This window comes from Helianthus annuus, chromosome 16, assembly GCF_002127325.2.
Source record: "Helianthus annuus cultivar XRQ/B chromosome 16, HanXRQr2.0-SUNRISE, whole genome shotgun sequence".
Classification (NCBI taxonomy): domain Eukaryota; kingdom Viridiplantae; phylum Streptophyta; class Magnoliopsida; order Asterales; family Asteraceae; genus Helianthus; species Helianthus annuus.
Window position 1 is genome coordinate 28,923,732 of NC_035448.2, and position 72,089 is coordinate 28,995,820.

The window sequence follows — 72,089 nt, forward strand, 5'->3', positions numbered from 1 at the left end:
TTGGGACCTAGACTCCTGCCTGCATTTCCCGAAATGGTGCTTCTTACAAACCTTGCACCTGGGCTTCTCACCCGACTGTTGATCTACCCTCTTGGACCCCGACCCTTTCTTGTGGTCGTCATTGCCTTTCCGCTTCTTTTCTGAGCGTCGCGAACCATCATCTTCGCGTTTTCGTTTCTCGGCATCTGCGGCCCTCAGTGATCTCTGTCTAACTGCATCTTTTGTAAGGGACAGAGATAGGTCAGCCACCGATCGAAAAGTAGTGGGCCGAGAGGCCTTGACGCTTGCTTTAATTTCTGGGGCCAGACCCCCAATGAAACGGGCTATCCTCTTTGGTTCAGGTGTTACAAGATAGGGAACTAGCCTCGACAAGGTATTGAAGGTTGTGAGATAAGCCTGGCAGTCCAGGTTCTTCATAACCAGAGATAGGAAATCAGACTCTATTCCCTCGACCTCGTGCTGTGGGCAATAATTCTCCTTGATTAGGGCAACAAATTGTTCCCAAGACATGTTGTATAGAGGTATTTTCCCGGTGGCTTGAATCAACGACTTCCACCATTGCAGGGCATCACCCTTGAAAGATTGCGTCAAGAACTTCACAATATCTCTTTCAGCACAACCACTTATATCCACTACCGTCTCCATCTCATCAAGCCAAGTCATACAGTCTACTGCCCCCTTCTCCCCAGTGAAATCCTGGGGTTTACAAGATACAAAGTATTTATACGTGCAACCCTTGGCACGTGGGGCATCATAAAGCACAATCTTCTTGGAATGATTATCATTTTCATTCGAAGAATGTCTATCATCCTCCTTCTTGGAGTCCTCCTTCTTGGATTCCTCCCTTTTAGACTTGGGTTTGACAGAAGGTGGCTTGCTGTGAGCCTCTGAATGAGTCTTAGATTTATTATGCGGTGTAGACAGGGTTCTACTATGGGTCCCGCTGTACTCACTGTACTGTCTTTCTAAAGCCTTAGTAACCGCATCATCTACCAGTGCTTTCAACTCCGCACCAGTTAACTGTATCTTTGCATTATCGTGGTTCTCCACCGGACGACTATTCACTTCATCCGACCCCGCCATGTAGCTTCAATTGCTACATATAAACAATAATGGGCAAGGTTTTTATTTAATAGTTAATACAGTATTTTATGTATTTTATTAACCATGGTTTTAAATAGCCATTGCAGGTTAAATTATTAATTAACATAAATTCAGGGTCTGCATTATAACCCTATATTATAGTTAAGAATTAACATATAACTTAGTCACAAGGACAGTGTTAGCTTATAACCCGGATTCTTACAGAATCAAGGCATTAGGGTTTGAACCACAGTTCATTACCCTATTCTAGACAGTGAGTTGCAGACTCAAACTGTCTTTTAGTCCCTAGGACATTAATTACTACCCGTAGGTACTTCATTCTTAAGGAATGGTCATTTACTTGCAGGGAATCTTAAATTAACCCAATTTTCAATGATGGTCTATGTGACTTCTACTGGGTCACGATTAGCCCAATATGTCAACATACTCACAGATGTTAACAGAATTTGGAATCTTTTGGACAGGTTCTGCCATCTTGGCCATGTCTGCAACGACACGTGGCTAGGCTTTTACCCCTTAGATTCTCTTTATAACGCAGATCAATCCTAAGTTGAGACGTTAATTATGGACCTGAATCTAATTATGGAGATACCATTTTGGCCTTGTCTTAAAAATGACATGTGGCTAGGTCTTGTCCCTTTTTAGATTTTGCCATTTTACACAAATGGTAGGTCTTCTTTTAATTTAGGAAATGTTATTTTCATTTTATTTTAAGTTTATTCATATACTTATTTATAACAACAATCATAAAATTTAAATGCAACATTTCACTAGATCAAGATTTAACAGTACATCATTTGCCCAAAACGGGACTTCTACAACAACATGCCCACGCAGGGGCGAAATACAACAAATAAATCAACAACAAACCCACGCAGGGGTCAACTGAAAGACATGCCCACGCAGGGGCAGAATACTAAAAGACAAGCTCACGCAGAGGCTGAATACAGAAACATAAAGTCCACGCAGGGACTGATTACAACTAAGCAGACAAACATCAAAGGTCCTTAATGACCCCTCCTCTTAGACTTCCCCTTTAGCAAGTCTGACAGGCCCTTGAAGAAGCCTTGCCGCTCCCTGCGGTCCTCTCGAACTTCCTGTTCGACTTGGTGCAACCTCTCAAGAACCTCCTGCTGATGTTCCGGCGGAATCAGCTGTGGCTGCGGTGGCTGGTACATAGGTTGAGGAGGTGGTGGATGCTGGTACCCATAAGTCGGGTAACCAGTGGTCCATGGTCCTCCGTATGGTCCTTCAGGATGAAGAGCGTTGTAGTCCCGAGCTACTTGATATGGATCGACCTCCGCATAGCCGAAGTTGTAGTGAGTATGCGATGGCTGCTCAAAGGGGTTATACGCTGCCGAACCAACGTATGTAGGGATTGGGTTGTCAAAACCCAACGGAGGTGCCATAGGTACTGAGTTGATTTCTGGAATGGGGCTTGATGGACCCCCCAATTGTGGTTCTTCCTCTTCTTCCTGAAGTGGCGGATAATGGCTGCCACTTGATGGTTGGGGTGTGCTGATGCGGACACCCCCTCGCACAGACATCCGTACGTTCGATCTCCTCCGCCTCGGTGGCTCCGGAGGTGGCTGCTGTTCCACTGGTGGTGGTGGTGGCGGAGTAACTGCCACGAAACGAGAATCCTGAGAAGGATCCTGTTGCGGTTGCTGCTGCTGTTGTTGCTGCTGGTAGGGGGACGAGTGGTGTGAGGGGGTAAAATACCAGTCGATGTTTCGGAACCTCTCCTCGTAGCTGTCTGGACCGCGATAAGGCGATCCGTGAAAAGATGATCCGTCAGAGATCTCTATCGGGTGGTTGGGCGTCCCCGTAGCAGGCTCCATAGGGTCAGTATCCTCGTCCATATCGTTATCCCCAAAGAAGTGGTCTTCCGGTCCAAGTGGGTTAAAACCCACGGGTTCTGGAAAAATGTTGGCCGGGTTGAACCGGCTCTGGAAGGTTGGGGTTGGGTCACCAAAGGAGTGGTGAGAGTTGGATCTCTGCAGAGGTATGAAAGAGGGTGGTTGTTCGTTGGGCTCATTTTCTGACTGGGGCCCAAATGAGTGCTGGTAAGAAGGTGAAGAGCTGAGGGAAACTGATCGTCTCCCGGGTTCAACATAGAGCCTCCACGGCTCCTGTGGACTGGTGCTCATGGTGATGGACGGGGTACGCCGGTGCGAAGGCCCGGCTTCGTGGTCGTGACCCGTGACAGGGGCCTTGCCTCGTCCGCGAAGAAACCTTGGTGGCATATTGACCTGCATACAAGTTTTAGATAACCATAATATAATAATATAAGACCCAAAAATAAAACAAAACAGAGTTTGTCCTATGTTCTTTGTCTAGACATCGGAACTCGAAGAATGTGCAATTCGTGCACTGAGACTAAACACAAAAGGCTAGTGTTTAATTCACTCAGTGTTGGCTCTGATACCAACCTGTCACACCCCTAATTTCCACGTGTCACCGATGGGCCCGGTGGGGGATTATCGTGACGTAGTTGATATCGTCATAGTCAAACAACACAAATTATAATGCACAACGGAAGCAAAGATAGATTTTATTTCAACTTAAAATTTATTGTAATATCCAAGTATCACAAAATGTCAAAGTAAAATCCACAGGCAGAATCAAACAAAAAGGAAACTTCATTTCAACAGACTTCATGCATCCTAAGCTTGCGAGACTCTATGGATGCTTAAGGAGTGACCAGCCTATTTCGCGTAGTACCTGCACTTAGTCTTTTTGGAAAATACGTCAGTTTACACTGGTAAATACAATTCAACTGACTCATTTTAAAAAAAATGTTTAAAATTGATTTAAATGCACGTGGCATAAAACTTTTTATAACTTGGGATAATTATTTGCTTAATAATCTTGTAAAAGAATTACATGTTTGTTCTGCGTTCAGTAGCCCGGGTCGTGCCGGGTTAAAGCTCTATAGACATACCACTTAATATAAAACGCCGCGAGACTCCTCCCGTGCCGACGATTATATGCAATAAAATGCACTACGGGTGTACGCCTACACCCGTGTACTAAGGTCGTGGCCATTCATAGAATGATGTCAAGGATATCCGGGACATGGTCATTAAACCCCCAAAGGCGTTAAACAAACAAAACAGCATTTTCAAACGAGTTAATTTGACAGCACTTAACCATCAGCTGGTTAAGGTCAATTCCCCGACCAAGCGGTATTTTATATACCGTACCCCAAGCCCGTATAGGGAAAATAAGTTAAATGTATTTACCTGAGCAAGTATAAACCAAATATAACGAGTGGAAGTAGCTTTTACTGGGCTCCTAGATCTGGAAATTAAGGTTTTAATAACCTATTAGAATCCTAACGAGTCTTAAGCTTAGACCGGTTAGTTTTATATAAAGATTACGGTTTTAAACGCACAATAAGGCGAAGACCGTTTAAGAATGTGGTTTTGACCCAACAAGCTTGCACACTTGTTTTATATGGGTAATATAATCACATTCTGAATTTTGAGACCAAAAAGATATGGTTTGACCCGTTTCGGCTATAAGGGTCAAATTAACTACATAAGCCGATCCGAACGCGTATAATGCGTAACGAGTAACCATAGGAGTTAAATACAAGTTTCTGAAGTTATTATGCTTAAAATATGTTGTGATATCAGAATGATACCTTCCATTATGCCCCAAATGATTTTAAACCAAACTATGCCTCATGAGGGCGTTTTGGTCATTTTCTAAGGTGTAAAAGAGTTAAATTAATGACCTGAGTTACAGGTCTGATTACATTAGTAAATATACTTAATTTACTAAGTTATAACAGTAGGGTATCAAAATTATGTGAAATTTATTATCTTTAACCTTACTATGCACCGTAGGGGCATTTTGGTAATTTCACAAGTGCCTAAAAGGTCAAATCTGGAATTCTGAGTTCAAAACATTTGCCTACTGTTTAAAATATAAAAACTTGCTAATCACATCAGTAGGTTCAATCCCGTAGGCTTAATAAGGTTCTAATGCACACTTATGTGTTAAAAATGCCTAAAAAGGCGATTTGGAGCCATTCCCGGGTTTTCTGTAAAAAGCTGATATTTTTAATATTCCAGAAGGCTCAAAATAATATATTTATCATAACAAATCAGTAGAAATTGGTTTGAGGTCAAAAGGTTTTGTAAAACTCATTTTATGGCTAAAAAGGGCAAAACCGGCATAAACCGAATAAACCTTAGAACACTAAGTTAAGCTCAGCCTAAAAATAAATAAAAATCTTCAAAATTCCCAAAATATTATTTTATAACAGTGGGTAAAAAGTTTGGTATAAAAATTTGGGTTTTAATAGGTTATACGTAATTTACGCCATTTAATTAGTAAAGAAGCTCTTAATTACGCTATTGAGCATAACTCTTAATCTAGACCTCAAACTGACTTCAAATTTTGGGTGCAAGTTTATAAATTAGCAACTAAGGTGCCTACCCTTTTACATTTTAAAAAATCACGATTTAAGGTCAAATGGGCATAATGGTCAACATATAAGCAATTAACGGAAACATGCATGTGAATAGGATATCTATTGAACCGGGTTGTATAAACTCAGAGAGTTATACTAATATGAAAATAGGTTCAAAAGGAGCTCTAAGGCAATCCTAATCTTGGCTTAAACGGGTCAGAACTGAAAGTCAAAGCAGAAGTCAAACTTTGCGACTTTCGGTCCCAAACCGAGCCTAAACTGAAAATTGTCGAGTTGAACATGTTGGAACATGTTCTTACATTAATTACCAAGTTATTTTAATGATCAAACAGATTGCATGTAACCTACATTGCTAATTATAAGTTAATTTGAAGTTAAACGTTCTGTTGACTTTTTATAGTTAGCTTTGACTCGACAATTTGCATGCTTAAAGTGGGAATCTGGAAATACCCTTTTAAGGGTTTGTTACCCACTTAATTACCTTCTTAAAGGTATCTTTAATTCGTGATTTGACAGAGCACATTATAAGTAATCACGAAGTCAAACCTTAATTACGATGGTTTGACTTTTAGCTAATTAACTAAGCTAAAAGTAATTAGAGGGGTTTAAGGACACTTACAAGAGTCCTAAGAATTCTTAAGATGCCTAAGAAAATTTGTTATAGTCCAGGAAAGCTCCAGAGATGTCTTGAACCAAAGTCCCAAGTTAGCAAGTGACAATGGTTACCATTCAAGTCCTTATATAGTGAGCCAAGAGGTCTAAGATTGTGACACACAAGTCTACAATGGTTGGGGGATCATCCCAGGTGTTCCTAGAGAGCTAAATACTGCCTAGCAAGCCCATGGTTTCGAAATTTTACGTTTTAAGTCGGTGCAACGGGCTGGACAGGTAGCTGTCCAAAAACTGCTGCCAGCGACGGTCTTACGAACCGTATGCTTAAGGCCTTGCGGTCCGTAAGAACCTCTTGCGGACCGTAAGCTAAAACGGCTACGGTCCGTAACCGACCCTTGCTGAAAACGCCCAGGTACCCTCCTTACGGACCGTAAGCTTGGGGCCTTGCGGTCCGTAAGAGGTGGTCAGAGGACAAAAATTTTAAAACTTTTAAGTCTTGACCATGCAACTTTCAAATGTCGAAACATCAGACTTTTACTGAAATGTAGGGTCCACCATTGTCAGGTTTTGCATGCTTGCATGAATATTGATACCTTGGAATCTTATGGCAACTTTAATTGACGGAAACATCAAGAATAAGTCCTTGGATTCTCATGTTAGTTGGCCAAGGTAATTAACTATTTTGATTCATTCTTATAAGACTTTTATTTAGCATTATTAGTAGCAACATTCCTGCCACATCTCGAGTTCACATAAAAGATGGAACTTTATTTATTTGGAAACGACCGGTTATCATATAGGATGATTTTCAAAAGATTCAAGGATCTTGGGATTCTATAGAAATTCGGGTCGCTCAGAGGTGATTTAATAACATGTCGCCCTTGGGTCGTTCAGAGGTATTTTTAAATAACATGACGCCCCTTTTAAAAGAAATCCTACCTAATCATCTTTTATTTAATCCGGTTTTTTTTCTGACACGTCTGTCTCTCGTGACACGTGTCTTTATTTCAATGGACAGGAATTTCCGAGGTGTTACACAACCTTTGTCTCGAGTCGGAACCATGGTCTCGACTACTGTATTTTATGAGATCTCGACTCATAATGAGGTCTCGAGTCGCAACCACGGTCTCGAGTTTCAGCCTTATGGCCTCGAGTCGCAACCTTATGGTCTCGAGTTATGACCTTATGGTCTCGAGTCGAGACCTTTGTCTCGAGTTTGTAAACTTTTGAGCCCTTATGATTTCGAGTCGAGACCTTGTGGTTTCGAGTCGAGATCTGTTGGTCTCGAGTCGTAATCTGATGGTCTCGAGCCCACTGTTAATAGCTGTTTATTGTGATAATAACTGAAAATTCGAATTCTAAGGGATTTTGAGATACGGTTTCCTGTTTAAATGATGATCTAATTTTTTCAAAATATTTTGAAAATTTTATCTGATTATCAATTAACAGTTTTCGAATAAACTTAAAAGATAAAACTGGATCAAACAGGAAAAACACTTAATAATCCTAATTACATTCCAAAACATAACGGAGTTTTTGAATTTTCCTAAGAACATGATGAACCCTAAAAAATTATAACATAAATTCTGGAACCAGAAACCTGAATTTTAAGGCTTTAAACAGATTTCGGTACAATTAAGATTTGCCATTATGATTCCGAGTCATTTAAAAAACATTATTTTCCCTAAAAACATTGATTTCAGCACATATGACCCGAAAACAGCCGTGAGTTTTATTGAGTTTTCAAAACTTCTGTTTTCCAGATTTCAATCCCAGAATAATGGATACGAAAACAGAACTGACTAATCAACATATGCTCTGATACCACATGTTGGATCAGTTCTGTTTTAGACATAATGGAAAACATGAAAACATAACTTTGATTGCATCAGTACAGGCCAGCAGAGAATCCAGATGGAGACGCAGCAACAGTGTTTGACATGATTGTCAGCTTGATCTGGTTCCTCCTTAGGGTGCAATCTAATGATGGTGATGATGAGAAACCGACAAGGGAATCGGTTAGGAGAGGGAGGCGAGATTGATGTTATGCGTTATTAGGGTTTGTGTAATTGTCTAACCCTTTAACCTCCACATTATTCTCCTTATGTATGCACCCAGGAGGAAACCCTAATTAGTTAATAAGGATAATTAGGCCCATCAACAATTACCAACTAATTATTTAATAGGATTGTTATATATTTTGATCCATATAATGTAAATGATTATAATAACTACTAGATTAAATATAAAATAAATATATTTAATCTTACATCTATACATATCATAACATGTTTATCCAAAGATCAAAAACTAAAAAAAATGAAAAATCAGAGTGAGCATATATCTTGCAGAAGGACATTTTGAAGGATCATTAACCAAACTAACTTAAGATCAAAACCAAACTAACCACATAACAAATTGACTGTTCATTTCTAAGCATCAGACAATAAAACCAACCACATGACAATGAGTCCAGTAGCAGATAATACTTACCATCTCGATGATGCTACATGTTGCTCTGAATCGTAGTCCTAAACACCCAATTAAAATCTTGCTGTAAAGAATCAAGATTAAGTTCGATGTCAAAAGAAGAAAATGTGATGTAGAGATCACGAACCTGTAACTATCGATGTCGCCGTATGCTGGTCACTGAAATTCGGTCGTGGAATTGGTGATTCAGAAGTGTGATTTTGAGTGAATCTTTGAGAATCAGTCGTTTTATACTGTGAGAGAGAGAAAGAAAGTAAAAGGTAAAGTTGTGAAATGTGGATACAAAGGAGACACGTGGATTCAAAATAGCAATGTACAAACAACATTACTCAAGATACAACATACTTAAAACTATATTTGCCATATAGAAAGTTAAATAGAATATTTCAAAAATAGTATATGTACTAGATTGTTACCATTGGTTGCGCGTTGCGGCGACCATGTCAAAGTTGTTTATAGCTGGCATTACGTTATGTGATGTGATACATTAACCATATGAAAACGCGTTTTTTATTTATCTTATCTAAAGCATTGTGGTTACAAAAGAAATGGAGTCGAACCAGAGTTGGTTTGTTTAGTGACGGTTTCCCCTAACCACTACACCATCCCTACCTTTGCATCAAAACTTAGCGACATCGAAATCTACAATAACTCGAATTTATATTGTCGAATGAAAACTTATTATATTTGACTCAACTCGTTTCTGAACACATATTACGTTAGACCAACTAAAAACGTAAGCAAAAAAAAGAATGAAAACTTTTTATATTTTACCAGACTTGTTTCAGAAAAAATTATGTCGAAATGTGAATTTATGTAATTTGCATTCAAACATGAATTTATACCAACACGTACATTAAAATGTCAAAACGTAGACCAATTTAAACATACATAAAAATAAGCATGAGAACGCATTATATCTGACCCGACTCATTTTCGAAAAAATTTACGTAGAAACATGAATTTATACCGACACTTACCTAAAAGAACCATGTGAGAAAATAAGTTTTAGACTTTAACCTAAAAATTGAATATACGGGAGGAGGTAAAATTGAAAAGTTAGAACCAAAATGGGTAAAAATGATAATTTATAAAGTTTTTAGAATTTTTTTATAAAGTTTAAGGGCTATATTTGTCAATTTAAAAAAGTAAATGTAAATTTGTTTGTGTTTTATGCACCCACCTTTAAATTTAAGATATAGACTAATAAAAATTAAAATCTAAATAATAATAATATTTGATTGTGAAGCTATCCGCAATACCTTTAACTTGCAATTTAAAAAATAAACTACAGAGATTTTTGGAATGTTAAGCAGTTGGATTTTCCTGTCCCTCTTTGAAAGTCACCTAAATATTTCCTTTTTTAATTCTTAGATTGGATCACAACTGGATACTGAAGCCCATGTTTTTTAATGTGTTTTTATTGAGCCCAACAAATCTTTGAATCTACATATCATATTTGATGATTTAACAAACTTAATTATGTTTTCCTAAATTAATTAGTTAAAAATTATACATTTATAGAATTTTGTTTTAATAACACATCATCAACTTGTACAAGTTAAAATGACAAATGTTAATTCGTGTTGAAATCTTTTAGTATCATATCTGAATAATTAAGTTTAGTTGAATTTTTTAAACGATTAATGTATATGCCCATACCATAACGAACCAATTCTAATTAAAATGCCCCCCCCCCTCACACACACAACAAAGGCGAGTTAAATCCCGCTAGTTATAGATTATACACGTAATTAGTTGTATTTACACAAACATCGCAATAGCTATAGAAGTGGGGTGCAAGTTATAACATATACATATTCATGAAAACCAAATTTATATATATACTACGAGCTGATTTTGAGTTGAATGATGATGGAATGGTCAAGTGGGGGGGGGGGGGGAGGATCCTCCTCTCACCACACCATGCAAGTTAAAGGAAGGGGCTTTAAAGCCCCCTTGTGTGACGTGGCGTTGACATGGCGCTGAGGTGGCGTGATAAAACCCCTAGGGGCTTTATACCACACCCTCTAGCCTAAGCATCGCTCTCTTGCTCTCTCACTTTATATACACACTATTATCTTCAAAACAGATACTTATTCTCACGCCGGAGGGTGGTTACAAGGAGAACCCCCCTATCCCCTCCTTGTAACGAGCTTACGATGTGCTACTGTTTTGCAGGATCATCATCATAGCAGCTTGGACGAGAGAAAGAAGATTAATCTTTATTTGTCGAGGCATAAAATACAAACTAATCACCTGATTAGTTTGGTGTTTCTTCATATAGTTATGAAAATAAAATCACGTAGCTTTAGTTTATAAAAAGAGTTCAAAAATTATACAACTAGCAGTTGTATCACACGAGCATAACAATATTTTAACCTTAACTAGGAAATTCATGAAGAAAAAAAACACTTCATTTTCTATTAGAAATAAAGCAATTCTTATTTGGAAAAGAAGCTCACAAATATTCCAACGTTTTTCCCATGTAAAGTATGACAAGATACATGTTTCTTATTCCGACAATCTTATAAACAAACAGTTTCATGATTTCATCCCCATATTTACAAAAGAGACCATTGATCCGACATATATTTGTTTGGTTCGAAATCTATCTTGACATCAAAGAACCAACGACACCTGCGATTAGAGTGGTCGGATCACCAAGAACAGCTGAAATCACAAACTGCATTGCCAAACCAGCCATCTCACAACACTTCTTCACTTTGCCTTTGCTTTGATGATGATGATTATGGTGATAGCTTTCCAATGTACCCTTCAAGCTTGGAATTCTTGTCTCAAGTTTCCCATTTTTCCCACACAAATCACCACTCACCCCACCCCTACCAAAATATATCTCATGCCAACTCTCCACCAACATCTCTTTCACACATGCCACATGTAGGTTGTACTTCTTGCACTTTGACCTAAAACCATAAAAACCGAATAATCGAACCATAACTAAAATACACGAAAAAAAATCAAATAGGTTGAGAAACTGATAGTTCAGTTATGATTTTCTTATAACTGATATTTATGGTTCAGTTATGATTATATGTGTATAAATAATCTCTATAACTGAACCAAATAATTCTACTTTTATTATAGATAATAGTTATATGTCGGAAATGTTTTTTTTTCTATTTTTTTATAAATAACATAGTGCACGTTGATTATTCTCCATTATAATAAATTAAAATGATTGTTGATATAAATTAAGTGAAATTAACTTGAATCCACCAATGTCTAAAGTAGGCCGTTAACCAATCGATGGTTAACTGAAATATCAGTTGTAGGTTTGGTTTTAACTCATAACCAAACTGAACCAACCCATGCACACCTCACCTGTAACTCCAACTTCGTCCTTTCCTGCCACACCTGTGGCAGGCGGACCCCACTTTTCTATACAAGTACAACTCCACCTCACCATCATCCAACATAGTTGGAAGCTTGGCACAACAAGGGTGAAGATCGAACCCGCACAACTTACAATGGTAAACGAACCCTGACACTGCTTTCTCGCATGCGTTGCAGTATCGCGCTATGGGGCCAGGAGGGCGTGATAGAAACTGGAATGAACACTTGGTGTAGAAAGGGTGGGTGATGGAAGGGGATGGGAGGGCACAATGGACATGTAAATCATAGTTGCATGTTGTGCATTTGTAGTTGGACCCTATGCCGACTTCCTTGCAACCGTCGCACTTGAATGGGACCTCGGTGTAGGCCGGTTTGAGCCGGTGTTGAGGGTGGCTAAAATGGGAGATGTCATTGTATTTCATGGTTGATTTTGTGTTGGTTATGGTGGGTGGTTTGTAGAGTATATAAAGAAAAGGTGGTCTTATTAAAGAAGTAGTAAAAGAATAATACTCAATAACGTATTGGTGAGGTTTTTTGGTTATTTGGTGTTGATATGAGGTTGATTTTGAAGGATCGCTTGGGAATGAAGCAAAACAGGATAAAGAGAATCGAATTCTGAGAACTTTCTTTTGTCTCTCTTTTTTTTTTATATATTCGGATGAGATGAGAAAATAAAATAAATTAAAACAAACACAAAATATTTAGGTACTTTGACAGGAATGATTGGTTGAATCATGTAGTAGATTATTGTTGGAATATATTCCTTTGAATGGCAGTTGACAAAAAGGTGAATGGTATAAAAATAATAACATTAAAAGCTTAAAAATAACCAATAATGCGTATAGAGTAATAAACTAATAATATGTTTGTTGTATTATGAATGTTAAAAGACTACAAATTAAGGGCTAAAAATAGTAATTAGATCAATGTTTTAAAAACCGGTTTTTAAGTCATACCGGGTTGTGCTCTAAAATGGTTCAACCGGTTGAACCGGGTTGTATCGGGCGGTTGAACCGTGTTACTAGTTAACACTATAAATTCCATAAAATACAAATTCATCTAAAAAAAACAATCCAATCTCAACTAGGATTTATGTAACTGATCACAGTTTTATCTAAAAACAACTATTTTTATTGTAAACCATTAAGCATTTTAAGAATATTTTTATTAGTTGTAAACAATATTGCATTGTATGAGGTGAGTAACAATTTCAGCAACGACGAAATATTAGAATAAAAGGCACTAGGTTAATTACCGGAAATATGGAAGATCAATATTACCTTAATATTGTATATACTAAAATTAAGAAATCAAATCTTAAGATAATGCAAACCGGTTCAATGGTTTGAACCGGTAGAACCGGATTTACCGCCGGCACATAAGACATACCGTATTCGGGTTTTACCAGCCTTTATAGTATCGGACTCGTGTCTGATATACGGTTTAACCGGTATAACCGGCCGGTTCATACCGGTATTTAAAACATTGAATTAGATAGACAGGTGGAGATGTGAAATAGTACACGAAAAAATGAAACCTAATACGAAATTTTGGATTTGTGTTTATAGTCTAACTAGGTTATTACCCGGGAATGCTTCCTGAGCTCGAGAAAGTTATATATTTAGCACTTATTATTTATAAGCAATAAATACTTAAATAAAATGATAAAAAATAACTAACATGTTATCACCCGGGAATGCTCCCCGGGTTGTTTATTTTTATTAGTTAATAAACATGTTTTTTTCGTTAAAATGTAAAATATTATTTCATTAAACTTTTACACAACATTGATTAATTGTTAATACAATAATAAATTAAAAAAATGTCTTCATAGATGTTAACAATAATAACTTAAGTAAATAGTGTCATTCAATGACATAAAATGCGAAAAATTTAACCAGCTTCATTTGAGTGATCAAGAAATTAAAGAAAAACAGAACTCCACTACTTATCATCCTAACCAAACTCAATTCCCACACGGGATACATTTAATAAACAAATGACCCGACGCGACCCAACTCGAACGTACCGACCTTCAATGCTGCATCACTTGTGATACCAAATTCAGCAAAAAAGACGGCTAAAATCTTGTTTGTGTTCTCTTTCACCTCCGCTCCTTCATCTTCGTTTTTGAAACACGCAACTGCACAAAATATTCTACACACACATTGGTTTATCACATAAACAATCCCTTATTTCAACTAATTTCAAAACAAAATGATTGATCGATGAACAAAGTTGATTTTACACAATAACTAACCCTAAATTGACACTGAATTTCGGCTTCCAAAAATCAATCAAGAACAATTTCTTCATTATTTCTTCTAATATGAATAAACTCCCTGAATTAAAAGCACACGTAAGAACCCTAAAAACATATATAACGATTAAAAGATGAATACAAACCTAGCAAGTCGAATCTAGACTCGGATTCTCATCATCTATGTCGCATCCCACCCTCATTTTTGAAGAATATGGTGCGGAGCTAGGGTTTTCAGAGTGGAGACAGAGAACCTCTATACAGAACGCATCAGAGAAGCCGGACATTACACGACAGACACTTTGATATTCATCAGTGTCGGGATCATAGCAAGCCATTAGAAATGGATTGTACCTGTTATTAAACGTACGTAAGATACATAATTAAGAACTGAAAAGGGTAAAGCTAGTAATTTAACGGTACTATATTAAGTTGTTACCATCCAGCATTCCTTCCATTCCCGTACCAAGCACCAATAGGAACCAAGCCCAAGAAATCATTTAAACCTTCGAAATAATTTCACTTCACCTGCAAATGATATTATACCAATTGAGTATTAAAAATAATTTAACACCGACTCATAAAACAAATACAAAGAAAAGCGATACAACTCATTCGATATTAAATAGTATTACAAAATTCTGATTTTGAAAAATAGTAAAAATTAAAAATTATACATTACAATTAACACTTAATAAGATATCTCGTTCTCTCGCCTTCTTCCCTGCAATTTCATTGTTTGTTTTAATTTGCAAATCAGCAAGCATATCACAGGTCTTTTGATCTTGTTTCAGCAGATGTGTGATAAACTCTTCTGCTTTTTTCTTTAAACTCTGATGGAGGAGAAGAGACCACTTCATCCAGCAGTGCAATGCTACTCCAAGTTTGCTTATAATATTTATCACTCACCATAGCAACTTTTTTGTTGAGTTCTTCATCTTTTCTCTGTTCTTCAAGTGACCATCCTAAAAATTCAGTTTTAAGATCGGCAGTTTCAGACCAGTGGTAGAAGCTTTTGCTTGCCATTTAGATAGAGTGTTAGTGTTTTTTGCACAGTTTGTTTTAGGGTGAAGGGTTTTTTAAAAATGAAGTGTTGATGTTTTCAAGTAAAGTAATCATGAACCTTTATAGTGTGTAAAATGTTTGATGTGGTAAATGAACAGACATTTCCTAATTATGATAACCTTTTTTGAAGGTTTAAATTTTGTTCTTTGGTTTTCTAGATATTTAATTTTACTTGCTTTCCCATTAAATCATTAAATGTACATGTTTTTTAAATATAAATTTATACACGTTTTACCATTAAATCATTAAATTTTGTTCTTTGGGTTTCTAGATATTTAATGATTGCATTTAAAAATGACCTTTGGCCTGTTTCAGATTCTATATAATACGATTGACAATTCAAATGTTGTTTTATCATACACAGATTCATTCACTGAAAGCCAAAGATCAATTGTTATTGTTTGCTTTAGTTATTATAAATACATTAAAATGGAGGCATATTCTGACGATTTCAAGAAACGCTCTATTAAACAAATCGAAGAGCAAGTTTTGGCTGATAGGTCTACTCTTCAAGAGTTGAAGAGGTGTTTTAACGGACTACAACTTGGTCTCCTGACAAGAGACCAGGTTTCGAGAAACCTGAGGGCGATGCCAACTACTTCCGTTCGTGACCTATGTATTGCGAGTAATATAGAGTGTGGAGATAGAGACCTAGAGTTCATGAGAAAGATCAATGACATACATCGTGACGTTCAGTGCTCCATGGAGTTGAAGTTAAAGTTTCTTGATTCTTGCTATTAGAGTTTAAGTGTCTGATTAGTTTTGTTTTTTATATGTAATTGTTACTTTTTAAATACTTTATATGGATGATCGTATTCTTTTTACTTCTTTTTAAACTTTTCGATTTAACAATGTTTAATCTTTATTTAATTTTCTCCTTTAACAATTCTCGAAGCCAAACAGTTTCAACAAACCCGAGTAACTTTTATCTGAATTTGGATTATGTTAAGATTGTTTGGTAGTTGTATCTATTATTCTAGGGCAAAAGTCGAAAGATCCATTAGGGATAGCAACACTCAATATGCTAGCTAGTCTTATAGAGCCAAGTTTATATCTTTTAATATATGTTCGTTTATTTAACAACATATTTTGATAACAAACGAAGGTGAACACGAAAATAATTTTATAGCACTGAGATTAGATAAAGACGTATAACAGGCAAGAAAGTAATTTTATGAAACCATGTTCAGGTAAAATGAGAAAAACAACAGTGTAGTCATTTAACATGATTTTCGTCCTAATTTACACCAAAAAGATGACAATAAAAACCCTAATGAAGGCTACCTTCAACCTAAATAATCCTAGAAATCAACCTAAAACAGTCTACAACACCCAAAAGTTAGAGTTTATACTATGCGGCTTGCTTAAAAAAGGCCTCGAGAAACACACAAACAGATTCAAACTGAAACTAAGTTACAACATAGCAATGTTGAACTTCTACTCTAATCACATTGTTTAACACCATGAATGACAATATAAAGTTTATGCTTAAAGTACATACCAAAAGTTTTAGGATAGAACAACCATTAGTTGTTGGAAACATGAAGCTTTAACATATCAAAAAGTTTGATAGCTGTTTTGGTATCTCCAATGGCCTAACTACACTTTCAACCCATTAAATAGCTTTAAACCTTAACATAGCTACAAAAAATGAAAAAAAAATCAAATAATCAACAACGTTTCTATTGTTTTGTTAGAAAGAATTTGAAGGCAAAATTTTTATATATAGATAACTGCTATTTTGGCCTTACCTTGAAGGAAGAGTAACACTAAACAATACTGTTTCAAACTTGAGCGAAAACATGTTCAAGATAACCTCTTTCGTGTTCATGTGAGCAAGAAGAGAGAAAGACACAAAGGATGTGTCAAACACAGTTCACATGATACAGATTTGACACATGAACCTGTATCATCTGAACTATGTTTCAAACCTCCTTTGTGTCTTCCTCTCTTCTTGCTCACATGAACACGAAAGAGGTTATCTTGAACATGAGTAATAACACAGCTGTCTTCTACATCCATCGCTAGATTCAAAGGGCAAATATGGTGAAAATCAAGAAACACAAGGTTAATAATATTTAATGTTTTGAATTTGATGGTTGATACCTTTAAGATCAAATCGAAGTGGTGAACAGTCTTACATCAGATGCAATATACCTACGCAAGAGACAACAATTAGTTTCAGCAAATAGAAAGGATCTTTAGCAGGCTGCACAGCAATTGCCATAGCTTTACCTAAACCCAGAAACATGCGTATAATTTGCAAACTTGATATGGTATTGTTCATGAGAAAATAGTTAAATTAACTGGGATTATAGTGGCCAACAGGTTGATATTATTATTTTTTCCTAAAGAAACTTCTTTGACTGCTGAATTCTATTACCTAATTATTATTTTTTAAGCAACTATGATCACTCAAGCTAAACCCAGAAACAGGCGTATAATTTGCAAACTTGATATGGTATTGTTCATGAGAAAATAGTTAAATTAACTGGGATTATAGTGGGCAAAGTTGTTGTTGCAATTCATAAGAAAACCAGTTATGGCCCGAATTACTCATTCATAACAAAACATGTCGAAATTACTTCTATTAAAGGAAGAAAAAAAACTTGCAAGATAAGCAAAGAGGAAGATATCCCTCAGCTAGCATGTAAGAAAGATAAGCTATGAGTATCATGATAGCAACTTCTCGATCCGTTGAATGCCTAAACTCCATTAAACCAAAAAAGACTTGGTGTCATCGATAATGTATACGTTTGAACACGCTAGGCGGCTTTTGACCCTTGAATCTTTTTAACCCATTTTATTTTTGTGAATAATTTTCAGATTTTACTTGTTTGACCCATTATCAAGGAAACTAAATAACCAAGTTAAGACCTCTAGATACTCTGAATGAAAACGAATGAATGTTTTAGGTTATTTGAGCATGAGAAGAAAGGAATGGTAGAATCTGAAACTTTTTATGTAAACATGTAAAAAACGCACCTAATCCCCGGAGACGGTATCCGAGGACCAAACCCAGAACCACCTAATGCAGGACTTCCTCTAGCAAAAAAACAAATCAACGATACTCTTAACTAACATCAATATAAATAACCTTACAATGCATTGTAATATTGTATATTACCTTGGTTCTCTAGGCCTGGGATGCTTAGATGAAGATCACCTCTTGAATCTTCATTCTAGTAGGACCCATCTACATATCAAACATGGGAAATAAAACTTTCAATCAACAAACTTATATAAAATTCAGTCGATCAATCAATAAAAAATTTAAAAGGTGAAAATTTGAACCTTGAACAGGAGATGATCAAGCAGTTTCTGAACATAGGGTAAAAGCCAATCAAACTCTCCAGTTAGCTGTTGCGTACCCTATCGAACTGCCCAGCTAGCTGGTGTGTAATATTGAACCACATTACTTGTAAAAGGTGGATGACAATCTGCTTCAACTACAACTGGTGATATATACATAAAATTAAAAAACTCAGTATCTAATGCATAACATTTGCTTTACTATTGAAAGCACAAACGAAATAAAATGGTAATTTTACCTTTGCTCCCTGTTGTGTCGTTGCTGCATATGGTGCTGGACATGATAACCGGTTTAGATGCTTTCACAGTTTAAAATAAGTCGTGAAACTTTTATTCGTACATAAATTATGCAAACTCGTACATAACATGGTGATCACAAATCAACGTGACAGGCATGTATGATGCGAAATTCCGAACATATATTCTCCAACTCCTAAAAACATATATAGCTAAGTGGTGAGACATTGACAAATCAAAAAAGACAAAATAACAAAAAGATGTACTCAAAGAAATCCATAAGAACTTACAAACTTTAAAAAAAAGGAAACCATTTTGCCTTGGGCACCTGACAAAAAAAAATCCCAAAATAATAAATAATAATGAACAATGTGTCATAAAAAAAGAAACTAACAAACTACCACATAAGTTATTTTCATGACAGAAACAACTTTAGTCCACATCTCTTACTTTACAAACACCAAATTGCAGTATCATATGTGCAAAAAATGATGGCAAATATGTCATTTATAATCAAGTACATCTTCATCCATTACACAACATCCAAAACCTTATTACAATGACCTTCAAAAAAAAAAAAACAGTAAAAACCCTAAAACGTTTAGAACTGACGAACTCACAGTAAATCATGAACAAAATTATATGAAAATAGGATATGCAACAAATCAAATCTGAATAAGAGGATTAAAAATGAAATAGAAAGATACCGATTTATGTGTTGGTGAAACCCTAGCCGCCGCCCTTTCGTTGTTGCGTTAAACCACAACCATCATAAGACCACCACTGGGAAAACCTAAATCAACCAATGTCGTTGTCATCGTTCCTCTTCAGGCCACCACCATCTTCCTCATACGAGACAGTCAAAATTTTAGAAAAAAACTGAGACGATGAAACAAATAAAACGAATAAAATCAATATCGAGTAAAGAATCCACATACCTGTAAGTGAATCGGTTTGATTTTGGAATCCTTTATCAGTCGATTCAAAGCACAAGCGACACCTATCTTTTCAGAGAAAATTAGATGTAGAAGCTTCAAGGAAGACGGAGGCTAGGGTTTGGTTGTGAAGCGGTGAAGGAAAAGAATGGGGCTACAGGAAATTAGGTTTTTTTATTTGACTTATATACCCGGGTTATAAAACGGGTCGGATCACATCAAAATGGGTATCCGCGGATGATAAAAAAACTCAGCTCATTTTCCCGCCAAAATGAATCCTGAGAAGCCCTAATAACGTGCCACATCAGCCCAAATCTTTATGTTTATTATATATAATAGATTAAACGGATTCATGTCAGTTTCAAGTCGAATATGTAAACCTGTTTAATTAAATAGACTGTGTTTGGTTTGACATGATGGGTTTACGCATGTTCCGTTTAACACGTTTATTATTAAAAAAAATGATCTAATGTCATAAGCTAAGTTGGATGGGTATTCCATTCGAAAACTTAACACATACAATAGAAATGAGTATTATGTTTATGGTTTATGGTTTAAACACAATTATTTATAATACATGAAAATATAATCAGGTTATGAATTTGCAATTGTAGAGTATTTGAATTTTTTTAAACAAATTTCCTGGTTATAAGGGTCGTGTCTAGAGGTGTACAAACTGTATTTTTTACAAACAGAATTTGTTTTTTACCGGTAAACAAACTGGTTATTATTCCAAACTGGTTTCCAATGATAAAACCCCAAACTGACTAAACCGATTTGGGCCGAGTTATAAAGCGGTTTGGGACAAAAAAACCGGTTTAAACAGTTTTTAGAACTGGTTCGGTTAATAAACCGGTTTCAAAGATCGAGAATACGAACCAGTATCCAGACCGTCGGGCCGAGTTGGGTTGAAATCGGTTTTGAAAACCCCCTTTTTTTCAAACTAGATCGCTTTTTTTCGGGTTTTTTTTTCAAACCGGTTTTTTGCCCACCTCTAGTCATATCTGTAACGCCCTGCGTTTCGAAACTTCTATCATTTGGCAAGTCTCGTCCCTGTAATACTTAATGATACTTATTTAAGTCTTAAATATGATACTTATTGTATGATAAGCTAGCTTATACGCAGACTTGAAACTTGGAAACCTTTGTGTTAATTATATAGTTATACCATGTAATGGTTACTCACAATAATACGCAACGCAACACTTATTCTAGCTTGCAAAACGAACCAAAGTCGGAAAACTAGCAAACGGGTCTCGGCTGTCCGAATGGACATCCGATCGGATGACCATTCGACCGAATAGCCATCCGATCCATTACGCACTTACACCGCCTTAGCTGTCAACATCAGCTATAAATAGGCCCCTTGTGCTCTCATTTCACACTTTCACTCTCTGCCATCCGACCACACGCACTCCCAAGTCCTTTCAAGCACATTTCACTCGATTCAAGGCAAACTTGTAAGTATTTCTCCTAGATTCTTGTACAACTTTAGTCATTTAACACTTCTACACAAGATTCTTCATCAAAATCACACGAACACTTCAACATTTTCATGAAAATCAACTGATTCGGGCCTCTTGAAGGTGGTTTCTCCTCAAACGTTGGTACAAACTGTTGTGGAGCACCATGTAACCAAGATCGGCCTAAGATCTTACAGATTTTCATAACTTTTATACGAAAACTAAAGAACCTCGCACTTTTACACCGGAGCTGACGGAATTTCACATGGTTTCCGGCTCAGATCTGATGAACTTCACAGTTTACACTTGTTTTTCGAACTTTTCTTCAATTTTTATACAATACAGTAGTGGAATCGGACTCAAACAGGCTATTGACTCGTTTCTTAGTCAAAAGCCGGCTTGAAAACTGATTTCACCAGAAAACGGGCCGATTGACGGGTCCAAACATGAAACCACATCATAAACAGTTCGTCGGTTCAAGAAGGGATGGTTCCCAGCCGACCGAACAGCTAGGTTTGATAGGTTTCTGTTGTTTGACGCGTCGTTGCACCGTCTCTGTTAACTCAAAACTTAGCAAATTTCCCAAAACTTCACTCACTGATCGTCTGTCTAGATGGCCATCCGATCGGATGACCATCCGTCCAAATGACCATCCGCTATTCGAATGGCCATCCGTTTGAATGGTCATCCGACCAGATGACCATCCGCTCAGGTATTCATCAGACACTTTTACTCGATTTTCACACCGCTCGACACTCTGTTCCCAACCGAATCAGCTCTTAGACGACTTATGCTCTGTTCCCCGCACGCAGACTGATCCAGCACTCCCTTCGATCTAATCTTTGGTTTAAGCACCCGTTGTGAGTATACTCGATCCTTTTTTTGTTTTAAACACTATTATCAAGACACTTGACACTTGAAACTTGAAACTTATTTGAAACATACTCTATCCTCGTTAAACATGAAACTTGAAACTTGATACTTGAGACTTTTATGCTATGTGAACGTTTAATCCTTGTGTGTAGTTCTGCCTTAACAATGGTAGCGCTATAGGGGTAATGCACCTCCCCGTTAGTCTTTGGGGTATTGTTAGGATGAGACATTTAACCTCCCGTTAGTCTTTGGGAAAGGCATTTAACGCATTAGAAACTTGGGCTATCTGTCACACCCCCAAAATCCACCCACGGAGTACTACCGCTTGGAGGCGTGACTGACCAGGATCCAGCCACCAATCATACTGAACAAGCATATAAATAGTTATAAAAGTCTAACCAATACGATTGGTGTTCAAACAAAACAAAGTTTAAGTTGCAAGCGGAAGCATAAGTCTCAAAAGTAAAACACAAGTTCAATTGTTTCAAGTTTAACATGGTACGCAGCAATCCGTGTCCCACAACGACTCTCCTCCATGCAAGCTCCAGCTGAGTACCTATGGTCCTGCAAAGCATGTAGTAACGAGTCAACAACTAGTTGAGTGAGTTCACAGTTGGGTGTTCGTTTTAGTTGTTTCGAAAACAGTTTCCTTTAACTGGCATCCTGCCGTGGGGGTTACCCCATAGTTTAAAAACGTGACTTGTTTATTCCCGGTTACTCTGGCATTCCAGCCGTGGGGGCTACCCCATGTTAGTTATCAGGCATTTCGGCCGTGGGGGCTACCCCATGCGTACACTAGACTCGTTACCATATCGACTGCTGACTGTAGTCATGTTTATGTGCCCTGAAACTGTCAATGTCTATCATCATTGACGTGCCCCAGATCCATTAGTTCACGCCCGTCCTCTGCGGCACGGTGTGAGGTTTGTCAGACCTAAATAGCGCTATCTAACTAATGACCCGCTCGCCATTGGCCCGGCGATTAAGTCGATATAAAAAGGAGGGACTTCGTGATAGAGTTTTGGTCTAGTACGAGTTATCCGTCCGTCCGGACGAGGAATCACATTCCTGAACCACTGCTGTCCTACCCAAGGAGGACGAGGAACCCACGTTCCTTAACCCCATTCCCAACCCAGGGAATCCCACGCTTTGTAGAGGGTGTGAACTCACCTTGGTTTGCTCGGCAGTTAATCACAGAAAGGTCAATCAAGTCGCAAGTAGTCAACTACGTCCTAACATAGATACCACTTATATCAGATTCGAACCAAGCAGTGCACATACAAGTAGAAATCATGGCATGGCAGTTTATCAATAACATACTCAAATAACAGTAGCACGTATGACCCATATGTTCAGCCCAATTACTTAAGCCCAAAACATGCATTAATCAGTAGCACAAGGAGTCCATAAGGCCGGCCCATTAACTTAGGCCCGTAACTAAGCAAGCCCGATAAGTGTGGTCTCGAGTCGCAACCGGACTCGCAAGCGTGGTTGCGGGTTATGCTGGTATTGATCTCGAGTCGCAACGGGACTCGTAACCGGTGTCGCAACCTGTGGTCTCGGCTTGTCACGCTATGGTCTCGAGTCGTAACCGGACTCGCAAGCGTGGTTTCGAGTCATACTGTTTGTGCTGATCATAGATGGTTGCGAGTCGCAACCTATGTCGCAACTATGGTCTCGGCTCATCATGCTGTGGTTTCGAGTCGCAACCGGGTGTTTCGACTCCCCAGCACCGGCTGATCCTTCGCAGATTGTACTATCCAATAGAATTCATGCAAAATTATGTACTATCCACTAAACATGTTTTGTTGTCTAACATTTACCCAAAATGGATCAAACAATTCAGATTTCAAATATTCAAAGCACCTTCAAGCACATTCAAGTTGTTCTTCATATATTCAAAACACATTCATCAAGTTCTTCACATATTCATAACATAAGCAACCCTTATTCAACCAAATTTATGAACCACAACTCACTAGCATGCATCCTATTATGACAAGCATTTGGTTTCCATTCATCCATCAATTCCACTTGTATGAACACCCAAACCCTTCGGATCCAAACCCAAGTAAAACCGATAACACCATTCATATTCAAGCATACTACACATTTTATCATAACAATGCATCAACTTATCATGAACCCAAGTAAAAACCGAAAACACTTATGAACCGATTTCTTTGAACATCAATTTCATCATGCATCACTCAACAACAACATATTGTCAAACACTTCAACATTCATCAATCCAAGCACAAAACACAACATGAATATCTTAACACTAAGCATTAAGAAACACTAACCGGTTGATGGGTTTCGAGGATGTGTGTGAGCTTCCAACCGATTGTGTGTGTGAGCCGATCCAAGAATCCAATCCGAAAGTGAGGAGTGTGTTTGTGTCTCTAGGGTTTTAGTGAGAGGGAAGTAGGAGAGTGTGTGAGAGTGAGTGTGTATGGTTGCCCAAAGAATGGCAAGGTTGGTAAGAAGTATGATATATATATTAGTTCCACAAGGTGCACCCTAATGGGTTTAGTTTACAAGTCGGCTAAGGGGTTTACGGCCCAAATGGCCCAACCGGTTACTGTTCACTCGAGACCACATGGTCTCGAGTCGGGTCCTTGTTGTTTCGGTTCATATACATACACGCATACACATAATATAACATGTAGTTCACATAAGATGTTCACATATATCATTGCACCAAACATGTCAACTAATCACATAACGTATAAGCATGTTACATCAAGACACAACGAAAGGTTCTAAATTTCGAGTTGTCACATCATCCCCAAGTTGAAAGAAATTTCGTCCCGAAATTTGATGGCACTCACTGAGGAAGCTAGTTAAGTTGCATGGTTTTCCCGGTTTTCCTGGGGTGTCACATCCTCCCCCCGTTGATCTGGAATTTCGTCCCGAAATTCCATAGCTTCAGCCTCAGTAGTGGTCGTACCGTTTGCAAACAGTTGGGGATACTTTTGTTTCATCCGATCTTCGCGCTCACAGGTGAACTCTGGGCCGCGACGTGAGTTCCAACGAACTCGAACGAGAGGTATTCTAGTGCTCTTGAGGACCTTAACATCTTGGTCCGTGATTTCGACTGGTTCCTTGACGAATTTCAACTGTTCGTCGATCGTGAGTTCCTTCAGAGGAACTACGTGGGTCTCATCTGACAGACACTTCTTCAGATTCGACACATGAAAAACGTTGTGAACTGCACCGAGTTCTGCTGGTAAGTTCAGTCTGTAGGCCACCTTGCCTATTTTCTCAATGATTTCGAAAGGTCCAACGTATCATGGGTTGAGTTTGCCTCGTTTACCAAAACGAACCACACCCTTTCAGGGTGAAACTTTGAGTAATACCCGCTCCCCAACCTGGAGCTCAAGTGGTTTCCTGCCCTTATCGGCGTAGGCTTTCTGACGGTCACGAGCGGCCGCCATGCGTTGTCGTATTTGAGCAATCCGCTCAGTAGTGTCTACCACATGTTCCGGACCTGTGATTTGACTATCCCCCACCTCTGCCCAACAAAGAGGTGACCGGCATTTACGTCCGTACAATGCCTCGAACGGAGCAGCTTTGATGCTAGTGTGGTAGCTGTTATTGTACGAGAATTCCACAAGTGGCAGATGCTTTTCCCAGCTGTTGCCAAAGTCGATTACGCATGCTCGAAGCATGTCTTCTAAGGTCTGAATAGTGCGCTCGGACTGTCCGTCCGTCTGTGGGTGATAGGCTGTGCTCATATCTAGACGTGAGCCAAAAGACTTGTGCATTGCTTGCCACAGTTCTGAGGTAAAACGTGCATCTCGATCAGAGATGATAGAGGTGGGCACCCCGTGCCTCGAAACAACTTCCTTGAGATATATCTCCGCTAGAGTGGAGAATTTATCCGTTTCCTTAATTGCCAAGAAGTGTGCGGATTTTGTGAGTCGATCCACGATCACCCAGATAGTATCGTTTCCGCGCTGTGATCTAGGTAGGCCAGTAACGAAATCCATGGAAATTTGCTCCCATTTCCATCGTGGTATCTCTGGTTGTTGGAGTAGGCCTGAGGGTTTCTGATATTCTGTCTTGACTCGGGCACAAGTCAAACACTTGCTGACGTAAGTTGCTATGTGGGCCTTCATGCTAGGCCACCAATACGTAGTTTTAATATCGTGGTACATTTTATCCGAACCAGGGTGTACCGAGTAGCGAGATTTGTGTGCTTCATCCAACACAAGTTCTCGTAGGTTGCCATAGAGTGGGACCCAAATGCGTCCTGTTACGTAGTAAGCACCGTCTTCCTTCTGTTCTAAGCGTTGCCTTGACCCGCATAGGGCTTCAGCCCTAACGTTTTCTGGTTTCAGTGCTTCTATTTGAGCAGCTCGTATTTGAGAAGGGAGACTAGAATGTATAGTGAGTTGTAAAGCTCTCACGCGCTTAGGCGCAGTGTCCTTTCGACTGAGGGCGTCAGCCACAACATTGACCTTGCCCGGGTGATACCTGATGGAGCACTCATAGTCATTCAGCAGCTCGACCCATCGTCGTTGCCGCATATTCAGTTCCTTCTGCTTGAATATGTGCTCTAGGCTCCTGTGGTCGGTGTAGATGGCGCACTTGGTTCCGTACAGGTAATGCCGCCATAGCTTAAGTGCGAAAACAACGGCTCCCAGCTCTAAATCGTGTGTAGTGTAGTTCTTCTCGTGAACTTTGAGTTATCGTGAGGCGTAGGCTATGACTTTATCTCGTTGCATCAATACACAACCAAGACCTTGAATTGATGCATCACAGTAAACCACAAAATCGTCTGTGCCCTCTGGCAGTGAAAGGATAGGTGCACTACAAAGTCTATCCTTTAGATGTTGAAAGGCTAGTTCTTGTGCATTTCCCCAATGATAAACAACGCCTTTCTGCGTTAGCGAGGTGAGAGGTTGTGCAATCTTAGAAAAATCCTTAATGAATCTCCTGTAGTAACCTGCCAATCCCAAGAATTGGCGAATTTCCTTTGGTGTGCGAGGTGCAGGCCAGTTCCTAATAGAGTCTACCTTGGATGGATCAACGTGAATCCCATCCTTGTTTACCACGTGGCCTAGGAAATGGACCTCACGAAGCCAGAAGTCGCATTTCGAGAACTTTGCGTAAAGCTGTTCTGTTCGAAGGAGTTCCAAAATAAGTCGTAGATGCTGCTCGTGCTCCTCCTGACTCTTAGAATAGATCAGGATGTCGTCGATGAAGACTATAACGAACTTGTCCAGATAAGGCTTGCATACTCGGTTCATCAAGTCCATGAAAACTGCGGGTGCGTTTGTCAGCCCAAACGGCATGACCAAAAACTCATAGTGCCCATAACGAGTTCTAAAGGCTGTCTTAGAGACATCCTCTTCTCGAACTCTCAGCTGGTGATATCCCGATCTCAGATCAATCTTTGAGTAGTAGCTCGACCCCTGCAACTGGTCGAACAAGTCGTCAATGCGCGGTAGAGGATAACGGTTCTTCACAGTCACCTTGTTGAGTTCACGATAGTCGATACACATCTGGAAGGTACCGTCCTTCTTTTCACAAATAGTACTGGAGCTCCCCAAGGCGATGAGCTAGGACGAATGAAACCCTTATCCAAGAGTTCTTGTAGTTGCGTAGAGAGTTCTTCCAACTCTGATGGAGCTAAACGATAAGGGGCACGAGCTATAGGCGCAGCTCCAGGAGCTAGTTCAATCTGAAACTCGACTTGGCGATGGGGTGGAAGACCAGGTAATTCCTCAGGGAATACCTCAGGATAGTCTCATACAACTGGAAAATCTTCTAGCTTCTTTTCTTTCTCCGTGGTGTCAGTAACTAGAGCCAAAACCGCAGTGTGGCCCTTTCGTAAGCACTTCTGGGTCTTAAGGAGAGAGATAATGTTCTCAACAGCACTTCTCTTGTCGCCACGAATCATGAGTGGTTCATTACTAGAACCAGGGATACGAACGATCTTCTCGTTGCAAAGAATCTCTGCTCGGTGTTGGGATAACCAATCCATCCCAATGACTACGTCGAAACTACCCAAGACGATAGGGATAAGGTCAATAGAGAAGGTCTGGTTAGCGAGGACAAGTTTGCAACCTTTGACTACGTGTGAGGCCTCCAAACTCTTACCATTAGCTAGCTCTACAGTGTGCTTGTTGCTCAGGGGTGTTGGGATACGCTTAAGCATTTTACTAACTTCTAGTGACACATAGCTAGTATCGGCACCCGAATCAAATAAGACTGTAACATAAAAGTCGTCGAGAAGGAACTTACCCGTCACCACGTTGGGATCATTCCTTGCTTCACCTTGACCAATCACGAACACTCGTCCCCTGGCACCATTGTTGTTGTTGTGGTTCCCATTGTTACCATTCCCCTGATTGTTGTTGTTGTTGTTCTGGTTCAGTTGGGGACAATCTTTCTTGAAGTGGCCTTCAGCTCCACACTGAAAGCACCCTTTGTTGTTACCCTGTTGCTGCCGCTGATTCTGTTGAGGTTGCTGACGATTCTGATTGGCGGGGTATGCGCTCCTGCAATCCTTTGCAACATGACCAGGCTTGTTGCACCGATGACAGTTGCCCCTGGTGCATGGCCCACTGTGGTGTAGGTTGCAACGATTGCATTTGGGGTGATTCCCCTTGTACCCACCATGACTTTGACCACCAGACGATTGCTGACTGGGGCTCTTGTGGTCGTCAGTCTTTCTCTGCTGAGACTGAGATTGCACAGAAGTTGAACCCTTGCTTGAAGTTCCATCCCATTTCCGTTTGTTCTCACTAGAGGTACCAGAAGTAGTTGCAGCACCTATGCGCTTTGGTAACTTGTTCTGCTCCACCGCCTGATCAGTAAGACGGTGAGCCAACTGAACAACCTGCTGGATAGTGGCCAAGTTTGCTGAAGTCACATGACTTTGGATCTCTGGCACCAAGCCCTTGAGATAGAGTTCAATTCGCTTATAGGGAGGGTCCACCATAGTAGGACATAACAAGGCAAGCTCATGCGATCTCTTAGTATACGCCTCAATCTCTGACCCCGTCATCTTGAGGTTGTAGAACTCATCTTCCAGCTTATGGATGTCATCGCGACTGCAGTATTCCTCCCTGATCATTTCCTTGAAAGTTTCCCATGGGGTGGCGTTGGCAGCAACCAACCCCAGCATTTGCACTTAAGCATTCCACCACGTGAGGGCCAAACCCTCGAGAGTACCAGTAGCATACTTCACCCTGCGTGCTTCGGGGCATTCACACATTTCGAACACAGACTCTAGTTTCTCAAACCAGTGTAGGAGACCTACTGCTCCTTCAGTTCCGCTAAAAGTAGTGGGTCGGCAGTCCATAAAGGTCTTAAAAGTGCACACCGGTGCCTGAGCATGTTGACCTAAGGTAGGTGAAAGAAAGACAGAGTTTAACACAAAGGTTGGTTCACGAGAGTAGGATCCTAAAGATCCTAGGATAAGTTCGGACTGCAGGATATACCTCCTGCGTATGCAGCTGCGAGTGCTGCGGCAACTCGTTCGTTGATCAAAGCCGTCAACTGGGCTTGTGTCATGTTAACGCGTCCAGACATGATTCTTCATATCAAGAGTAACACGAGTGAGAGAGGTTCGCGAAAGTACGATAGTAGGATAGAGTAAGCACGCCCGTATTCAAACAACAGTAGTTATACTAATCAAGCATACCATGGGCAATGTACTATGTAACTAACAAGTAGGCAATATACACATATCATATTACCTAGTATGTCGAGCCTTGCATGTGGAGTGGAGCGTCGTTGTGGACCGTTGAGCACTATACCGGTTATAGTCTGGTTTTAACAAAACGTTTCCCCTTTATTAAAACCAAGTTCACTATAACCAATGGCTCTGATACCAATCTGTCACACCCCCAAAATCCACCCGCGGAGTACTACCGCTTGGAGGCGTGACTGACCAGGATCCAGCCACCAATCATACTGAACAAGCATATAAATAGTTATAAAAGTCTAACCAATACGATTGGTGTTCAAACAAAACAAAGTTTAAGTTGCAAGCGGAAGCATAAGTCTCAAAAGTAAAACACAAGTTCAATTGTTTCAAGTTTAACATGGTACGCAGCAATCCGTGTCCCACAACGACTCTCCTCCATGCAAGCTCCAGCTGAGTACCTATGGTCCTGCAAAGCATGTAGTAACGAGTCAACAACTAGTTGAGTGAGTTCACAGTTGGGTGTTCGTTTTAGTTGTTTCGAAAACAGTTTCCTTTAACTGGCATCCTGCCGTGGGGGTTACCCCATAGTTTAAAAACGTGACTTGTTTATTCCCGGTTACTCTGGCATTCCAGCCGTGGGGGCTACCCCATGTTAGTTATCAGGCATTTCGGCCGTGGGGGCTACCCCATGCGTACACTAGACTCGTTACCATATCGACTGCTGACTGTAGTCATGTTTATGTGCCCTGAAACTGTCAATGTCTATCATCATTGACGTGCCCCAGATCCATTAGTTCACGCCCGTCCTCTGCGGCACGGTGTGAGGTTTGTCAGACCTAAATAGCGCTATCTAACTAATGACCCGCTCGCCATTGGCCCGGCGATTAAGTCGATATAAAAAGGAGGGACTTCGTGATAGAGTTTTGGTCTAGTACGAGTTATCCGTCCGTCCGGACGAGGAATCACATTCCTGAACCACTGCTGTCCTACCCAAGGAGGACGAGGAACACACGTTCCTTAACCCCATTCCCAACCCAGGGAATCCCACGCTTTGTAGAGGGTGTGAACTCACCTTGGTTTGCTCGGCAGTTAATCACAGAAAGGTCAATCAAGTCGCAAGTAGTCAACTACGTCCTAACATAGATACCACTTATATCAGATTCGAACCAAGCAGTGCACATACAAGTAGAAATCATGGCATGGCAGTTTATCAATAACATACTCAAATAACAGTAGCACGTATGACCCATATGTTCAGCCCAATTACTTAAGCCCAAAACATGCATTAATCAGTAGCACAAGGAGTCCATAAGGCCGGCCCATTAACTTAGGCCCGTAACTAAGCAAGCCCGATAAGTGTGGTCTCGAGTCGCAACCGGACTCGCAAGCGTGGTTGCGGGTTATGCTGGTATTGATCTCGAGTCGCAACGGGACTCGCAACCTGTGTCGCAACCTGTGGTCTCGGCTTGTCACGCTATGGTCTCGAGTCGTAACCGGACTCGCAAGCGTGGTTTCGAGTCATACTGTTTGTGCTGATCATAGATGGTTGCGAGTCGCAACCTATGTCGCAACTATGGTCTCGGCTCATCATGCTGTGGTTTCGAGTCGCAACCGGGTGTTTCGACTCCCCAGCACCGGCTGATCCTTCGCAGATTGTACTATCCAATAGAATTCATGCAGAATTATGTACTATCCACTAAACATGTTTTGTTGTCTAACATTTACCCAAAATGGATCAAACAATTCAGATTTCAAATATTCAAAGCACCTTCAAGCACATTCAAGTTGTTCTTCATATATTCAAAACACATTCATCAAGTTCTTCACATATTCATAACATAAGCAACCCTTATTCAACCAAATTTATGAACCACAACTCACTAGCATGCATCCTATTATGACAAGCATTTGGTTTCCATTCATCCATCAATTCCACTTGTATGAACACCCAAACCCTTCGGATCCAAACCCAAGTAAAACCGATAACACCATTCATATTCAAGCATACTACACATTTTATCATAACAATGCATCAACTTATCATGAACCCAAGTAAAAACCGAAAACACTTATGAACCGATTTCTTTGAACATCAATTTCATCATGCATCACTCAACAACAACATATTGTCAAACACTTCAACATTCATCAATCCAAGCACAAAACACAACATGAATATCTTAACACTAAGCATTAAGAAACACTAACCGGTTGATGGGTTTCGAGGATGTGTGTGAGCTTCCAACCGATTGTGTGTGTGAGCCGATCCAAGAATCCAATCCGAAAGTGAGGAGTGTGTTTGTGTCTCTAGGGTTTTAGTGAGAGGGAAGTAGGAGAGTGTGTGAGAGTGAGTGTGTATGGTTGCCCAAAGAATGGCAAGGTTGGTAAGAAGTATGATATATATATTAGTTCCACAAGGTGCACCCTAATGGGTTTAGTTTACAAGTCGGCTAAGGGGTTTACGGCCCAAATGGCCCAACCGGTTACTGTTCACTCGAGACCACATGGTCTCGAGTCGGGTCCTTGTTGTTTCGGTTCATATACATACACGCATACACATAATATAACATGTAGTTCACATAAGATGTTCACATATATCATTGCACCAAACATGTCAACTAATCACATAACGTATAAGCATGTTACATCAAGACACAACGAAAGGTTCTAAATTTCGAGTTGTCACACTATCACCTGGACTGCGTAAACTAGCATGGTGAAACTTATTATATGTTTACATGATGGATATGAGTTTTTAAACTATTATGCTACGTATTCAAAGTTGTATGCTTGCCAACATTTTTGTTGATAGTATTTTAATACATGTTGCAGGTTGATAGTAGCTGGGATTCAAGAAAACAAGCTAGGATGATGCTTAGAAACTCATCTAGATAAATTAGACAGTTTTAAACAATATTTGAATCTTGATGTATTTTGATGATGTGGTTGTGGTTGTGGATCGTTTGACTTTTAGACAATTTTTATGAAATTTGATTAATCATTATTGAAACATTAGTGTTGTGGAATCTCTTGAGCAATCTGGTTCGCTTAGTGCCGCATCCCGATGTTCCGCCATCGGTTGGGGTGCGACAGATTGGTACCAGAGCCATAACTATAGGGAATTAGGAAAAGTAGGAATGCTTCACCTAGTCTATAGTTCTAGGAACTTTGACTCTTATTTGTTGTTTAAAACTTATGCATTCTACCGTACATGCTTCCTAGCAACACTCCCTGTTAAACATTACATGCCTTTCCTAAGGCTAACACAAATACACACTTGGATGCTTTGAAAACACTCTCGAAACGACTCATCAAAACAGGGGTGATTCCCGCCTTTGATGACGACTTTCGCTCAGCAGTGTTTGTATTTTGCACGAGATTTACCCTCAAGTCAGGAGTGACATCCAAAACTTGATGGGAAATCTCCATTTCATAATCTAGTAGGTCTTATCTATTGATAAGTACCGACCCTATTAGGGTATTATGTTGTCAAGTTAGAGGTGAAACTCGCATCTTGATAACTAGTCCCACTCTTTGATTTTCAGTCTCGCCAAAGTCTCGAAATTCCCAATCAATTAGGGACGTGTAGTGACTGAAAAGACAAATATCATAGGCCTAACATCAAGTCAGGAGTGACATCCAAAACTTGATGGGAAATCTCCATTTCATAATCTAGTAGGTCTTATCTATTGATAAGTACCGACACTATTAGGGTATTATGTTGTCAAGTTAGAGGTGAAACTCGCATCTTGATAACTAGTCCCACTCTTTGATTTTCAGTCTCGCCAAAGTCTCGAAATTCCCAATCAATTAGGGACGTGTAGTGACTGAAAGGACAAATATCATAGGCCTAACATCGATGACGTATTTGTCTAAGTAAGCCAAGGCACGTTGCCTCAATTCGAAAGGGGTTCGATTCACTTTAGTTAGTTAACGTTCCACTACCCGGAACAATCCTATGTTTTATGAGCCTATCTTTTTATGATATCTCGATTTTCATGTGGGTTTTATACTTGATACTTTGTTCGTTTCGAAACTTTTACACGAATTGCACGTATCCCCGTAATCTAAAACAATAATCATAATTTCTCAGGATCGAACTAAATTTATGATGCTTTAATCATTTGTGTTTTACTACGTGGAATCTTGGTTAAACTACGAGAAAACATGCTGAACGTTTATGCTATGTGAAACAACTTGATCAAACTATGTGAAACATGTTGAACGTATTATGCTATTAAACGATGTGAAACTTGTTGAACGTTTGTGATGTATGAAACAACTGGAGTCTTTATGCAAACATGTGAAACTTTATGCCATACTATGTGTTTGTGAAACTATATTGTTAAACGAAACCTTGTGATCGAGTCTCACCCGATCCTTAATCTGACTCTTTAGATGTCGTCAAGTCGTCTCTCCAACCCACACAAGAAGTCAAAGGCCAACACTCAGAAAAAGATGATGTCTTTCATGGACGACCAGATTGCACACATCATTCCCGAGATTGTATCTGAAATCCAGGGATCAAACACTCCTCCCTCCTCCGTCGACTCGAAAACTGTCCAGCCTAAGCCTGTGAGCTTCAACTACAAACACGTTGTCTCTTGCACCCTAAGCCTTTCACGGGCAGCGATGTGGTGACCGCAATGCTAGAGTGGTTCGACAGCATCAAGGTTACCTTCATCAACAGTGAATGCCCGGAGCATCTAAAGACTAGGAGTGCAACTGGCGTGTTTCAAGGCAGAGCTCTAGAATGGTGGACGAATGAGAGGAACATCCGCTCCAACGATGAAGCTTATGCTTTTCCTTGGGCTGAAGTTAGGGATATGATGATGCTCGAATTCTACCCTCTGCATGAGCAGCAGAAACTTGAGGATGAATTCTGGCATCTGAAATAAGTGGGTGATGACAACCTGACTTATACTACCCGTTTTAAGCAACACACTTGGTGTCTACTCCTAAACGCATGATCACCAAGTACATTCATGGGTTACCTCCCGCTATACGTGACGCCATTGAAGCAGCTCAACTCAGCTCCATTGAAGAAGTTTACCGTCTTGCAGCAAGTTTGAACAACAACCGTGTTCGTGATAAACAGTCTGGAAACTCTGCTCCATCGAAACCTGCTAACCAGATTACCCAGCAGCCAAGTGGTAGCAAGTACAAGAAACGAAAGTCTCAGGGTTCTGGCTGCAACACAATTGTCCTTGCTGCAAATGCAAACCCTGTTGGCAATGCTATTGTGCCTGCTGCTGCTAACCCTCCTGCTCCAGAGAACATCAAGAAGTCGTACACTGGGGTTCATCCCAAGTGTGCAACTTGCAACTATCATCACCCTGCAAACTCTGCTTGCCATTTGTGTACCAACTGCAATCGCTATGGTCACACAACTCCTTACTGCCATCAAGCCAATCAGGTGCAGCAAGCCCCACCAGCTCAGCCAGCTCAACCGGCCCAGCAGAATCCCAGGCCAGCAAATAATGTGAAAGCCTGCTACAAGTGTGGATACACCACTCACCTTCGTCCCTAGTGTCCCCAGCTGAACCAGGAGCAACAGCAAGCCGCTCGTGGATGAGCATTTAACATCAATGTAAATCAGGCTCGTAACGACAATGACGTCGTTAATGGTACGTTTATCGTTAATAATCTTTACGCTTTGATACTATTTGATACTGGTGCCGACAGAAGCTTTGTTCCGTAGAATTTGAATCTTTGTTAAACTGTGCACGCTCTAAGCTACCTAAGTCGTTCTCTGTGGAGATTGCCAATGGTAAGTCTATCCTAGTCGATTATATCCTCCGTGATTGTTCCCTGACTCTTAACGATCACGTTTTTGCTATTGACCTCATACCTATGCAATTTGGTAGTTTCGTTATCATTGGCATGGACTGGTTGCGAAAGAACCATGCTGAAATCGCTTGTCATGAGAAGTACGTTCGTTTACCTCTCCCATCTGGCGATACGTTGCACGTCTGTAGAGACCGACCTTCTAGAAGACTGAAGTTGATGTCATGCACTCAAACGAACAAATGCTTACGTAAACAGTACTTTGCCTTCTTGGCCCACATAGTGGAACAAAAGGGCACGGGAAGGAGCGTAAGTGATGTTCTAGTAGTGTGTGATTTCCCCGATGTCTTTCCTGAAGATCTCTTTGGTCTTCCTCCTCCTCGATCTGTTGATTTTCGTTTTGATCTTATACCTGGTTCGACTCCTGTTGCCAAAGCTCCGTACCGACTTGCACCCTCCGAGATGCAAGAATTATCTAGTCAACTGCAGGAACTACTCGATAAGGGCTTTATACGTCCAAGTACCTCTCCTTGGGGTGCTCCCATGTTATTCGTCAAGAAGAAAGATGGTTCATTTCGTATGTGTATCGACTACCGTGAACTTAATAAACTCACCGTTAAGAATCGTTATCCTCTCCCTCGTATCGATGATCTATTTGACCAACTACAAGGCACAAGCTGTTTCTCGAAAATCGACCTTCGATCTGGTTATCATCAGCTCTGTGTTCTCAAAGAAGATATCCCCGAAACCGCATTTCGCACTCGTTATGGGCACTACGAGTTCGTGGTTATGCCTTTTGGTTTGACCAACGCACCCGCTGTGTTCATGGATCTTATGAATCGTGTTTGTAAACCTTACTTGGATCGTTTTGTGATAGTCTTTATTGATGATATTCTTATTTATTCGAAAACTCAAGCTAATCATGAACAACATTTACGCCTTATGTTAGAACTTTTACGTGGTGAACGCTTATACGCGAAGTTTTCTAAGTGTGAATTTTTGACTAATGAAGTACAATTTCTCGGGCACGTCGTTAGGAGACAAGGAATCCATGTTGACCCTTCCAAAATCGAGGCTATGAAGAATTGGAGTACGCCTAAATCTGCATCTGAGATTCGTTCCTTTTTAGGATTGGCGGGTTATTACCGTTGATTCATCGCAGACTTTTTGAAGATCGCCGTTCCTCTTACTTCCTTGACTCAGAAAGAGACCTTTTGCTTGGGGTCGCGAGCAAGAGGAATCCTTTCAAACTCTTAAGAATCTTCTTTGTAACGCTCCCGTACTTGCTCTCCCTGATGGGAGTGATGATTTTGTGGTATATTGTGATGCCTTGAACCATGGCCTTGGCTGTGTGCTGATGCAACAGGACAAGGTCATCGCTTATGCCTCCCGACAACTCAAGATACATGAGAAAAACTATACTACCCACGATTTAGAACTTGGCGCAGTTGTTTTTGCGTTAAATATTTGGCGACACTACCTATATGGTACTAAGTGTGTGGTTTTCACTGACCATAAGAGCCTGCAACACATCTTTAACCAAAAGGAACTGAATATTCGTCAGCGATGATGGGTAGAATTGCTTAACGACTACGAATGCGAGATTCGTTACCATCCTGGCAAGGCGAATGAAGTGGTCGATGCTCTTAGTCGTAAGACTCATGTTAGTAGCATTCTCTGTTCTCAGATCACTAGTGATCTTCATGCTTTTATCCGCGAAGCTCAGTACTCGTCAACCAAAGAAGGTAGTCTCATCATTGAAATACGAGGAGCTTCTACTGACCAACTTGAAACAAAGTCTGATGGACTTCAATACTATCTCAATCGCATCTGGGTGCCAGATCGCGACAATGTTCGTGAACTCATTATGAATGAGGCTCACAAATCTCGATACTCTATTCATCCTGGTGCTGATAAGATGTACCATGACTTGCGTATGACTTATTGGTGGCCTGGTATGAAGAAGGATATCACTGCGTACGTCTCAAGGTGTCTTACTTGCTGAAAAGTCAAAGCCGAACATCAGCGTCCTTCAGGTCTTCATGAACAATCAGAAATCCCTGTTTGGAAATGGGATAACATTGCTATGGACTTTATAACTAAACTTCCTCGAACACCTTCCGGTCATGATAGTATATGGGTAATCATTGATCGTTTAGCCAAATCGGCCCACTTTCTTCCTATTCGTGAAGATTTCAAGGTGGAGAAACTTGCTTGAATCTACACCTATGAAATCATATGCCGTCATGGTATACCCATTGACATAATCTCTGACCGTGATGGTCGTTTTACTTCGCGTCTTTGGCCAACTTTCCAGTCCGCTATGGGTTCTTACTTGAAACTTAGTACAGCCTTGTATCCTCAAACGGATGGACAGACTGAACGCACTATTCAAACCCTAGAGAATATGCTCCGTTCTTGTGTCATCGACTTTGGTGGTAATTGGGATGTACATTTACCATTGATCGAGTTCTCGTACAACAACAGCTATCATTCCAGTATCCAGATGGCTCCTTTCGAAGCTTTATACGGTCGCAGGTGCCGATCTCCTCTCAGTTGGCATGAGGTTGGTGACAAGTAACTTACTGGCCCTAAGATCATTCAAGAAACGACGGATAAGATTCTTCAGATCCGCGATAACTTGATCAAGGCTAGGAGCAGACAAAAGAGCTATGCTGACAAAAGGCGTAAGCCTCTGGAATTCAATGTTGGAGATCACGTTCTGCTCAAAGTATCTCCTTGGAAAGGAGTTATACGCTTTGGTAAAAAGGGAAAGCTTGCCCCTCGCTATGTGGGTCCTTTCAAGATTCTCGAAAGGATAGGCAAGGTGGCTTACCGACTCGATTTGCCTCAAGAGCTCAGCAATGTACATCTGACATTCCACGTATCTAATCTTCGGAAGTGCTTAGCCGACGAGGAACTTCAGGTTCCCATCGAAGACTTGCAAATTAACGAGACTCTTCATTTTGTGGAGAAATTGGTCGAAATCATGGACCGAGGAACCAAGCGGCTGGGGCGCAACAAAATTTCCATAGTTAAGTGCGATGGGAAGGAAAACATGGCGCCGAATTCACTTGGGAACTCGAGAGTGAAATGAAAACGAAGTATCCAGAGCTCTTCGAGCAGTCTTCCTCTTAGATTTCGGGGATGAAATCTCCTAAAGGAGGAGAGACTATAACGCCCTGTGTTTCGAAACTTTTATCATTTGGCAAGTCTCGTCCCTGTAATACTTAATGATACTTATTTAAGTCTTAAATATGATAAACTATGTGAAACTTTGACTCTATGTGAAACTTTTACGCTATGTGATACTTTGAATCTTGTGATACTTTGAATCTAGACTCTTTTGATACTTTGAAACTTGACTCTAGAAACCTGACTCTTGAAACTTGACACTTGTTAAACAATTTTTAGGAAATTCCGACAGTTTAAAGGAACGACTTTGATACTTGGTTAAACAAGAAACTTTGATACTTTTTAAACTAGAGACTTGATACTTATGGAACGAGAAACTTTGATCCTTCATTTGAACGAGAAACTTTGATACTTTATTTATACTTGTTGAACGAGAAACTGATACTTATTGTATGATAAACTAGCTTATACGCAGACTTGAAACTTGGAAACTTTTGTGTTAATTATATAGTTATACCATGTAATGGTTACTGACAATAATATGCAACGAAACACTTATTCTAGCTCGCAAAACGAACCAAAGTCGGAAAACTAGCAAACGGGTCTCGGCTGTCCGAATGGACATCCGATCGGATGACCATCTGATATGATGACCATTCGATCGAATAGCCATTCGATCCATTGCGCACTTACACCGCCTTAGCTGTCAACATTAGCTATAAATAGGCCCCTTGTGCTCTCATTTCACACTTTCACTCTCTGCCATCCGACCACACGCACTTCCAAGTCCTTTCAAGCACATTTCACTCGATTCAAGGCAAACTTGTAAGAATTTCTCCTAGATTCTTGTACAACTTTAGTCATTTAAGACTTCTACACAAGATTCTTCATCAAAATCACACGAACACTTCAACATTTTCATGAAAATCAACTGATTCGAGCCTCTTGAAGGTGGTTTCTCCTCAAACGTTGGTACAAACTGTTGTCGAGGACCATGTAACCAAGATCGGCCTAAGATCTTACAGATTTTCATAACTTTTATACGAAAACTAAAGAACCTCGCACTTTTACACCAGATCTGACGGAATTTCACATGGTTTCTGGCTCAGATCTGATGAACTTCACAGTTTACACTTGATTTTCGAACTTTTCTTTAATTTTTAAACAAAAAGTAGTGGAATCGGACTCAAACAGGCTATTGACTCGTTTCTTAGTCAAAAGCTGGCTTGAAAACTGATTTCACCGGAAAACGGGCCGATTGACGGGTCCAAACATGAAACCTCATCATAAACAGTTCGTCGGTTCGAGAAGGGGTGGTTCTCAGCCGACCGAACGAGCTGGGTTTTATACGTTTCCGTTGTTTGACGCGTCGTTGCACCGTCTCCGTTAACTCAAAACTTAGCAAATTTCACAAAACTTCACTCACTGATCGTCTGTCCGGATAGCCATCCGATCGGATGACCATCCGTCCAGATGATCTGATTATTATGACACTTGTTTGTTTTACAGGACACTATGATCACAACATTTGAAACTTTATCGGTTCGCAAACACCCACTGTTCGAGTGGCCATCCGTTCGAATGGTCATCCGTCCGGATGACCATCCGCTCAGGTATTCATCAGACACTTTTACTCGATTTTTGCACCGTTCGACACTCTGTTCCCAACCGGGTCGGCTCTTAGACAAGTTATGCTCTGTTCCCCGCACGCAGGCTGATCCAGCGCTCCCTTCGATCCAATCTTAGAAGTGTTTGGTTGAAGCACCCGCTGTGAGTATATTCGATCCCTTTTTGTTTTAAACACTTTTGGGATGCAACATGTATTCTATTATCAAGACACTTGACACTTGAAACTTGAAACTTATTTGAAACATACTCTATCCTCGTTAAACATGAAACTTGAAACTTGATACTTGAGACTTTTATGCTATGTGAACGTTTAATCCTTTTGTGTAGTCCCGCCTTAACAATGGTAGCGCTATAGGGGTAATGCACCTCCCGGTTCGTCTTTGGGGTATTGTTAGGATGAGACATTTAACCTCCCGTTAGTCTTTGGGAAAGGCATTTAACGCATTGGAAACTTGGGCTATCACCTGGACTGCGTAAACTAGCATGGTGAAACTTATTATATGTTTACATGATGGATATGAGTTTTTAAACTATTATGCTACGTATTCAAACTTGTATGCTTGCCAACATTTTTGTTGATAGTATTTTAGTACATGTTGCAGGTTGATAGTAGCTGGGATTCAAGAAAACAAGCTAGGATGATGCTTAGAAACTCATCTAGATAAATTAGACAGTTTTAAACAATATTTGAATCTTGATGTATTTTGATGATGTGGTTGTGGATCGTTTGACTTTTAGACAATTTTTATGAAATTTGATTAATCATTATTGAAACATTAGTGTTGTGGAATCTCTTGAGCAATCTGGTTCGCTTAGTGCCGCATCCCGATGTTTCCGCCATCGGTTGGGGTGTGACAATATCTGTGTCAACTCGCAAATCCCGTATCGTGTTCTCGTTCATGTGTCAAATACGATTTTGAGTTCGTCTCATGATTGGATTTGTCTTAAAATTGTCGGGTTTGTTAGGTCAGAATATGATTCACACAAACACAAGAACAATATGCAAATATGCAGCAAGCTCACACACTCACACACTCTAAATCACAAGAACAAGAACACAATATTTATAGTGGTTCGATCAAGGTTGATCTACATCCACCCTCCACAACTAGTTCTTTCTTTGTGTTAAGTGCTCAAAGTGTACATGTACAAGAATAAGAAGTATTTATAGGGTACAAAATTAGGTTACTGAATATAAAACTGAGATATACTTCAAGAGTACTAATATCTCGGGTATTAGACTAGAGGATGACTAATTCCTCTTTCTGCGTCAAATCCTCCATAACCCAACAATCTCCCACCTGGAGGCTTTGACGACTTCAAACTGCTCTCCTTAAAACTTCATCTTTATAAGTACCTCTGTAAACACTTCATCTTCACTAGTTGTGGGCAACCTTCTCATCAATTAACCTGAAGGCCAGTTGAAGCTATGAAAAGCTTCAACTTCTCTAAGGTGACAACCTTAGTCAACATATCAGCTGGATTCTCACTTCCTTTGATCTTCTATACCTTCAGAGTGCCATCACAAACTTGATCTCTGATAAAGTGATATCTCAACTGTATATGTTTCGTCTTCGAATGGAAGACAGGGTTCTTTGCAAGGTGTATTGCACATTTATTGTCACAAAACAGTGCGCAATCAACTTGTTCCTTGCCAAGCTGTTTGAGAAAATTCTTCAACCAAATAAGCTCTTTGCTTGCTTCAGCAACTGCCATATACTCCGCTTCTGTGGTTGAAAGGGCAACACTTTTCTGAAGTTTGGACATCCAACTTACAGTAGTGCCTCGTACTGTAAAGACATACCCTATGGTGCTTTTGAACGACTTTTTACACCCACCAAGGTCTGCATCCGCAAAACCCTTCAGAATAACATCTTCCCCCTTAAATTGCAATGCCACTTTTGAAGTTCCCTTTAAATACCTTAACAGCCATTTAACTGCTTCCCAATGTTCTCTTCCTGGATTGGACATAAACCGAATAACAACTCCCACTGCATGAGCAATATCTGGTCTCGTGCATACCATTGCATACATGAGGCTACCAACTGCAGATGCATACGGAACTTTAGCCATTTCTGCTTTCTCTTCATCTGATTTGGGTGACTGAACTTTAGAAAGCTTAAAGTGACTTCCCAAAGGTGTGCTTCTGATCTTGGCATCAGTAAGGCTGAATCTCTCTAACACTTTCTCAATGTACTTCTCTTGCGAGAGTGTCAAGGAACCATCTTCTTTGTTTCTAAAAATAATCATCCCGAGTATTTGGTTTGCAGCTCCTAGGTCTTTCATCTCAAATTCTTTAGACATTTGTTTCTTCAACGTCTTGATCTCTATCATGTCTGAACCGACAATTAACATATCATCCACATAGTAGTAGAATGATATAAGAACCCTTAAACCTCTTAATGTAACAACAATGGTCATTGTTACATCTCTTGTAACCCACTCTTCCCATGAAGTTATCAAACTTGAAGTACCATTGTCTGGGCACATGTTTTAGACCATACAAACTCTTCTTCAATTTACACACCAAGTTTTCCTTGCCTTTAACCTGAAAACCTTCTGGTTGTGTCATGTAGATGTCTTCTTCTAGGTCACCATGTAGAAAAGTTGTCTTGACATCTAGTTGCTCTAGATGCAAGCCTTCTGCGGCTACAATACTGAGAACAAGTCTGATGGTAGTCATCTTCACCACTGGAGAAAATATTTCATTGAAATCAATTCCCTCTTTCTGTTAAAATCCCTTGACTACTAATCTTGCTTTGCACCATTTGGTACCATCATGTTCATCCTTGACCCTGAAAACCCATTTGTTCTGAAGAGCCTTCTTCCCAGATGGAAGCTTTATCAAGTGCCAGGTCTTGTTTGTCACACCCCAACTGATGGCGGAAACATCGGGATGAGACGAACAAATTGCTCAAAACATCATAACACTATGTGACTTTACAATTAAAGATTCAATTTCATTACAATACTAAAATTGTCATAAAAAATATCAAATAAAGAACAACATTGTTTCATAACATAACATCAAAATAACAACTTAATTTAGGTGTGTTTCTAAGTCCACCTAAATCTTGTTTCTTCTGATAATATCATCACGTCTATCAACCTGCAACATGTATTAAAATATATCAACAAAAAGTTGGCGAGTATACAAGTTTTCATACATAGCATAATATAGATTAAAAAGTTTAACAAACTCATATCCAACATGAATAACCAATATGCAAGTTACTAATATGCTGAAACGGTGTACTATATGTTCAAACCCAATTATACAACGCGTTAATTTTGCCTATCCCAAATAATAACGAGAAGTTAACATGTTTAACTTAACAATACCCCAAGACTAATGGGCGGTGCGTTAATCCTATAGCGCTATAATTGTTAAGGTAGGCTAGCAAAGTTAATGAGCATATATCGACACAAAAAGTTTACATAGCATACAAGTCTAACAAGCATCATATTGTTTCATGTTAAGCATGGATAGAGATTAAAATAGTTTAAGTGTCGTGTGATTTGTATAACATACATGTTGCACCCAACGTGATAAAAAGGAAAATGGGATCGAGTATACTCACGGTTTTGCAAGCTTTCCACTTGGTAATCCCGCGAGAATTCTTGTTTGGTTAGAGTGGAACACCGTGTCCTTCTACATGAAGAAACATAGGTGTGTGAGTATAGGGACTTAACGGATGATTAGAGATTCGGAAATAAAAATGAATGAAAATAGATGATGCGCGTGTGGTGTAATAGGTTTTTATGTATACTTTTTAGCCCTTTTTACACGTAGTCAAGTTTTAAATTTATAAAACACGATATTTTACTAACACCAAACACACATATGGGCAAGTGCACCCATCGTGAGCGTAGTATAGTGTTGGCAAGATACCGAGATCGTCCAAGGACACAAGAGCTTTTAGTACCGGTTTATCCTCAACGTCTAATCAAATCAAAAGTTTAGAAAAAGGTTTAAACTAGAAAATAAAAACTAAAAATGTTGAAAATAAAAATAAAAATAAAACAGATAGACAAGATGAATCACTTGGACCCGACTCGTGTTTAGTGAAACCTTTGATTATTTCTGCACTTTTGCACTTTTTAAGAGATTATCTTAGTTATAGTAGTAGGCCCCTCTTTTGGAGGTGACGTTACCCTCAACCCAGTAGTTTGAGTCAGCAAGGATACAATCCTAAAGTGTTGGATTATTGAAAGATAATTAATTAAGTTATTAATGCGTAATATGGTAGGCCCCTCTTTTGAAGGTGATGTTACTCTCGGCTAAGTAGTCTGAGTCAGCAGGGATACAGTCCTAAATAGCCGGGTTAATGTTTTAATAGTAGCTTACATATGAGGGGATCAAGGAGTTCGGACCCCCCCATCCAATACCAGTGGGTATTGAAGGAGGTCCTACTAAAGTTGACCCAGGTCCTTGCAGGATCTATACACTGAACAAGGCAAGACTCTTACCAAACCATTCCTTTAACCCCCGACCAGGTAGCCAACATATCTCCATATAGACCGTGGAGATATGAATGGTGAAAATCTTTTATTTTATATAGACAGTAAAATAACGCCAAGACACCACGAACAAATAATAAGGAAGATTCACCTTCAACATAAGAAACTAGTTATAAAAGTCATTAATACATAATCAAATAAAAAGTGCGAAAATATTAAAAATAAAAAGTATTACACTAGACACTTGTCTTCACCAAGTGATGTAAGAGACTTTGGCAAACATGGCCTTTGATTGTCAAGAACTCTTACGATCAATCTTGGATACTGAGACTACTCACACACTCTATGATGGATGATGGATGATGGTGGTGGATGTGCGTTGTGATGGTGGTGGTGGGTGGGTGAAGTGTGAGAGAGGTGGTTTGCCAAGGGATGGTTTGCAAATGAGCCACGCACCCCGATTTATAGCCTACACAGAAGCCCGTACACGGCCCCGTGTTGATGTGCGCAAAATGCAACATATAAATTACATCAAATGTGGCATAAAACTAACCTTTTTTTAGTACTAATGTTGGAAAAAGTGTGTTCTTGTCTTCCTGTTGTATTTTCAGGATTAAATGAGCTCAAATGAACAAAAGAAGCAAAAAGGCAACTAAATCTAACATAAATACAAGAAAAAGAACAAATGTGGCATGCCCGACCCCCCGACAACATCTTCTCAAGCAAAAACAAGAGAACAGAAGGCTGAACACGCCCCGTGCTCAATGAGCACGGGGGCGTGCCCAAGTGTCTGCAGAAAAGACAAAGTTGTAGAAGCTTCTATCACCCACCACGGGGGCGTGTCCAGCGGACACGGGGCCGTGGTCAACTCTAAGATTCTCATAATCTAGTAAAATCTTGATAGTACAGATACGCTTCTGCACACGGGGTCGTGCCCAGCGGACATGGGGGCGTGGTCAACTAATGCAGACAAACTGTAATTAATGAAGAAAGAGAAGATGGGTGGACACAGGGCCGTGCCCAATGGACACGGGGCCGTGTCCGAACTTCTGTGCTGGCTATAAATAGGGGTGCTTGGCTCATTTGCAAACCATCCCTTGGCAAACCACCTCTCTCACACTTCACCCACCCACCACCACCATCACAACCCACATCCACCATCATCCATCATCCATCATAGAGTGTGTGAGTAGTCTCGGGATCCAAGATTGATCGTAAGATTTCTTGACAATCAAAGGCCATGTTTTCCTAAGTCTCTTACATCACTTGGTGAGGACAAGTGTTTAGTGTAATACTTTTTATTTTTAATCTTTTCGCACTTTTTATTTGGTTAATAACTAGTTTCTTATGTTGAAGGTGAATCTTCCTTATCATTTGTCCGTGGTGTTTTGGCATTATTTTACTGTCTATATAAAATAAAAGATTTTCACCATTCATATCTCCACGGTCTATATGGAGATATGTTGGCTACCTGGTCAGGGGTTAAGGGAATGGTTTGGTAAGAATCTTGCCTTGTTCAGTGTATAGATCCTGCAAGGACCTGGGTCAAATTTAGTATGACCTCCTTCAATACCCACTGGTATTGGATGGCGGGGGTCCAAACTCTTTGATCCCCTCATATGTAAGCTACTATTAAAACATTAACCCGGCTACTTAGGACTGTATCCCTGCTGACTCAGACTACTTAGCCGAGGGTAATGTCACCTTCAAAAGAGGGGCCTACCACATTACGCATTAATAACTTAATTAATTATCTTTCAATAATCCAACCCTTTAGGATTGTATCCTTGCTGACTCAAACTACTGGGTTGAGTGTAACATCACCTTCAAAAGAGGGCCCTATTACAATTACTAAGATAATCTCTTAAAAAGTGCAAAAGTGCGGAAATAATCAAAGGTTACACTAAACACGAGTCGGATCCAAGTGATTCATGTTGTCTATCTGTTTTTATTTTTATTTTTATTTTCAGCATTTTTAGTTTTTATTTTCTAGTTTAAAACCTTTTTCTAAACTTTTGATTTGATTAGACGTTGAGGATAAACCGGTATTAAAAGCTCTTGTGTCCTTGGACGACCTTGGTATCTTACCAACACTATACTACGCTCACGATGGGTGCACTTGCCCATATGTGTGTTTGGTGTTAGTAAATATCGTGTTTTATAAATTTAAAACTTGACTAACGTGTAAAAAGGGCTAAAAATATACATAAAAACATACGACACTCACGCACACATCAAGTTTTTGGCGCCGTTGCCGGGGACACAAGGATTTTAAGAAAGCTTAAAATCGACGGCCTAATAAGTTTTTCAAAACGCGCGCACATTTTTCTTCATTTTAGCTAGTTTTGCATTTACAGTAGGTTGAACACGGGCCGTGCTCACTGAACACGCCCCCGTGCTGCACAAAACCAGTAACCTTCATTCAAACGCCCAGATACAGAACCTGAACACAGGCCGTGCTCACTGAACACGGGGCCGTGTCCAGCCTCTGTTTCCGTTTTTATTCTTATTTTCTGGTCTTGAAACTCTGTTGTGGTCTGCTGAATGATTCTCATGGATCAATACTCAGGAGGCTACAACTACACCTATGAGGAGGATGATTATAGGGAAGACTATTGCACTAATTGTGGTGACCCGCACTCAGTACAATATTGTGACTTATTTCAACCATCCACTTCATACACCTACTATGTGGAGCCCAGGTACGAGCCATCGACTTCATACACATCCTATGAAGACCAAAGGTATGAAACTTCTCCCTCATACTCATATTTTGATGAACCAAGGTATGAGCCTTCATACTCATACTTTGAGGAACCAAGATATGAGCCACCACCTTCATATGCTTATTATGAGGAACCATGGCGTGAACAACCCACCTCATATGAGTATTATGAAGAACAAAATTTCGACCCTTATCCATCATATACTTACAATGAGGAACAATGGTATGAACCATCTACTTCATATGAGTACTATGGGGAACAAAGGATCGAACATCCGGATTCAAGCTTTGAGGATCCCGATCCTTAGCCGATAGGATAGTAGAACACATTAAAACTATCGAACGTTGCATACTAGAATCTCGTGCAAGGGAAGAGGAGTCCCGCGCAAGAGAAGAATTAAATAAAAAAGAGATAGTTGAAAATATAAAAATGGAAGAACAAATAAGTGAAAAATCAACACATGAGTTAAACAACGAAAAGGGTGAGTCCGTTAACGTTAAAATTCAAGAAGAGTCTAATTTTGAAGAAATTAATCTCTTGTCACCTTTTTTCGAAAATCATTGTTTAGTACCCACTCATGCTAAGTTTTTAAAAGAGTTAAACACTAACACTAAAATTGACGAAGCGGTAAGCATTAAGTTAACAAATGATCAAACTTCACTAATAAAAGAAGACCCATTTGAAATCAACATTACACCGGTTCCATGTTGTTTTCAAAACTCCTTTATTAGTAATGTTACAATTGATAAAGATCTTTGTGTTAATGTAATGCCAAACTACATTTTCGAAAAATTAAGTATTAGTGATTTTTCTCCACTTCAAATACCCATTTTTCTATCCAATCGGAAAATCATAAAATCAATCGGTATAATTGAGGTTGTCTTGGTTCAAACAAATCAAATGGTAATCCCAACCGACTTTGTCATCCTTGATGACGCTCCTCTAGTGTTGGGACGATCCTTTGTAAAAACCCACGAGGCTTTGAAAAAACGGAAGCATAACAATCTATCTATTCAATTAGGGGCATTTAAAAGGAGCATCGATCTTGAGCGCTCAATGAAATATCCATTCGGCAATAATGACCCCCTAATTGAAGATGAAGATGAACCACCCGATACAAGTGAAAAGGTTGACCACTTTGTTGAAGAAGAGGTCGCCATAGAACAAATTTTTAAAGTTCTTGATCAAAATGAGCAACCAAATAAGGAGTCTCCTAAAGACCCACCTCTTGAGCTCAAAGAACTTCCAAAAGGTTTGGAATATGTTTTTCTAGACAAAGATGGTAAATTACCTGTAATTATTTCGTCAAAATTAAATAGTGTAAAAAAGAAAAATTAATTAAACTTTTGAAAAAACACAAAAATGCGATCGCTTGGAAGCTTGTAGATATTAAAGGAATAAGTCCTTCCATGTGCATGCACAAAATTTTAATGAATGATGACTATAAATCGGTAATACAACCACAACGTAGAGTAAATCCAGATGTTCAAGAAGTGGTTAAAAATGAAGTCATCAAATTACTTGACGCCGGACTTATTTACCCTATCTCCGATAGTCCTTGGGTAAGTCCCATAGAAGTAGTTCCAAAGAAAGGAGGTATGATGGTAATAACTAATGAAAAAAATGAATTAATACCAACGAGAACCGTCACAGGATGGAGAGTATGTATAGATTATAGACGATTAAATGAAGCAACAAGGAAAGATCACTTTCCTTTACCCTTCATTGATCAAATGTTAGAAAGATTATCCGGTCATAAATTTTACTGTTTCTTGGATGGTTTTTCGGGTTACTTTCAAATCCCGATAGCACCCGAAGACCAAGAAAAGACAACATTTACATGTCCCTACGGAACTTTTGCTTATCGACGCATGCCATTTGGTCTATGCAATGCCCCTGCAACCTTCCAACGTTGCATGGTGGCCATCTTCCATGACATGATAGAAAAGACAATGGAAGTCTTCATGGACGACTTTTCTATCTTTGGGGATTCATACGACCAATGCCTCGATAACCTTGAACGAATGCTATTCCGATGTGAGGAAAATAACCTCGCCTTTAATTGGGAAAAATGCCATTTCATGGTAACAGAGGGAATTGTACTCGGTCACAAAATCTCAAGCGAAGGAATGGAGGTTGGTCGAGCCAAAATATACACTATTTCTCGATTACCACCCCCATCCTCCGTTAGAGCTATCAGAAGTTTCTTAGGGCATTCCGGATTCTATAGACGATTTATCAAAGACTTTTCTAAAATCTCAAGACCTCTAACAAAATTACTTGAAAAAGATGCCCCTTTCATCTTTGACAAGGATTGCAACCAAGCATTTCTAACACTAAAGGAAATGCTAGTCAATACACCTATCATGATAGCGCCTGATTGGAAATTACCTTTCGAAATGATGTGTGATGCAAGTGACTTCCAGTTGGAGCCGTCTTGGGACAAAGAAAAGATAAGCATTTTCACCCAATTTATTATGCTAGTAAAACACTTAACGATGCACAAGAAAATTATACGACAACAGAAAAAGAGTTACTAGCTGTGGTATTTGCTTTTGATAAATTTCGTTCTTATCTTGTTCTTTCTAAAACAATAATCTATACAGATCATGCAGCCATTCGATATCTCTTTAAGAAACAGGATGCTAAACCACGTTTGATTCGGTGGATTCTACTCCTCCAAGAATTTGATATTGAAATCAAAGACAAAAGAGGAGCAGAAAACACTGCAGCAGATCATCTTTCGCGCTTAGAAGACCCAGCTTTGGAGGCAACCAGGGACGAGCAAATAAATGAAAAATTCCCAACGGAGTCCCTAGAAATGGTGGAATACAAGGAAGAACCATGGTACGCCGACTACGCTAACTACCTAGCTAGTGGTATAGTCTCAAAAGGTTGGCCACATCATCAAAGGAAGAAATTCATTGCCGATGTGAATCATTAATTTTGGGAAGATCCTTATCTTTTCAAAATGTGTGCCGATCAACTCATCCGTCGGTGCGTACATGGTAGTGAAGCGAGAAGAATTCTCCGCTATGTCACGAAGGTCCATACGGAGGACATCATGGTGTCGCTAGTACCGCATGAAAGGTATTTGATTCAGGATTTTCTTGGCCAACCATTTACAAAGACGCCCAAAGTCTTGTCAAGACATGTGACGCTTGCCAACGGTTAGGTAATATTTCTTCCAAAAACGAAATGCCACAAAACGGCATTCTTTTTTGTAAAATTTTTGATGTGTGGGGACTCGACTTTATGGGACCCTTCCTACCGTCAAAAGGAAACAAATATATACTTGTGGCAGTAGATTACTTGTCTAAATAGGTCGAGGCCAAGGCACTACCAACAAATGATGGAAGAGTCATGGTAAGATTTCTGAAAAAATTATTCTCTCGTTTCGGAACACCTAAAGCATTAATAAGTGATAGAGGTACCCATTTTTGTAACCATCAACTCGAAATTTTTTTTTACAAGATATGGGGTCTATCATCGGGTCTCAACAACATATCACCCTCAAACAAACAGACAAGCCGAAGTGACTAATAGAGGTTTAAAACGAATACTCGAAAAAACCGTAGGGTTAAATAAAAAAGAATGGGCCGACAAATTAGATGACGCTTTATGGGCTTTTCGAACTGCTTATAAAACCACAATAGGTACAACCCCATATAAGCTCGTCTATGGAAAAAGTTGTCATTTGCTAGTAGAAATTGCACATAAGGCCTACTGGGCAATTAAAAATGTAAACTTAGATTTAGAATTTGCCGGTAAAAATCGATTTTGTCAATTAAATGAATTAGACGAACTAAGGAATTATGCATACTCTAACTCCGAAATTTATAAGGAAAGAATGAAAAACTTGCATGATAAACACATTAAACCTAATGAATTTCGAGTAGGAGATCAAGTTCTATTGTTTAATTCACGACTTCGATTGTTTCCTGGTAAATTAAACTCTAGGTGGTCAGGACCTTTTTCCATCACCCATATTTTCCCACACGGTGCAGTAGAAATTTAATCTTGGAATGGAATTCCATTCAAAGTCAATGGCCAACGGCTGAAACTTTATCAAGGATTCATTGAGGATGAGGAAGAAGAAATCTCGCTTCAAACGGTCGAAGAATAAAACCATCAACATCATACCTGGTAAGTTACGAACAAGCGGGTTGACATCTAAATCGGTAAGTCTTCTAACCAAGTTTTTTGGGAAACAAGGGCACTCACACGAGCACTAAAAAAATAAAAAAAAATAAAAATAATTAAAATTGCCCGCCCACGGGGCCGTGTCTGCGCAACTGTCGGGATAAAACCCCTTTTTCATAACAGTTTCTTCATTCCACACGCCCCGTTTCCCCGAAAACTCTCTGGTTCAGGCAATTTTTCTGCAAAATTTTGACGTCTCCTCTGCTTCTAACAACATCAAGGTATGATTCTATCATTATTAGTAGTTAGATTAAGCATTTGCATGTAGTTTAACATCAAAAATTTGGGGAAAAATCTAGGGTTCTCTGAACTTCATCCGGATCGAACCTCAAATTTTTGCTTAGATCTGTTAGCATTAGTTTAGATACATGTTATAGGAAGTAAATCAACTTGTATTGTTTGTAGATATGCCCAATTTCTCACAAAAACCCCAAACCCTTGTTTTTTAACCGAAAAAGATAAAATTGAAGGGGTAAACGGTTTGTTTTGGGAAAAACGGCACTTGGGGTTTCGTTTTTGGGGAAAACCGCCCCTACTGGACCAAAAATTTTCAAGTTTTCGGGACCGGGTCGAAAAATGGGATTTTTGGGAAACAGACGCCTGGACATGGGGCCGTGCTCGCTGAGCACGGGGGCGTGTCCAGCCAGTTTCAGGCCAACTCAGGGCGTGTCCGCTGAACACGGGGCCGTGTGCAGCCGACTGTTTTCCGTTTTCTCCGAATTTTTCATTGTTTCTTGCTAATATTTTGGTGTTTCCTTTTAGATGGCCAAGAAATTCACACGGTTCAATGCAAATGAGTTGGATGCTAAAGCAAGATACGATGTGCTTCGAACCAGGCCAGAGGAATACCCGCGACAAGTGTGCATGGATCTTCTAGGAACAGTGAACCAGTGGGACCGTTTCAACAACCTGGTCACCGGACCACTGAGATCCTCCCTGTGCACTCGACTTCGCTCAGTCCACGAATATAATCTAGAATTCTACAGCACTTTCGCGTTCAAATCAAGGGCCTACCCATTTGATAATGATGGGGTAGAATTCCGATGTGGGGGGACTGTGTACTCAATCTCGATGGCATAGTTTGGGTCAATAGTTGGGTTGTATGCGGAGGAAGATGCGGGTAATGAAGAAAACACCGGAGGTTTATGTGAAATACCAGAAAACCAACGCTAGGCTGCATGGGCGCAAATAGGAGAAGGCAACTACAATCCAAGCAGCACTAAGAGCACTAAGTTGAGGGACCCTCTTTACCATTATATCCATAGGGTCCTCACTTACTCTCTTAGCCAAAGGCACGACAGCAGTGGCATTGTAGGGTTAAGAGATCTGGTGGTCCTTCATTGCATTCATACCCGCACCCACCTTGATGTTCCGTACCTCCTGCTCCGAAACATGCATTGGAACCAGCTTGCTACTCCACCGACCCCTATCTTCTTTGGAGGGTGGATAAACCGTCTCTTCAAACACTTGGTGAACATGCCGAGGTCTTTCCAGAAGAGCCCATGGTCGGGAAGAGTGGACATGACCATCTGCCGCTCCATGAACCTAATTTATGAAGCAGAAGACGGGACGGTTAGCTTCCAAAGAGTTCAGGGGCATGCATGGAACCCGCAAGAGGCACTCGTCTTACATGCTCCACAATTCCAACCACCTCCTCAATACCACTACCAGCCCCATGGTGATCCGGGCCAATCCTCCTCTCAAGGAGGCGGTTTTCCTAACTTCCAAAGTTTACATGATTTATTGCAGGAAAACCTCATGTGCACCAGGAACACCTACAACATGGCCAGCAACACGTACACCCGAGTCGGAGCAATTGAGAGAAACATCTCTGACATACAGGATGACATTGGGAATATTCGGGAGTACATGGTGGAGCACGGAGGAGGAGATGATGATGAAGACGAGGACATGGACTAGGCGGAAGGAGTGGAGGTAGGAGCAGCTGGTTGGAGGTCTCACAGGTTAACCCTCTTTTCTCACGAACAATTTCCGGCCTGCGCGCCGTGTGTTGAACAATTTACTTTCCTCTAACACTTTTTACTTTTCTTGCATTTTCTTTTAACTTTGTGGTATGGATATTTGAACAATAGTAATTTAGGATGCTTGTTATGGTTTGGTGTAGTGTTTATTGATAAAACAGGTACATACGAGACTTAGAGCAATAAACATTAGTGCTACTAAAGCCGGGACAGGAAAACCGAAGCCAAAAACCTGTTTTTCACCTTTGCAGTTTGTCCACAGGGGTCGTGTTCAGCGAACACGCCCCCGTGCCCATTGCCCCAGACCTGCTGTTCGTCAAAATTCTGCAGATTTTTGCCAGACACGGGGTCATGCTCAGGCGACACACCCCCGTGCCACCTTCTGTAAGTTCTTGTTACTGGCACTCTAACCACGGGGCCGTATCCAGACGCCCAGTAACATAAATTTTGCTTTTTCACACCTTTTTACAAATTCAATCAACCTAAAAACTTATTTTTGGGACACATTGAGGACAATGTGTAATTTAAGTGTGGGGGGGGGGATGCTAAAACCTTGAATTTTGCAAGTCCTAATTACAAGCCTTACACAAAACTCTATTGGAACCGCTAAACGCCCCAAATTTTTTCAAAAATTTTTCATTTTTTTACTTGTCTAGGTTTAATTTGGGAATTTCATATTCTAAAAATGTTATGTTTTTACAAATTTAGAACCGATAGCGTCGTGATAAAAAGAACCAACATAAGAAAATTATGAAACGGCATGACAAATCTAGTTAAAATTTGATTATATATATTGATCACATAAAAACCCATTCCCACAAAAAGTGAGTTTTGAGCCTTTATTGAGCATACAAATATACATCTTTAAACTAAATGCTCATTTTTCGTTTCTTGTGTGAATAGCCGCTTGGTTCTTACAGCTCTAGAACTTGCCACGACGATACATTCCCGGTCCTTACCAACTTAAACCCGAGTAAGTAAATGATGGAGGCATTAGGACTAACCCTTTTTATTTCTACACCATTATTTTTTCTTTTTTTTACCACCTACCCAAAATCCCCCTAGTTAACCCCTTTGAGCCTAAACCTTTTCATTTCTTAACCCAAAACAAACACCCTTTTACCCACCAAAACCCTTTTTCATTTTAAACCCTTTATTTTAGTAACAAAGCTCGGTTTTTCTTATGACTTCTTATAAAAAAATGATGAAGCCAAAAGAAATAAACAAACAAGTTTATAAAAAAAAGAACTTTGTTTGAAGAAATGCTTCATTAAATAAAAAGTTACAAAAATAAAAAGTCTTACGAAAACCGATCCTTTTTACGCCTTTCGCCTTTTTCTACTAACCACTAACCCAACCACTTACCTTTAACCCAAGCCTAACCCTTCCCCAAAGTCCTCTTGATATTTACAAAGGTATATAGTTAAAAATAAGGAGGATTCATTGCTTGGCAAGCATATGGTAGGAGTAAGTTCCATGCCGCTCTCAAGTGTTTCACTAAAATACACCTTCGGCCGAGTGTTGAGTGATCCCCCGTGAGGTATGTGAACTTGTATATAAATGGAATTTTAAAAAAGGCATGTTATGCCCTAATAAGTAATTTATCTTATGTAATGTTTTAAATAAATCATGACGAATAGGATTGTAAATAAATAAAGATAAAACATAATAAAGAATCTTGGAAATCCCGACACTCTATGACAAGCCCAAAAAACCTTCTCTTCTACCCGTTCCATTTGGGAGTGTAAAGCCACATTATAAAGAGTTTTGCTTGAGGACAAGCAACGATCCAAGTGTGGGGGTATTTGATGTGCGCAAAATGCAACATATAAATTACATCAAATGTGGCATAAAACTAACCCTTTTTAATACTAATGTTGGAAAAAGTGTGTTTTTGTCTCCCTTTTGTATTTTCAAGATTAAATGAGCTCAAATGAACAAAAGAAGCAAAAAGGCAGCTAAATCTAACATAAATACAAGAAAAGGAACAAACGTGGCATGCCCGACCCCCCGACAGCATCTTCCCAAGCAAAAACAAGAGAACAGAAGGTTGAACACGCCCCGTGCTCAATGAGCACGGGGGCGTGCCCAAGTGTCTGCAGAAAAGACAAAGTTGTAGAAGCTTCTATCACCCACCATGGGGGCGTGTCCAGCGGACACGGGGCCGTGGTCAACTCTAAGATTTAGGAAAATCTTGATAGTACAGATACGCTTCTGCACACGGGGTTGTGCCCAGCGGACACGGGGGCGTGGTCAACTAATGTAGACAAGCTGTAATTAATGAAGAAAGAGAAGATGGGTGGACACGGGGCCGTGTCCGGGCTTCTGTGCAGGCTATAAATAGGGGTGCTTGGCTCATTTTGTAACGCCCATTTACATTTTCAACAATTATATAATAAAAGGTACTTAATTATATATAAATATACCTTGAACCACATAAGTACAATTAAAAGTTTATAAGTAACACCTACTAGTTATCTTTTTTTTTTTTTTTGAAAGGAAACACCTACTAGTTATCTACCGACTAGTTTAAACATTCCAAAACATAGTTAACAATTTATTTACAACATCATCATAGTCTAGACAAGGTTAAGTTTAACGCGGAAACTTCAAAATTTTAGTGTTCGGTTCTTGAAGGCATGCTTGATCACCATCCGGAATGTCCACATCATTACCTATAGTCAAAACTAACTATAATGTTAGTTTTGACATTGAAATGAAGTGTATAAACAAGTTCCTGTATCAAAATAAATAAATAATAAAAAAAATTAAAATTTTTTCCAGCCTTGATTCTGCCGCGTGTCGCGGTGGCGCGGGGGATTACATGGAATCTTCCGCGTGTCGCGGGGGAACCAGTTTTCCAGCAGATGCAGGTCTGTGTCCTGCATTTACTGCCAGCTCCAGAAATTCAGATTTCTTACTTCAAATGACCATAACTTTTGACTCGTAAGTCCGTTTTAGGTGATTCTTTTTCCTATACGTCTGTAAATTCATTACAGATCTAACTATGTAGATTTCACATCAAGTATCCCGCATTACTAGCAATTGTTCATGATTTCCTTATTTCAATTATTCAACCCATTAGCAATAGTTGTATAATATTACATTTCAGTTTTCCTATTATTCTTAGACATGGTTACCCAATTCCCGGGCTTGTAACCTTGGCATATTTACGCCATTCATGGCTTTGTGTTCCCTTAGAACTAAGAGCTCGTTCCCGCGGAATCCAAATGTTCCGTTTCGAGCAGCATTTACAACTTACTTCTATAGTTTGACCCAATATCCCGGATTCACAACTTGAAGTATCATGGGCAAATTCGTAATTGTGGTGCAATCCAACACCTTTCAACATACGAGACTTTCTAGTTACTATCTCTATGATTCTTTTGATTACATCAATTCGACCCGTTTGACTACTTAGTGAAAACCATCACTTTATTAACAAGTCAAATCCAATTCTCAATCTTTATTTTGACCCGTTTGATGGTCAAGTGAACTTCATCACTATAAAGACACATCAAACATATCTATTACTCTACGAATTTATTTATACACTAAACCTAAACAAATATGCATAATTTAACGAGACTATGTCACGTACCTTTAAAGCACACCTTTTCCACGTGTATCTCCTCCGGCGTGTCCGCTTGACGTTCCGGATTCCTTGCCTAAAGAGTTCAATTCATAACAAGTTTAGAACTCTTTCATAAGCTTTAACGCATTATTTCTTAACATAGTCAAATCTGCGTTTTCACCCAACCTTTAACATTTTAACCCTCATTTAGGCGTTTTATCAAACACCTAGCGGGTCAGATTTCTACATGATCTAAACCAAGTTCATGACTTGAAATTATCACCAAAATTAACTTCAATTAGACAATATACACATATTTTAACATCAATAATTTAGAGATTATCTCATAATTTCAGTTTACACTAGAATAAGAGTCTTAATCCTAGTGTTTATCAAGATCTACTAACTTATTAACCACCCACTATAGTGATTTTGATCCATACAATTATCATGCAAGATTTTGGCAAGAAATCGTCTAGGGTTTGTCCCTAAACCTTATATCACTTCCAATTTCATGTTTACAGCACATAATTAAGCTCAACATTCGATTTCAATCACATACAAGAAATTTGGGTTGAATCAAAACAACCTAATTTTACATACTTTATGATCCCCTTGACGAGGTGATCACGATTCTATGTTCAGATTTCGATTTTAACTTGGTTTGAGCCTTCAATTTGAGAGATTAGTGAATGTTAGGGTTTTGAGAGTGGGGGGGTCGCCCTCTCCTGCCTTTTGATCGAACCAGGACCTCAAAAATGGGGTGTTTGGTTTTTATTTTTACTAACTTAGTAATATAAGTTTCAATTTTGACAACCTAGGCCGCTCCACTCTTATTTAGTTTATATCTTTGGCTTTTAACTCATTCGTGTGTTACTACAAGACTCCTAACTAACTGGGTTATTTATCCTAGTTAGCTTATTCTTGTTTATTATACACTCTACAATTCTTATATAATGTTTTATATTTTCGGGGTGTTACAAGTCCACCCCCCTTAAAAAGGGTTTCATCCCCGAAACCGAAATACGTACCAAATAGCATAGGGTAGAGCCGTTGCATCTCCTCATCGGACTCCCAGGTGGTATCCAAACCCTTCCTATGTTCCCATTTAACCTTCACTTGGTTAATCTGTTTGTTTCTCAAACTCTTCACCTTACGATCTAAAATCGCAATTGGCTTTACTACATAGTTGAGACTGTTATCCACCTCGATATCATCGTAGTGAATACGAGTAGTTTCGTCTGCTAAACATTTTCGGAGATGTGACACGTGGAATGTGCTTTGTATTCCACTCAATTCCTCAGGCAGTTCGAGACGGTATGCTACCTTACCAACTCGTTCAACGATTTCGAATGGCCCAATAAATCTTGGGCTCAACTTTCCTCTTTTTCTAAACCGAATTATCCCCTTCCATGACGATACTTTCAACATTACTTTATCACCCACTTGAAATTCGATTGGCCTCCTTCGTTTATCCGCATACGACTTTTGTCGATCTTGAGCTGCTTTTAAGTGAGTTCGGACCAAATCAATTTTCTCATTCGTAGTTCGGATTACATCGATATGAGCTAGTCCTCGTGGACCAACTTCTCCCCAACACACTGGGGTTCGGCACTTTCTACCATATAACATTTCATATGGGGCCATTTTTATGCGTGCATGATAGCTGTAGTTATATAAAAATTCGACCAAAGGTAGATAGACGTCCCAGCTACCTCCGAAGTCGATAATGCAAGCCCGCAACATATCCTCCAACGTTTGAATTGTTCTTTCGCTTTGCCCATCCGTTTGTGGATGGTACGCAGTGCTAATGAACAACTTAGTTCCCATTTGCTCTTGGAATTCACGCCAAAAGTTTGAGGTAAACCGTGTGTCCCTGTCAGACACAATGGATATCGGTACTCCATGGCGTGCCACGATTTCATTGGTATATGTCTCCGACATCTTCTCAGATGTATAAGTCTCTCGAATCGGAATGAAGTGAGCACTTTTCGTCAACCTATCCACGACTACCCATATAGCATCAAACCCGCGGTTGGTTTTGGGCAGTTTGGTCAGCAAATCCATTGTGATTTGTTCCCATTTCCAAACTGGGATATCTAGTGGTTGCAGCTTACTATATGGCTTCTGGTGCTCTGCTTTGACTTGTAAAAAGGTCAAACACTTCTCCACATATTTCACAATGTCTCTTTTCATCCCGGCCACCAATAATTTTGCTTTAAATCATTATACATCTTGGTAGCCCCCGGATGTATCGAATAACGAGATTTATGGGCCTCGTCAAGTAGAAGTGCCTTGGCTCCACACGAATTTGGAACCCAAATCCTCCCAGATCGAGTTTTTAATCCTTGGTTACAGTCCGCCAAGTCCTTTAACTGCCCAACTATTCTTTCGTTTTTCACATTTTCTTCTTTTATTGCTTCAGTTTGCGATTTTCTGATTTGTTCGAGCAAACCCGATGTCACAATTAGTTGCATCGATCGCACACGAATAGGCGTATAATCTGTCTTCCGGCTCAACGCGTCCGCCACTACATTAGCCTTCCCGGGGTGGTAATGTATATCACAATCAAAGTCCTTGACAGTTTCTAACCACCGCCTCTGCCTCATATTTAATTCCTTCTGATCGAAGAAATACTTCAAGCTTTTATGGTCGGTAAAGATAGCGCATTTTACCCCATACAAATAATGCCTCCATATTTTCAAAGCGAACACCACCGCCGCCAACTCGAGGTCATGCGTAGGATATTTATTTTCATGAGTCTTCAGCTGCCTTGAGGCATAGGCTATAACTTTGCCTCGTTGCATCAAAACGTTGCCAAGCCCCGAATGCGATGCATCCAAGTAAACTACCATATCATCCGTTCCATCCGGTAACGACAATACCAGTGCTTGGGTCAGTTTTTCCTTAAGCGTTTGGAACGCCCTTTCTTGATCCTTGCTCCAAATAAACTTTTCTTCCTTACGGGTTAGTTTGGTTAATGGCATAGCAATTTTGGAGAAATCCGGTATGAATCTTCGATAATAACCCGCAAGCCCCAAAAAGCTTCTAATTTCCGAAGGATTCTTCGATGGATTCCATCTTGCCACGGCTTCTATTTTTGACGGGTCTACTAACACCCTGTTTGCACTAATGATGTGCCCGAGAAATTGCACCTCTCGTAACCAGAAGGCACATTTTGAGAACTTTGCATACAATTTCTCTTTTCTGAGCGTTTCTAATACTCCACGCAAATGATTTGTATGTTCTGCTTCATTCTTCGAATATATCAAGATGTCGTCAATGAACACTATCACTGACTTGTCTAGCATAGGCTTGCAAACCCGGTTCATGAGGTCCATGAAAGCCGCGGGCGCATTAGTTAACCCAAAGGACATCACAAGGAACTCGTAATGTCCGTACCGTGTACGGAAAGCCGTCTTCGGTATATCTTCCTCTTTGACTTTCAACTGATGGTATCCCGATCTAAGGTCGATTTTGGAGAACCAACTTGCGCCTTGCAATTGGTCAAATAAGTCGTCGATTCTTGGGAGTGGATATCGATTTTTCACCGTGAGTTTATTCAACTCCCGGTAATCGATACACATGCGCATGCTCCCATCCTTCTTTTTCACGAACAGCACCGGTGCGCCCCACGAAGACACACTCAGCCGAATAAACCCTTTGTCGAGGAGATCTTGAATTTGAGACATCAATTCTTGCAATTCTGAAGGTGCGAGCCGATACGGTGCCTTGGCCACAGGTTTCACGCCCGGAATCAATTCGATTCCGAACTCTACCTCACGTTCTGGCGGTATTCTTGGTAGATCTTCCGGAAATACGTCGGCATATTCGCGTACCACCGGTACGTCTTCAATCTTTAGCGATCCTTTGTCTGGTTCGTTTGCGTATATCATAAATGCCCTACAACCGTGCCTCATGAGCTTGTGAGCTTTTAGCATTGTGCACATAACGGGATTACCCCCTTTCTCGCCATATATGGTAACCGATTTTCCACTTGGAGATGTTAATTTTATCTCCTTGCGGAAACATACGACTTTCGCATGTTGTCGGGATAACCAACCCATCCCGACCACTACTTGGAATTCTCCCAGCGACATAGGAATCAAGTCTATTGAATATTCCTCATCGTCAATGCTTATCTTACAATCTCGACATATATCACACACGAGGAAATTTTTGTTATCACCTATTTCTACCTCTAATGGCATAGGCAATTTTGTTCGTACAAAAGAAGGATGTCGAATAAATCCATGTGAAACAAAGGATTTATTCGCACCCGTATCAAATAACACATGTGCAGGAATTGAATTTATGGCAAATATACCTGAGACCACATCGGGCTCCATTTTCGCCTCCACTGCTGTTAACTGGAAGGATCTTGCTTTTGCTCTTGGTGCCTCAGTGTGTGTATTCTTGTCATCTTTCTTTCCGATCAACTCCGGGCACTCAGATTTCTTGTGACCCGGTTCATAACATTTGTAACACACCGACACCTTCCCTGGGCACAACGCAGCCGTGTGCCCTATTTGCCCACATATAGGACATGGCTTGTCCTTAAACCGGCACTCACCCTTGTGCCCCTTCCTGCATACTTTACAACTTGGCGAATTACTTTTTCCCTCTTGCTTTTTCGACGAGTCAGTCGTGCGTGCCTTTTTCGTAGGGCTTGGATTAACCACTTGCGCCCTTCTTTCACTCCTTTCAATTTGTTTCTTTAACTCTATCTCCCTTTCTCGAGCGGTGTTGATGATTTCGGTGAGGGTCTCGTATTTTGAGGGAGTCATGAACTACCGATACTCTGCGCTTAGCATATTATAATAATAATAATACACCTTCTATTCTTCGGATGTCACCAACTCATCACAAAACCTTAGTTTGTCGAGAAAGATCCCCGTGATCTTATCAATAGATTCGCCCTTCTGTCTAAGCTGAATAAATTCTTCTTTGATTCGATTGATAACCGCTTTGGGACTGTGATGTTTAAGGAATGGTACCTTAAACTCGTCCCATGTCATCGCCTTTGCCGCTTCACTACCAATTTCCTTTTTCTTATTATCCCACCAGTCTTTTGCTTGACCTCTTAGTTGACCCGTGCCATAAGCTATGAAGTCATTTGTGTCACAGTGGGTTCTCTCAAACACCCCTTCAATATCACTCAACCACCTTTGGCACACTATCGGATCCACTTCTCCGTTGTATAGTGGTGGTTTACATGCCATAAATTCTTTGTACGAGCAGCCCTTACGCTCTCCCAATTTCTCTTTAGCTATATTAGCATTATCTTCCAATTTCTTGATTCTCTCGTCAACAACCGATAGTACCGTATTTTGGATCTTGTCAATAAAACCAGATAAGCTATTTTGGATTGCCTTTCCTACTTCCTCGGCAATCACTTCTCTCATTTACTCGGTGACTCTAGGCACCATATCCGTCATCTTTAAAACTGAAATGTTTACATCATGTGTTAAACATTTCATCTATATCATGTGGTTTATTTACTTTGGTTTAGTCAAGTTCGTAACTTGTTTAACTATTCTTACTTAATGCACTTTCCGGGTTTGAGAGTGTTAACACACTCTTCCCGTGCATATCAATTCCTGTTTCGTTTATATTAAAGAACCTACTAAAATGATTAACTCTTACCGGATATTGATCAAGCCCGAACCGAACACACTTTGTTAATAACTTTGAGCTCTGATTACCAACTTGTAACGCCCGTTTACATTTTCAACAATTATATAATAAGAGGTACTTAATTATATATAAATATACCTTGAACCACATAAGTACAATTAAAAGTTTATAAGTAACACCTACTACTTATCTACCGACTAGTTTAAACATTCCAAAACATAGTTAACAATTTATTTACAACATCATCATAGTCTAGACAAGGTTAAGTTTAACGCGGAAGCTTCAAAATTTTAGTGTTCGGTTCTTGAAAGCATGCTTGATCACCATCCGGAATGTCTACATCATTACCTATAGTCAAAACCAACTATAATGTTAGTTTTGACATTGAAATGAAGTGTATAAACAAGTTCCTGTATCAAAATAAATAAATAATAAAAAAAAATAAAAAATTTTTCCAGCCTTGATTCTGCCGCGTGTCGCGGTGGAGTTCATTAAGTTTGTCGCGAGTCGCGGCAGCTCCCGCGTGTCGCGGGGGATTACATGGAATCTTCCGCGTGGCACGGGGGAACCGGTTTTCCAGCAGATGCAGGTCTGTGTCCTGCATTTACTGTCAGCTCCAGAAATTCGGATTTCATACTTCAAATGACCATAACTTTTGACTCGTAAGTCCGTTTTAGGTGATTCTTTTTCCTATACGTCTATAAATTCATTACAGATCTAACTATGTAGATTTCATATCACGCATCCCGCATTACCAGCGATTGTTCATGATTTCCTTATTTCAATTATTCAACCCATTAGCAATAGTTGTATAATATTACATTTCAGTTTTCCTATTATTCTTAGACATGGTTACCCAATTCCCGGGCTTGTAACCTTGGCATATTTACGCCATTCATGGCTTTGTGTTCCCTTAGAACTAAGAGCTCGTTCCCGCGGAATCCAAATGTTCCATTTCGAGCAACATTTACAACTTACTTCTATAGTTTGACCCAATATCCCGGATTCATAACTTGAAGTATCATGGGCAAATTCGTAATTGTGGTGCAATCCAACACCTTTCAACATACGAGACTTTCTAGTTACTATCTCTATGATTCTTTTGATTACATCAATTCGACCCATTTGACTACTTAGTGAAAACCATCACTTTATTAACAAGTCAAATCCAATTCTCAATCTTTATTTGACCCGTTTGATGGTCAAGTGAACTTCGTCACTATAAAGACACATCAAACGTATCTATTTCTCTACGACTTTATTTATACACTAAACCCAAACAAATATGCATAATTTAACGAGACTATGTCACGTACCTTTAAAGCACACCTTTTCCACGTGTATCTCCTCCGGCGTGTCCGCTTGACGTTCCGGATTCCTTGCCTAAAGAGTTCAATTCATAACAAGTTTAGAACTCTTTCATAAGCTTTAACGCATTATTTCTTAACATAGTCAAATCTGCGTTTTCACCCAACCTTTAACATTTTAACCCTCATTTAGGCGTTTTATCAAACACCTAGCGGGTCAGATTTCTACATGATCTAAACCAAGTTCATGACTTGAAATTATCACCAAAATTAACTTCAATTAGACAATATACACATATTTTAACATCAATAATTTAGAGATTATCTCATAATTTCAGTTTACACTAGAACAAGAGTCTTAATCCTAGTGTTTATCAAGTTCTACTAACTCATTAACCACCCACTATAGTGATTTTGATCCATACAATTATCATGCAAGATTTTGGCAAGAAATCGTCTAGGGTCTGTCCTTAAACCTTATATCACTTCCAATTTCATGTTTACAACACATAATTAAGCTCAACATTCGATTTTAATCACATGCAAGAAATTTGGGTTGAATCAAAAACAGCCTAATTTTACATACCTTATGATCCCCTTGACGAGATGATCACGATTCTATGTTCAGATTTCGATTTTAACTTGGTTTGAGCCTTTAATTTGAGAGATTAGTGAATGTTAGGGTTTTGAGGGTGTGGGTCGCCCTCTCCTGCCTTTTGATCGAACCAGGACCTCAAAAATGGGGTATTTGGTTTTTATTTTTACTAACTTAGTAATATAAGTTTCAATTTTGACAACCTAGGCCCCTCCACTCTTATTTAGTTTATATCTTTGGCTTTTAACTCATTCGTGTGTTACTACAAGACTCCTAACTAACTGGGTTATTTATCCTAGTTAGCTTATTCTTGTTTATTATACACTCTATAATTCTTATATAATGTTTTATATTTTTGGGGTGTTACACATTTGCAAACCATCCCTTGGCAAACCACCTCTCTCACACTTCACCCACCCACTACCACCATCACAACCCACATCCACCACCATCATCCATCATAGAGTGTGTGAGTAGTCTCGGGATCCAAGATTGATCGTAAGAGTTCTTGACAATCAAAGGCCATGTTTGCCTAAGTCTCTTACATCACTTGGTGAAGAAAAGTGTCTAGTGTAATACTTTTTATTTTTAATCTTTTCGCACTTTTTATTTGGTTATGTATTAATGACTTTAATAACTAGTTTCTTATGTTGAATGTGAATCTTTCTTATCATTTGACCGTGGTGTCTTGGCAATATTTTACTGTCTACATAAAATAAAAGATTTTCACCATTCATATCTCCACGATCTATATGGAGATATGTTGGCTACCTGGTCGGGGGTTAAGGGAATGGTTTGGTAAGAATCTTGCCTTGTTCAGTGTATAGATCCTGCAAGGACCTGGGTCAAATTTAGTAGGATCTCCTTCAATACCCACTGGTATTGGATGGCGGGGGTCCAAACTCTTTGATCCCCTCATATGTAAGCTACTATTAAAACATTAACCCGGCTACTTAGGACTGTATCCCTGCTGACTCAGACTACTTAGCCGAGGGTAACGTCACCTTCAAAAGAGGGGCCTACCACATTACGCATTAATAACTTAATTAATTATCTTTCAATAATTCAACCCTTTAGGATTGTATCCTTGCTGACTCAAACTACTGGGTTGAGGGTAACGTCACCTTCAAAAGAGGGGCCTACTACAATAACTAAGATAATCTATTAAAAAGTGCAAAAGTGCGGAAATAATCAAAGGTTACACTAAACACGAGTAGGTTCCAAGTGATTCATGTTATCTATCTGTTTTTATTTTTATTTTTATTTTCAGCATTTTTAGTTTTTATATTCTAGTTTAAAACATTTTTCTAAACTTTTGATTTGATTACACGTTGAGGATAAACCGGTATTAAAAGCTCTTGTGTCCTTGGACGACCTCGGTATCTTACCAACACTATACTACGCTCACGATGGGTGCACTTGCCCATATGTGTGTTTGGTGTTAGTAAATATGTGTTTTATAAATTTAAAACTTGACTAACGTGTAAAAAGGGCTAAAAATATACATAAAAACATACGACACTCACGCACATATCAAGTTTTTGGCGCCGTCGCCGGGGACACAAGGATTTTAAGAAAGCTTAAAATCGACGGCCTAATCAGTTTTTCAAAACTTTTTCAAAACGCGCGCACATTTTTCTGCATTTGAGCTAGTTTTGCATTTACAGTAGGTTGAACACGGGGCCGTGCTGCATATTTTTCATAAAAACACCCAGATACAGAGTCTGAACACTGGGTCGTGCTCACTGAACACGCCCCCGTGCTGCATAAAACCAATAACTTTTGTTCAAACGCCCAGATACAGAACATGAACACGGGCCATGCTCACTGAACACGGGGCCGTGTCCAGCCTCTGTTTCCATTTTTATTCTTATTTTCTGGTCTTGAGACTCTGTTGTGGTCTGCTGAGTGATTCTCATGGATCAATACTCAGGAGGCTACAACTACACCTATAAGGAGGATGATTATAGGGAAGACTATTCTCATGTATATTTTTAGCCCTTTTTACACGTTAGTCAAGTTTTAAATTTATAAAACACGATATTTTACTAACACCGAACACACATATGGGCAAGTGCACCCATCGTGAGCGTAGTATAGTGTTGGCAAGATACCGAGGCCGTCCAAGGACACAAGAGCTTTTAGTACCGGTTTATCCTCAACGTCTAATCAAATCAAAAGTTTAGAAAAAGGTTTAAACTAGAAAATAAAAACTAAAAATGCTGAAAATAAAAACAAAAATAAAACAGATAGACAAGATGAATCACTTGGATCTGACTCGTGTTTAGTGAAACCTTTGATTATTTCCGCACTTTTGCACTTTTTAAGAGATTATCTTAGTTATAGTAGTAGGCCCCTCTTTTGGAGGTGACGTTACCCTCAACCCAGTAGTTTGAGTCAGCAAGGATACAATCCTAAAGGGTTGGATTATTGAAAGATAATTAATTAAGTTATTAATGCGTAATATGGTAGGCCCCTCTTTTGAAGGTGACATTACCCTCGGCTATGTAGTCTGAGTCAGCAGGGAAAAAAACAGTCCTAAATAGCCGGGTTAATGTTTTAATAGTAGCTTACATATGAGGGGATCAAGGAGTTCGGACCCCCGCCATCCAATACCAGTGCGTATTGAAGGAGGTCCTACTAAAGTTGACCCAGGTCTTTGTAGGATCTATACACTGAACAAGGCAAGACTCTTACTAAACCATTCCCTTAACCCCCGACCAGGTAGCCAACATATCTCCATATAGACCGTGGAGATATTAATGGTGAAAATCTTTTATTTTATATAGACAGTAAAATAACGCCAAGACACCACGGACAAATGAAAAGGAAGATTCACCTTCAACATAAGAAACTAGTTATTAAAGTCATTAATACATAATCAAATAAAAAGTGCGAAAAGATTAAAAATAAAAAGTATTACACTAGACACTTTTCTTCACCAAGTGATGTAAGAGACTTAGGCAAACATGGCCTTTGATTGTCAAGAACTCTTACGATCAATCTTGGATCCCGAGACTACTCACACACTCTATGATGGATGATGGTGGTGGATGTGGGTTGTGATGGTGGTGGTGGGTGGGTGAAGTGTGAGAGAGGTGGTTTGCCAAGGGATTGTTTGCAAATGAGCCAAGCACCCCTATTTATAGCCTGCACAGAAGCCCGGACACGGCCCCGTGTCCACCCATCTTCCCTTTCTTCATTAAATGCAGTTTTTCTGCATTAGTTGACCACACCCCCGTGTCCGCTGGGCACGACCCCGTGTGCAGAAGCGTATCTGTATTATCAAGATTTTCCTAGATTCAGCGAATCTTGGAGCTGACCACTGCCCTGTGTCCGTTGGACACGCCCCCGTGGTGGGTGATTGAAGCTTCTACAACTTTGTCTTTTCTGCAGATACTTGGGCACGCCCCCGTGCTCATTGAGCACGGGGCGTGTTCAGCCTTCTGCTCTCTTGTTTTTGCTCGGGAAGATGCTGTCGGGGGTCAGGCATGCCTCGTTTATTCCTTTTCTTGTATTTATGTTAGATTTAGCTGCCTTTTTGCTTCTTTTGTTTATTTGAGCTCATTTAATCCTGAAAATACAAAAGGAAGACAAAAACACACTTTTTCCAACATTAGTACTAAAAATGGTTAGTTTATGCCATATTTGATGTAATTTATATGTTGCATTTTGCGCACATCAATAGACATATGAGGAAAATAATCATCTAGTCATATAATACTTGTTTTGACACTATGAACCCAAAAGGGTTAGAATGTTTTCATGGGTCAGAATACCTATTAGAATCATAACAAGTTATTAAAGTCTTAGATGATGTAACCTAACATTTGACAAATGACCACTAGTTCATCATCAAAAGTTTGGTTACTTAGATAATATATAGGTTATATAGATATCATAATGTCATATAAGTCAAGCATGGGGTAGGAGGATAAATCCTCCATTTAGGAACCTCTTTTGTATTTCACATAAGTCATGCATGAGGTAGGAAAGACAAATCTTCCATTTAGGAACCTCTTTGGCGTCCACCACTACATATGTTGTCATAGACAACAAGGAGGGTCATGAACATACAATAAGAAATGAAATAACTACAACTAATCTAGGAAAACATCAAGTGATGTGTGGATTTTCAAGTAGGATAGCCCAAGCTAACCTTATAATCACACAATCTTCAAGCTTCAAGCTTGTTCATCACTTGTGGGTTAAAACCCTATCAAAACAGAATGTTTATGAGGTTTAAACCTCTGATTTTACATGTCACAACCTTGTTTTTAAGCCCAACTAATCATAGACTTGATTATGAGCATAAGGACATAGGAATGCGATGAGATAACTCAAGTTCAAGCAAGTTTAACAAAAGATTAATCAAACCAGAAAGTTTATTGCACTTTGGAGCCTTATATGGTGATGTTCCAGCCTTGGTTTCCATGGAAAACCTGTGGAAACATACCTAAGGTTGTTCCAAGTGATTAGAAAGAAGAATCAAAGAAAAAGAATGAGTAGAAGTGAACTTATGCTCACTTTAGTGACTTGATACGATTCTGATATTGCTACTGTTTTCCAGCTGAAATGAGGGTAATTTGAGAGTGTTTTGAGTGAGTTGCAAAGTGGAAAAAGTGTGGAGGAGGCTTGGGTTTTATAGGGAAAAGAATTAGGGTTGATTAGGTGACATTAAATGCAAGAAACACAAGCTTAAACTCAACAAAACACACAAAGAAGTGGCCCAATCGCGAGCTGATTAGGCTGTTCTGCGGATCGAAGACTGTCGCGGGGCGCGACTCAGCCAGGCTATGGGGTCGTAGGCCGCGAGCCTTGGTCAGACAGATTTGTTTGGTTCTTTGACAATTATGGTCCTTGAACTTATATATATATACATGTATTAAATAGGTTTTAGGTGTTTTAATTATAGATTATCATAAATAAAAGACATGTTATGTATCTAATCACAAAAACAAATATAAAACAAGTGTAAGTAAGTATGTTTGTCGAGATTAAGTATCGATTTCGCATAGATTGAGCATATAATCACGTGTTTGCAAGTTTGACGTATTTTGCACGAAGTATGAATGAGTATCACATGTTTGATCAATCCAAGTGTAAGAACAAGTATAAAATGTGTATAACATGAATGTAAAGAAAATACGGATTTCCATTATGATCCAAGTCTCGGATTTTACAACGATTACACCGCAACAACGATTACAAGAATACAAGATTTCCAAAAATAGAAATACAGGCAACGCTTTCTAATTATGGAATGTAGGATCGTGTATGTGACCCGAATGAGTCGTTCAGAGGAGTTTTGATCTGTTTCAGTTGCGGAAAACAAGAAACAGACTAAGAAATAGCTTGTTCTTCACTTTAAACACTGATTTGATTGATATAACACTGATTACATGCACAATTCAAACCGGCAGCACCTCAGTATGAATTTTAAGAACGTTACACATGATTTCGCTTGACACCTATATATACTAATCAGATTCCGCTTGAAACACACAAACATCAGTTCAAGCGGAATAAGGAAATTGGTGATTCCGCTTGAAAGTGACCAAGGTCATTTCAAGCGGAATAGCATTCTCAAGCGAAATCCCCTTCAATTCAACCTAAAACTTCCTATTTTCTCGAACAACGTGCCCTGATCTAACTTATCTAGAGTAAGACTCGATACAAGACAAAGTCGACAGATGCATGCACTAACAGACTCTCCCTTAGATGTTGACGAGTCTATCGTGTCGAGTCTTTACATCTTAACTCTTGATCAGTCTCTAGGCTTCACTCTTTCGAATCTTCTCTCTAAAATCTTCAGACTTCCCCTTACGATGTGCTGGCATTCCTTAAGTTCATCAGCATCATCAACTTCAGGATCGTAATCTGACTTTCACAGGTTCAAGATCGTTGTCTGACTCAACCTTTGTCCACAGAGTCCTCAGGTATCGGAAACCTGGCTCTCTAAACACAAGCTTCTCAGGGTTGATCAACCTGACTCTGCTAATGTTGTTCCAAGATCATGCTCAGGCTCTCATCCCGCTCAGAATTGTCACCTGGCTCAGACTAACACCTGCACAATCTCTACCCCAAAGTAAAACTTCACAAATTTAAACATTTCAAATTTAGATATTCAGACTCCCTCTCAAAATTTAACTATAATCTTGATGAACCACTTGTAGATTTGATCAAAACACATTTGTTTTCAAACACAGATTCCCCCTCACAAAAATGTCATCATGTTTTGCACTTGGAATTTTGAAAATCAGCTTTTCAACACCAGTTGTCAAAAATCTTTTTGAATTTTTCAAAAGTTTATGCTAAAACACACTAAAAATCTTTTTGGATTTTTGAATATAAAATAATGCAGTGAAGAAATATTTACAAACAATATTTTTGTAAGTTTGTGTAAGAGGATCATATCAGTTTTTGAGACATATCATCAACACAGTTAAGCTTCATTTCACTTTAAGTTCAAAACAATTCACCTAGATTGTCAGTATATTGATCCACTTAAATTTTCACACAAAGTTTAATTGTTCCGAGATACGATATTAATGTTTTAAGTACTTAAACTTATTCGCGTGTCCCACTACTTGAATATACTCCCGTATCCAGATCCCAATATTCAGTCTTACAGGTGAATATAACACAGATGATATCTGTAAAGGGGTTAGATGCGAAACCGTGAGAGCTCAGGTCAGAACTTCCGTTCAGCAGAGAGATGACGGTTCGACTTTAGGTGTGTCCCCTTTAGAGGATCTTTTCTTCAACAGCAATGATTATCAATTTTATTGTTTAATCATTTTTGCTGAGGGCGAGCTTATATTTCAAAGCATGTGTAGAAAGTATTATACGGGGACTAGGTCAGAATTTCCATTCAACAGAAGTCCAGGGATAATACCCCAGATATCACTGAGTATAAAGACCTAGTATCTCAGAAAGAGGGACCTTTCAAACAAGATTTCAGGGGTTACCTATATATCCAAGAAATGTTACCCACGAATTAAGAAAGTTTGAAAATTTAGGTTTATATCTCGTCACAATTTACTAAATGTGCAAAAACCTAGTGGCATATCATTAATGAGATTGTTTATCACATTTTAACTTTCCATTTCTTTAGCATGTTGTGACAGTCCCCTGATGTACTATCATTTCCTCTTTTTGACAACAAAACTCATTTTTGGTTTTTATCATGTTTTTAGCCTTTTCAAATTTTCTAATGTTTTTGGATTTTCTGA

The 72,089-nt window shown here is 39.6% G+C and overlaps 1 protein-coding gene and 2 long non-coding RNA genes across 5 annotated transcripts; all 3 read right to left on the bottom strand.

The window, feature by feature from the left end:
• Positions 1 to 11,051: 11,051 nt before the first annotated feature.
• LOC110916890 lies at positions 11,052 to 12,525 on the bottom strand. Its single transcript, XM_022161542.2, has 2 exons — positions 11,996 to 12,525; positions 11,052 to 11,577 (listed from the first exon to the last, which is right to left on the bottom strand). The coding sequence occupies exons 1-2, from the start codon at positions 12,427 to 12,429 to the stop codon at positions 11,262 to 11,264; spliced, it is 750 nt and encodes a 249-aa protein (XP_022017234.1). The 5' UTR covers positions 12,430 to 12,525; the 3' UTR covers positions 11,052 to 11,261.
• A 1,365-nt stretch (positions 12,526 to 13,890) lies between these two features.
• Positions 13,891 to 14,845, bottom strand: LOC110916205. 2 transcript variants are annotated; one of them, XR_004884281.1, is made up of 3 exons: positions 14,707 to 14,845; positions 14,414 to 14,621; positions 13,891 to 14,150 (listed from the first exon to the last, which is right to left on the bottom strand). It is a non-coding gene; the product is annotated as an uncharacterized LOC110916205 (long non-coding RNA). The 2 variants fall into 2 exon arrangements; XR_002579562.2 differs by having other exon boundaries at positions 13,891 to 14,164.
• Positions 14,846 to 16,884: 2,039 nt separating this feature from the next.
• LOC110916966 lies at positions 16,885 to 18,781 on the bottom strand. 2 transcript variants are annotated; one of them, XR_002580168.2, is made up of 4 exons: positions 18,627 to 18,781; positions 18,460 to 18,528; positions 18,318 to 18,377; positions 16,885 to 16,973 (listed from the first exon to the last, which is right to left on the bottom strand). It is a non-coding gene; the product is annotated as an uncharacterized LOC110916966 (long non-coding RNA). The 2 variants fall into 2 exon arrangements; XR_002580167.2 differs by lacking the exon at positions 16,885 to 16,973 and adding an exon at positions 17,298 to 17,356.
• Positions 18,782 to 72,089: the final 53,308 nt, after the last annotated feature.

What these genes read in the sequence shown, in the direction of transcription:
- LOC110916890 (XM_022161542.2), bottom strand. Translation starts at nt 12,429, where the DNA reads ATGAAATACAATGACATCTCCCATTTTAGCCACCCTCAACACCGGCTC. An exon ending in GGACGAAGTTGGAGTTACAG is followed by an intron (nt 11,578 to 11,995) that starts GTGAGGTGTGCA and finishes TTATGGTTTTAG; the next exon opens with GTCAAAGTGCAAGAAGTACA.